Raw genomic sequence first — 72,089 nt, forward strand, 5'->3', positions numbered from 1 at the left:
CACACAGAGTACTGGATGACTGCTTTTCCTTTATTCTGTACTAAATTAAGTTCAGTGAATAACGTTTGAACTGTGTTGGAACATATTCTTGCACAGTGAATAGGAATAATAGCTTGCCAGAAATTATTAAATCAATTGCATTCAGCAATGATAGAAGCCTGCAATACTAGATAAACTAATCCATACAGCAAAATTAAATCAACCAATGCTGAACAACCACCCACTAACAAGAAGACCACATTTATAAGACTGCCTTTCCTAAGGAAGATTTCTCACCAAACAGCCACCCACTTCAAGATGTACAACATAAAAATAAGTTTTTCCAACAACAACAAACAACAACAAAATCCAAAATAAAGTCATACACAGCACCTAAACCACTGTACAACAGTATCAAAAGACACAAAACATAAAAATAAATTTCTTTAACAACAAAAAATACAAAATAAAACCATACACAGCACCAAAACCACTATACAAAAGTATCAAAAGTCAGTTGTGTACAAGCTCATTTGCAACTCATGTCCAAGCTTCAACATTGGACAAACTGGTAGAAGCTTCACAACAAGATTTCTAGAAGACATAGATGCACTCTGTCTTAAAAACCTGAGTAAGTGCAGCTTTGCCTCACATCTTGCCCAACACAATCATTCTGCTAACGACATAGAACAGAAATTTCCTGGCAGATTAAAACTGTGTGCCCGACCGAGACTCGAACTCGGGACCTTTGCCTTCCGCGGACAAGTGCTCTACCATCTGAGTTACCGAAGCACGACTCACGCCCTGTCTCATTCTGTAACATATAACAGAATCTCCAAATTCTCCATTTCGCAAACAAAGGCACAATACTTGACTTCTTGAAGAAATTGAACCATTTACCTACACAAATACAGCACCTGACTACCTAATCAATGATCAAATTGAACTGAGAAACAATTTTTTCCTCCAGAACTTTGAAGATCGACTAGTTCAAAACAAGTAACCACACAATAAACCCCACACCGCCTCCCCAACCCCACCCCCACCCCCCCAACGAACTCCTTCCTTCCTCTCCTTACACCCTAACTTCAGGTGTCAACGTAACATCCTACCACATAATAAAACCAGTACTATATTTCTAAATGCTAAAGCCCTCTACTGCTAACATAAATAAGTACTTTTGTACATATTACTTCTAGCTGGAACAAACAGAACCTACCTTTACCAGTATTCTGGATCACTTTAATGTAAGAATAAAAATAAGTCAACAGTTAAGGAACTTTTGTTCATGGTTTCTTCAATGTGAAGTGTACAGCCAGCTTTAGGTCATTACAGTCACTATAATTTTCATACATGTACCTTTAGCTAAAATAAACAGAATCTACTCTTGCTATTTCCCCAGACCATGTTAACATAACTACAGAAATGTGTCAACAGTTCATCTGAAGGTTTGTTATTGAATTAAATACAAGTGTCCTAGTCATACAGACAGCTGCATCTGACTGCAGATACAATAACTCTTCATGATTGATTCCTGGATATTCATGTTAATGCCAAAAAATGCTAAAAACTGCCTCTATTATACGTAATATACAAATGGAAATAAGATATCAGATCACCTGAAGTTTGTTATTGTAGTAATTTATTTATATATTTCACTTTGTGCTCTCATGTTATCGCCATGCTGATTAAAATATTTGCCTTATATCGACTTTAATACATGTAAAGAAGAACAAATTACATCTCTGTGCCAAGTAGGCCTATGGCGTATCTTTCTGTCAAGATCTTTGTTACAAGCAACAGTTGTAAAGCGTATGCTGGATGCTGGAAAAGTCTCGCTGTCGGAGTGTAAATTACTGTAGTTTATGTGGAAGTGTGTATAGTGATACAAAAACTGGAAATCAAAATGGAGGCAGACAGACGGACACTAACCGAAAAAAGCCGCCTATACTGTCACAGTAAGTAAAAAACTAAATTTACATCCATATCGACAGATAAGCTATAGTCCTGGAGATACGTTAAAGTGTGTTCCATCTTTTTGTCATAGAGCTAGCACTCAGCATTATGCTAGTAATAATGATGTAGCTTCCAGAAAGCATCTGAAGGATGAACCTGAAAATGTTTGAAAATCGGTTCACGGAATTGAACGTTATTATTAAAAAAAGTGACTGGTTGCAGTTTTGTATAACTTATTTACATTCAGTATACCAGGTACAGTCACGGTTCTAAAATATCCGTAATGGATAAGCATAATCAAAATACTGTTCATGGAGCCACGCTGTAGTAGTTCTGGACGTTTGAGGTGTCGCATTGTCCTGCTGGAATTGCCCAAGTCCGGCGAAATGCCCAATGGATATGAATGGATGCAGGTGATCCGATAGGATGCTTACGTACCTGTCACCTGTCACAGTCGTATCTAGACGTTTCAGGGGTTCCATATCATTCCATATCATCCCTGCATACGCCCCACACCATTACAGAGCCTCCACCAGCTTGAGCAGACGCCTGCTGACATGTAGGGTCCGTGGATTCATGACATTGTCTCCACACCCGTACACGTCAGTTAACATATTTCCAGTCATCAACAGTCCAATGCCTTTGTTGACGGGCAAAGGCAATGCGTAAGGCTTTGTGTCGTGCAGTCATCAAGGATATATGGCAGTGGGGCTATGGCCACGAAAGCCCATATAAATTATGTTGCGTTGAATGGTTCACTCGCTAACACTTGTATATGGCCCATCAATGAAACCTGCAGCATTTTACGTAAGAGTTGCACTTCTGTCACGCTGAACGATCCTCTTCAGTCGCCTTTGGTACCGTTCTTGCACGATCTTATTCTGTCCACAGGCATGTCGGCGATTTGATGTTTTACTGGATTCCTTATATTCACGGTATATCTTTGAAATGTTAGTAGGGGAAATTCCCCACTTCATCGGTACCTCGGAGATGCTATGTCCAAGGCTCGTGCGCCGACAATAAGACAATATTCAAACTCACTTAAATCCTGACAACCTGCTATTGTAGCAGCATTAACAGACCTAACAACTGCGCTAGATCCTAGTTGTTTTATACAGGGTGTTACAGAAAGGTATGGCCAAACTTTCAGGAAACCTTCCTCACACACAAATAAAGAAAAGATGTTATGTGGACTTGTGTCCGGAAACGCTTAATTTCCATGTTAGAGCTCATTTTAGTTTCGCCCACTTACGCTCAATGGAGCACGTTATCATGATTTCATACGGTATACTCTACTTTTGCTGCTAGATCATGTGCTTTACACGTACGACACATCATGTGGTTCATGCACGATGGAGTTCCTGCACATTTCAGTCGAAGTGTTCGTACGCTTCTCAACAACAGATTCGGTGACCGATGGATTGGTAGAGGCGGACCAATTCCATGGCCTCCACGCTCTCCTGACCTCAACCCACTTGACTTTCATTTATGGGGGCATTTGAAAGCTCTTGTCTACGCAACCTCGACACCAAATGTAGAGACTCTTCGTGCTCGTATTGTGGACGGCTGTGATGCAATACCCCATTCTCCAGGGCTGCATCAGCGCATCAGGGATTCCGTGCGACGGAGGGTGGATGCATGTATCCTCGCTAACGGAGGACATTTTGAACACTTCCTGTAACAAAGTGTTTGAAGTCACGCTGGTACGTTCTGTTGCTGAGTGTTTCCATTCCATGATTGATGTGATTTGAAGAGAAGTAATAAAATGAGCTCTAACATGGAAAGTAAGCGTTTCCGGACACATGTCCACATAACATATTTTCTTTCTTTGTGTGTGAGGAATTTTTCATAAAGTCTAGCCGTACCTTTTTGTAACACCCTGTATTGGCGTTGCCGACCTCCTCGCCGTATTCCGCCGGTTTACATATCTCTATATTTGAATACGCATGACTGTACCTGTTTGTTTGGCGCTTCAGTGTATGTACTTACGGCACTGGGAACAGCGTTAACAGAGGGTTTCAGTGGTCTAACATCCGTAAGATTTCATAAAATACAAAAGTCAGTCAGAAAGTAGCGTTTCCTGACGTTTTCATTTCTATTTTACAAACAAAAGAAACTCCATGTTCATACGATAACGGATACAACGTTCAGATGTATTTGGTCACCTTACGCTTTTCAATATAATCACTTTCTCCACAGTTTGTTTCGACCTTGAAACAAGTGCACGTATATCTGTGCGATAAAAATGACTTTTCTGCTTCCTCAGCCACTGATGCGCTGAAGTTTTCAGGATTTTAGAATCCTTAAAGTGATGTTTCTGATATGTTTCTTTGAGTGGGCCGAATTGAAGTGGTGCAACAGTTTGGATTTAATTGATTTCTTACCTCTTTATTCTGGTCGGTCATCGTGATCGGCTCTCATCTGATCCAGAGTGGATTGGAGCATCCGGCACCCGACTGCAGTGCCTCCACGCTACACACAGCGTGGAGACCAAATCACCCGGTAAAGGCAGCACGATAGCCACCACTGCAAAACTGGGTTGCTCCAATATCTGTGCACGCTGCGTACCGATAGCGTTGAACGACCGGAATAGAGAGACAACGGAAACAAATGCATCCAAACTATTGCAGCACTGCAATTCGGCGCACTCAGAGAATCACCAGAAACATCACTTTAAGGATTCGGTCACCTTAAAAACTTCTGTTCATCAGTGTCTGAGGAAAAAGGCACCGCACAGGTATACACACACCTGTTTCAAGGTCGAAGAACTCTGTGGACAAAGAAGGTGATTATACTGAAAAGAAAAAAGCGACCAAAGTAATCGCGAATGTTGTAGTTGTTATTGCTTTCACATGGCACGTAATTTTATTGTGAAATGAGAATTAAAATATTAGGAGGCGCTAGTTTTTGGCTAACCTCTGTATTTTATGAAGTCCCATAGATGTTTAGCTGCTGCAATCCCTGTTGACACTGTTCTCAATGCCACAGAAAACGATATATTTCCACTGAAAAAAAAGGTCGATGCCATAGATCGGCAGCTATAAACGTTAAACATTACTCTCGAATATCACGATGTGTACACTGTACAGAGACAGTAAAAATGTTGCACTATATTCCTCACATTAAGGTTATTTTTAACTGTCTTAAATGCATTGCATGAGAAAAACGTCCCCCTTCTTCTGAAGATTCACACTTAAGTTTCTCGAATATATCTTCAGCTCTTTTTCGATGGTGTTTATTAACCAGTGCCGACTTTTTCAGAGCATCTCTGAGTTCCGCTGATGTATTCTGATATGTCAGCTTGTTTATAACTCCAAGTATTGAAGGCATGTTCTTCGTAGCACTATCGTATGCGATTACCTTAGTTTGACACTTTCCCCGAAACCTTATAACACTGCAACTGTATTTACACAGCTTGTGTAATAAAATAGCAAATTTGGTTTATTACGATCTACGCACCAGCAGAACAAATAGTCCTGTCACGGAAAAGCCACGTATAACACTAGTGTCTGCTACTGTTATACCATAACCTTAAAGTTGGAGTCAGCAATTATGGTATAAAGCAACAGAGCGGTGTCACCCTCTGAGAGGAATATTTTTATGTTGGCCGTGTTGTACCTAACGGAGGTGGCTTATCGGAAGTGAAAGTAAGAATTAAGTAAATATTTAAACAGTAACAAACATTATTTTACCTAACTACACTGTTCAAAGGATAAAGAAAACGGTCGCCAGCCTAATTAGGCAAGTGAATGATTGACGTTCTTGTTCAAGACAACAAGTATGAGTAACTTTAACGGACAAACACAACCTACACTTTACCACACGCGAGTGCAATGAACTCTTTCACCTGAATACAGTGTGTTCAGGTTCATGTTGGATTTAACAGATCAGAACAAACTGTTGGCATAAATATAACAGATAACTATACACACTATTACATTCAGGGATTATTCAAACTTAATGGTCTTTATAACATTGCTATTAATATTCACTGTAGAATCATAAATTAGACATAGATTCAGTATTACTTTTCAAATATTTTCCTAGGTGACATAAAATAGTAATTGTAGTTCACTGCAAAATTATGAACTGGTCACAGGTTAAGTCTGTCTCAGCTAAATACTTTTCTATTGAGAATGAAAGTTAAATGGAATTCACTAACAGATTACTTCTCTCATTTATTTTTAACAAAGAAATTACTGTTTTCATACATAGTGGTCTTTCTATTAATCCTTATCTAGCATGAGCATACTAGGCAAACTTTGAGTCCTGTTACACCATTAATATGCACTTTTAATACGAAAGAGAGGCCCAATATTGTATAGAATTTGACTTGAATAGCAAGAGTAATTGAAACTTTCTATAATTAAGTAACTTTGTGCATTTGAACTACTTTCAATGGAAAGGGGCCCTTAATCTTGACCACTGTAACAGAGCAAACTAAACACACTTTCAGTACACTAGAGAAACAAGTACTTAGCAAGCATGAACATATAACTTTCAATAGTTGCAGTTCTGAACTTTTACTGCAGTGAAACACAAATTTGAGGTATTTGTAAGATACTTTCAGCAAACAATATTAATTATTGCACACTTTATTTCCAAATTAATTTTAATATGCCTTCAATAAAGGACACTCGGTAAACACTTTAGCGTGGGAGGGACCCTAAGTGTATATGTGACACAGGATAAATCAAGGTAAGTTTTCATAAATAATCTTTTGGTTACCTTATTATTGAATACAAATAAATCATCCACATGAGCTGATCCTTCACTGTGCATTTTTGTAATTCCTTGGTTCCTTTTCACTGACTGCGCAACGTAGTGTCGATTGCATGTTGGTGGGTGGATTTGCAGGTAGAATTGCTGGTGACGATGATAAATACCAGTTTCAGAATAGTTCCAGCTCTTTATCCATCCATCCGAGGCATTGGAAGGCGTCAGGAAAAGCCTCTCTCGGAACCAGCACAATACACAACTTTTACATGAGCAGGTGATAGTTTGGTAGCTCGTCCCCAACTGACTCTCAATTCCACCTTTTCTACCTACGCCAACTACAATTTGCGTGTGCTACACAGTTTCGTACCTGAGGGGAACCACAACACCTTTTACATACAAAATGACTAAGTGAACACCAGCAGTTTACATAACAGCAAACAAACATTTTAAATATAACAGAACATTTGCATATGTTGGTAGTTCCACACAAAATTGTTTAAATAAAATTATCTAATTTTAAACATAACCAAAGAGATTATATGAGGAAGACAAAAGATCATTACACAGATTATACTTCATTGTAGTATCGAATTAATCGTACACTAATTACAGAAGTAGGCAACGGCCTTCCCGCAGTGGATACACAGGTTCCCGTGAGGTCACCGAAGTTAAGCGCTGTCGGGCGTTGTCGGCACTTTGATGGGTGACCATCCAGGCCGCCATGCGCTGTTGCAATTTTTCGGGGTGCACTCAGTCTCATGATGCCAACTGAGGAGCTACTCGACAGAATAGTAGCGCCTTCGGTCAAGAATACTATCATAACGACCAGGAGAGCGCTGTGCTGGCCACACGCCGCTACTATCCGCATCTTCCGCTGAGGATGACACGGCGGTCGGATGGGCCCGGTAGGCCACTCGTGGCCTGAAGACGGAGTGCTTTTTTTAATTACAGAAGGTGAACGATGGGATGTCGAACAAAATTGAAAGCTACACACCTTTCCTCAACAACACAGACATAATATTCACTGCAGAAGAAGAAACACTACTCTGCAAAGGTTTAAAACACAATGTTCAAGCTCCACTGGACCCAAGGAACCAAGAAAAGCTCGTCACTAGTGCCACACAGATCTCAACCATCGCACTTAAGAAGCAAAATGACAGAATAGCAGCCTGCCACAAAATTAATGAAATTATTGAGAAGGAAATTGCAAAACCATTCCCAGCATACAAGAAAAGAGAAGAAATCCTTACACGTACCATTAAGACTAAATTAAACATGAATAATGCAATAATTGTAAAAGCTGACTAGGGTAACACAACTGTTGTAATGAACAGAGCAACATATGTAGAAAAAACTTTAGACTTCTTCCAAACCAACCACATAACAGAGATACATAAAGATCCAACAGCCAGAATTCAAAAAGAGATTAAACACATCTCAAACAACATCAACTTTCTACTCACCATCCAAGAAGCAAGAAATATTGTAACAATGAGCCCACAAGCACCTTGCCTTCGGTCACAACCCAAGATACACAAAAATGGGACCCCCATAAGACCTATAGTGAACTGCAGGACCAGCCCAACATTCAAACTCAACAAAATGCTCTTCAAAATTCTCAAAGAAGCATACACATTCAATAATGAGAGAACACTTAAAAACACAACAGAATTCACACAACATGTCAAAGACATAGAAGTACCTGACGGAGCCACACTTCCCTCATTTGACATACAAAACCTTTATTCCTCTGTGCCAATAGATCCCACACTACAGATAATCAATGCCAACCTACAAAAACATAAAAAAATCCCTTCAACTCACATTACTGAGCTAATGGACCTGCTCGAATTCACACTTTCACACAACTACTTTAAATTCAACCATAAAATCTACATACAAACAGATGGCCTGGCAATGGGCTCGAATCTTTCTGGGTTGCTAGCTGAAATATTTATAAGTAACTTAGAAGACAAAATCCTGAATTCTGATCACCACCTCCTCAAAAATATCATCTACTACTACAGATATGTGGATGACACCATCATTTTAATCAAAGGCACTAAAGATGACATCAGTGAGTTGAACCAGGTATTCAACAGCTCCCAAGAAAACATAAAATTCACAGTTGAACGCCAAACAGATGACAGTATAAATTTCTTAGACCTTACAGTTAGAATAAGGAATAACAGACATGAGTTTGAAATTTACCAGAAGCCTACCACAACACATACTACAATCCACAACTCCTCCTGTCACCCCACAGCTCACAAAATGGCAGCATTCCGGTACATGATCAATAGAGCTATCCAACTACCACTCTCTGAAGACAAAAGTGTTCAAGAAATTCAAATAATAAAACAAACAGCTATTGCAAATGGTTATAACAGCTCCATAGTAGACACCCTAAAACACTCAATAATGGCAAAGAAATCACAACACAAAAAACAAAAAGAAAATATCATCTTCCACACAATCCCCTTTCTAGGTAAGATTTCCTATCAGATAGCCAATGTCTTCAAACGAAAAGGCATAAGCATATCCTTCACAACAGACAACAGGATCGGACAGAAATTACCCCACAACATCAGCACACAAAACCCTCTGCATCACACAGGCGTATACAGAATTAAATGTTTAGACTGTGACTGCTTCTACATAGGCCAGACAGGGAGATCATTTGAGATTAGGTTCAAAGAACACATGGCAGCACTAAAAAACAAAAAATACCACACATCAGCTATTGCCACCCACCTGCATGAAACAAAACACCATGTTAACAACACAAGTATCAGCATCCTACACATCCAACCAAAAGGCAGAAAACTAGACATCCTTGAAACACTCCAAATATACAAACATCAAACTAAACAACCTGAATGCATCTTAAATGACAAAAATGACAGTATTTACAGTAGTATCATCTCCGTTTTCAACAACTGCCTACGACATTAAAAATTGCTAAGCACACACACACACACACACACACACACACACACACACACACACAGACCCTAAGATTTACCACTAATATTTATTTATGTTACCATAACAGCCCTGAGTGTACAGGAGATTGACTTCATTTACAGATATACAATCACACCAACAGTTTGTACCCCTTGTCAGCTTGAAACTATGTATACAACTGCTGATACAAATGCACATCCATGTGCACTTTTTAAGCATTTACCAATGTATTACCACAACCTTTAGACAGTTAATACATGCAACAGATATAATCTTAAGATCCTTTGCCTTGTAAAGTTTACTGTCATACAATCTCTCTCTCCACCCTCTCCCTCCCTCTAATGTTCTCTTTATATTCCTTCCCCTCTGCCTCCAGCCTTTCATATCTACCTATGAACCCCTATAAGAATGGTCAATTGTGTATTATTTTAGTTTATTTTATTTTATCACTGTAGCCAATATGATTATTGTACTTAAAGTTTCTAACACCTCACCTGATTGTATAAATGAGTATGAACTTTATGCTATTTTAAGCTGTCAAAATCGTATTTACTTACTGCCTGAAGTATTTACTCCAACAAATGTATTCAACACCTCCAAATCATTCAAAAAAGTTTTCTGTAATAATGTTGTTAGGACGTATATTCTCTGGACTTTGTGAGAACGTTTTCTCTTTTGCTGTACGATCCATGCACGTAATAGATTACGACGCCATATTTGTTTATACAATATGATAATGTTCATGTGATGTGTTACGACTGTGAAAGGATCCTGTGACCACTGGAGGTACGTTACCTTACTTAATTTATGTTTACTGCTAGATACAAGTTCAATTTTTGTCAAAACAGACCGAGTTCTGAAATACTGTTTTGTTTTCTCCACTAGACAGTGTCACAACTTCCTCCAAAGAAATCGTAACACAACACAAACACACAACTGCCATATTAACTGATGTATATCCACCTGATGATGGAGGTTTAAACCTTTGAAACGCGTCGTGGAAACAAATAAACAGTGACTGGTAACAGTAAACTTATTGTTTCATTTAATGTCAATAACAGTCACGGTAAAGCCTAACCTAAAAATGTTCGCATTTAAAGTTAATGAACAAAAGGTAGTCTAAGCTACGGTGTTACAACCTCTCATCTCAAATCTAAGAACTCATTCGCGTTCACAGCAGTTAAATGTGTGACTCGGTGCCTAGGTGAATAAGAGAGGACGTGTCACAGAGAAAGTCCGGAGGTCGACTCGGTAGTCGCTCCACTTACTTTTCCGTTCTTTCACCTCTGGAAACTAGATGCATACATTAAAAATGCCAACATCGTGTTCTGATGTCCAGAAGGAACAGGCTGGTTAAGTCATTTCAGGTGTCCGATGCAAAACATGGATACACTACCTTCTTTAAGATAGTGTTATAATCATATAATGAAGACCTTCACGACTGGTTCAGTTGCTTCTGAATCTTCTTCATTGTACTTGTATATTCGTTCTCAGAAACAGTTTTTGTTCCTAGCGTTTCGTCTGGACCTGTACTGGATATTTCCTGTGGCGCTCCTGGTTCCGTTGAGTCTTGCGCACAGAAAGATCGGTAATCAGAAAACGGCATAAAAAACTGTTACAAGAGACGTGATCAGCAGATATAATCTTTGTCTAAGATTAAACTTAATTTTCGACCCGTTTTCTGTCAAAGATAAAGCATCAATTCAGTAGAGGTAATGTCCATGCATCATAAGATTACAGGTTTCTCTTTTCTTTTCCGAAAGGATCTGAGCCCTTTTTTATTCTGATGGCTTCTATATCTAGTCGTAGTTAATACTTAGTAATTGCAGACAGAGGTCGTCGCGCACGCACCTCCTTCCTGCTCTGTTTCGCATAAAACGTCTATAAGGACTGAAAAATTAGCTTCTTTTACGCTGTGTGCTGTAAGCTAAATAACAAAGCTGTCCTGTCTGCTGTTTTGATGAGCAAATTTACGTAGTATTCTTGTTCTGACGGAACTAGAAACCTGCCAGTTTTAGATTAGAGTGCAGCATTGGAAGAACCAACAGCAATAAGCCAAAGAAGACGATTATACGGTCGGAAACGCCTGTCACTGGAAACTCGGAGGAAGCGGGGCCGCAGAGACGAGAACAGCGAGAAGAAGTAGTTCAACTTCGTGAAAGGCAGGGGACTCTGGTTTTCATCTGCTGCACTTGAAACGACTAGATGGAGACATATCATCAACTGATTGTTGAACTTCGATACAGGTCCAGGATTGTACCGATGGATAATGACACTAAACTGGAGATGTGGACATTCACCTTCAATGACCAGGATACAGTGAGAGAGGTAATGAAGGACTACCTTCTTCAATAACCAACTTCGGCAGTACTTCAGGAGAGGACGCGATAACATATGACTCTGAAAAGGGGGCTACTTGGATGTTTGATATGAAAACAGTGCGTCAAATACTGTTGACGTCATGTTCGAACTTTCACTATAACAAACAAGGACAAACCATTGTTGTGTATTCTACACTACTGCCCATTAAAATTGCTACACCAAGAAGAAATGCACATGTTAAACGGGTCGTAACACATCTGAAATGTAACGTCCACTGTTCAAAGTGCCGTCAATGCGAACAAAAGTTGACCGAGCCGTGTAACCAATGCCACCCCATACCATCACGCCGGGTGATACGCCAGTATGGCGATGACGAATACACAGTTCCAATGTACGTTCACCACGATGTCGCCAAACACGGATGGGACCATCATGATGATGTAAACATAACCTTGATTCATCCGAAAAAATGACATTTCACCATTCGAGCACCAAGGTTCGTCGTTGAGTACACCATAGCAAGGGCTCCTGTCTGTGATGCAGAGTCAAGGGTAACCGCAGCCATGGTCTCCGAGCTGATAGTCCATGTTGCCTCAAACATCGTCGAACTGTTAGTGCAAATGGTTGTTGTCATGCAAACGTCCCCGTGTGCTGACTCAGGGATCGAGACGTGGCTGCACAACCCGTTACAGACATACCGATAAGATGCCTGTCATCTCAACTGCTAGTGATACGAGGCCGTTGGGATCCAGTACGGCACTCCGTATTACTCTCCTGAACCCACCGATTCCATATTCTGCTAACAGTCATTGGATTTCAACCAACGCGAGCAGCAACGTGGCGATACGATAAACCGCAATAGCGATAGGCTACAATCCGATGTTTATCACAGTCGGAAACGTGATGGTACGCATTTATCCTCCTTACTCGAGGCAATCCGACCTTTATGAAAGTCGGAAACGTAATGGTGCGCATCTCTCCTCCTTACATGAGGCATCACAACAACGTTTCACCAGGCAACGCCGGTCAACTGCCGTTTGTATATGAGAAATCTGTTGGAAACTTTCCTCATGTCAGCACATTGTAGGTGTTGGCCACCAGCGCCAACCTTGTGTGAATGCTCTGAAAAGGTGACCATTTGCATATCACAGCATATTCTTCCTGTCGGTTAAATTTCGCGTCTGCAGCACGTCATGTTCTTGGTGTAGCAATTTTAATGGCCAGTAGTGTATTTGTAGATCAGTCGAAAGTAGCGAGTATAAAGAAGGCGGAAAACATTTTCAAGGTGAAGCACCTCGTGGAATTCAATGTGAAGATCAAGCGTCTCCCAGGGGGGATCGACATTGAACCACAATGTTTTAAGTGTCAAGAACAGGGACATGCGACGAAATATTGCTACAGTGAATTAAAATGGGTTATTTGTGCTGGTACTCATGGCAGACTCAACTGTACGCAATGAAGATAATCCAACGTGTCTAAGCCGTAGCAGATCACACGTTGCAAGCTGGCGTTGCTGCTAACCATTCAAGGCCTGCAACAACGGTGGTGAAAAGAACAGGCAGATTCAGAAGAAACTGCTAAGATGAAGAGGAGGCGAAGAAAAGGCGGGAAACGCACGACATAACTCCAGAGAAGACCAAAGTCCCTCAACCATATGGTCAGTTGGCACCCCCAGCGAGTGGCAAGAGAGGGTTAGACCTGCTCCGCTGTGCGGAGTGGGGCAGTCAGCACCGAGACACCAAGCAGGGAAAGTCGCTGCAGTGACAGCAGGCAGCACAACTGCACAAGGCCAAGGATCTCGAGCAGAGCTACTGGATAAGACCGAAGCACTTGAAAATGCGGCAGTAACGAGATTCTCTAGCCAGCTTCGGATCACTGATCTGGTAATTCAAGCCACAGTGAAGGTTTCCCAATTGCACAGAAGTGCATTATCAGTCCCAGCCTAGGTTTTAGCTGCTGTTTTCCTCTGCCTGCACGGTAAATGCCTGCACTTCCATCTCCTACTCTGCCCACAAAGGCTATACCATTCTGACCTTGCCAAAGGGCAGACGTACCGAAGATTCTCTGGCCTAAACAAAGACATCATTTCGAAACTGGGTCCTCCATCCCCATCGCGGATGAAATGAAAATGAAAACAAAGAACAAAAACAAAACAGAAAACCTTTGGTTTCTAAAATATTCCATTGTTTTCTAGCTGAAGAGCATGATCTGCTACAACTGAAATTCCTGCTTTCCCTAGTCGACAAGGAATCCTGTATTCTGTCACACGTGTGTTCACGCTTGTCTTTGTAGTTATGACACAGACCTTACCACACGTACATGGAATCTTGCATACGCTGCATGCCACAGATAAGGTCGTTTATCCTTTACAGAGCTGAGGGAGTGACATACCGGTTGATCAAAAAGTCAGTATAAATTTGAAAACTGAATAAATCACGGAATAATGTAGATGGAGAGGTACATTTTGACAAACATGCTTGGAATGACAGGGGGTTTAGAAGCAAAAAAATACAAACGTTCAAAAAATGTCCGACAGATGGCGCTTCATCTGATCAGAATAGCAATAATTAGAATAACAAAGTAAGACAAAGTAATGATTATGTACTTTACAAGATATGCTCAATATCTCCACCAACATTCCTCATCAATAGCTGTAGTCGAGGAATAATGTCGTGAACAGCACTATAAAGCATGTCCGAAGTTATGGTGAGGCATTGGCGTCGGAAGTTGTCTTTCAGCATCCCTAGACATGTCGGTCGATCACGATACACTTCCGACTTCAAGTAACCCCAAAGCCAATAATCGCACGGACTGAGGTCTGGGGACCTACGAGGCCAAGAATGACGAATGTGGCGGCAGACCACACGATCATCACCAAACAAAGCGCGCAAGAGATCTTTCACGCGTCTAGCAATTGGGGGTGTTTTTTTTATTTTTGGTTCTCATAAAACCCCATGTCATTCCAAGTATGTGTGTCAATTTTTTTCCTCTCTATCTTCATTATTCCGTGGTTTATTAAGTTTTCAAATTTAAACTGATTTTTTGATCACTCGGTATTTCCTTCGACCATATGCTAAAAAGCTAACTTCCCAGAAGCTATAATTAGGCGTATACGTATTCCAGGATAGAAATTACTTTTGCTCTGATGAAATGCCTTCGTAGTGTGACAAGGGGACTCGTTATCATCGATTTCGTCCATGGTTGTGGAAAAAATGGGCGACCAAGCGTTTACAGAAATCTACATATTTTGCGCGAGTCGGGAAAGACATGAGCTATTTATATTGTCCTTACATCCAGAAGGTCCCTGGTGCAGCATTAAGAGTACTGAACGTTAATCCGAGGGCTGGTAGTTCGAGAACCTATGCAGAAACCTTTCTTTAAATTTTTTTTGTCCTCAAACCGCAATACTGCTCATTATAACTGTATTTATTAGTATTTTCACAAAAGACCGGAAAATGTTTTTTTAATTGATATGGTACAGTCCGACGTGCAGGAGGATGAAAATGTTTCTGTGAATTCACTCGTGCACGGACAAACAAATCTGCAGTTGTACGACGAGATTTTTGAAGATGAACAAGGAGTTCCATCGTGCAGTATTAAACTTATTCCCCTCGATGCAGTCCGCTAGTGGAACCACAAGATATCTGTTTTTGTCACCAGGAAAGGAATTTGATCGTAAAGCTTCATAACTGGTGTAATCGAGAGAGAAAAATAAACCATATCCCGAGAACACACATCAAAATTCACTCTAATGTACATCACCAGCAATCCTCCGGAATATTTGGCGAAATAATGCATTGTTCACACATGGTTTACTGACAAAGAGCACAATGAGAGAGAAACTGTAACGTATGTAAAACAAGTTTGTTATTCTACAGAAGCTTTAAAACAAATATTCAATTGCAAGAATGTGCGCTTATAACGAGTACAAAACGCCGAGATAATTATAACCGTTTGTATTATTTCCGATGTCCCAACGTTTGCCTGGAAAATACGCTCACGTAATTATCTTTGTTTCTCTAAAAGCTTGGCCATCCCGTATCAGCCACTTTCATTTTCAGACTAATTCACCATACACCACAAAATTTGGACTAAATCTCTGATGACGAGTAGATGCGGTCCCTTTGCGAGTACAAAATTCACCAAACTTCGTGTACGAACCAACTTTCAGGTTGAAGGGTGCTTTACTTGCTTGTGATACTACATGCTCGCCCACAATTTCGCAGCATTGCCTCTAGATATGTAAACAGTGTGACAGGTTCCAGCGAATGTACCACTAAAGTTATAGTCGGATCCGTTCATGTGCATTACTCTTTTAACGCTATCTGTCTCTTCAACGAGTAGTTCTACCGTTTTTTTGTCCCCTGACTCATGGGAAATTATCCGAGAGTACTCATTTATGTTTACTGTGAAAATCAGCAATCCTATAGTATTTAGTGAGGCGGCCACACATAATATTATTTTCTCTTTTATTGAGTATTTGCATTCCATTGTAATTGCCTAGTGCAATCAAACAGAAATTCCCCAAGCGAGTTGTGAGTTTGTAATAATGTTCTGTATGATTGTATACTGCTTACAGTATATCGTATTGTAGGGAAAGCTTTTGCTACCAAAACAGGGTATAAGATCAGTTGGCCAGAATTATGGCGCAAAAAAAGGCTCGAAAATTAAAGGCAAGCGGAAATGTTGGATTGCATAGAAATTTTCAGAAAATGATTGTAAGGTGTACATAAGGACTTCATATATTCGATACTTCTACTATTTTTGTAATTGGTGACTTACACGTGTAAGGCTGATATTCATAGTGAAAACAGAGGAAGCAGTAATTTTCTCGACATCTTGCACTCGTTATAAGTGCCACATTTTCACAATTAGATGTTTGTCTTAAAGTTTATGTAGAAGAGCGTACTTTATTTATATACACAAAAGTTTCTCTCTCACTGTACAGTTTGGCAGCTAAACTCGCGTCGCCCATCTTTTCGCTAAATACTGGCGAGTGTAGCTGGTGATGTACAGTGGAGCGAATTGTGATGCAGTCTTCTTCTGATACGACTTCTTTTTGCTCTTGAAAAGGACAGTTAAGAACCTTTTTGATCACATTCTCAACCTGACGGTAAAAATAGACCAGTGACATTGATTCTTGGACCAGCTCTGCATATAACATTTTGATCTTAAGTATGTAAATTGGGATACAACTCTACGAACGTATACTTCGAGGACAGTGATTTCCTATTTCACCACACATTTCAAAGGAAATAAGTTAACCTTTATATTACGTTCCTCTTTTCAGACAATCGAAGGTAACAAAAATTGCTCTCAAAAAAACCCGTCAGATTTCTTATAACCTATGAGGAAGAGCCTTCTCTCGTACCTGTAGAGTACTAAAACCGGGGATATCGATTAAATCATTTCTGAGGCTGTCGGCTTTTGAAAGAAACTGCCGTCAGCGGAACGTGCTTTGCTTTAGCAACGACGTGTAGGGAATGTGAGGTGGAAGAGAGCGAGACAGCCGGAAAGCGTATACGTTATTTCGCCTCGCATTTTTAGGATTTATATCGCGAGCGGACGTAAAAAGCCATAAAAGATGGCCACGGCCCGGCTGGAAAGCCAGTGTGCGCGAAGACGAGTTGTGAGGCTGGTCCGCTGCGTAGCCCTACCTTTCAGTTTATAGCCGGCGGAAATGGACACTCAGGCGTACAAACGGCCTCCACGCATTCCACGTCTGCGTCAGTTATCGGCAAGCGTAAAGTGAAGTGAAGAGGTAGTGACCCGTCAGATAAAACGACGACTATCTGTGTCAGGTTTCGGTACTTGATGCAAAAGAGATAGAAGTGGCTTTAAATTAGTAAAGAATCGAAAGAAGTAATGATTATTCCCAACTTTAAAATTATTTCTTCTTCTGTTAGGTTATAAAACATTACTGACTCTGCGCCGGGGCGGTAAATAAAGAAGAAGTGCGGTTGTAGCGTTCACACGAATGTGCAAATACATATGTTGGTTAAAAACGTTGTTGCAAAATTGTGGCTCTCGCGTGTCAGAGCATGATTTCCACACTTGGTGCATTTTTACACTGTTCCACGGTTCCACACCCGTGCATTTGTTATAGTTATTCACTCAGCCATGAGTACAGTTTATGCTAGGGAACAAAAATTAGGCGATTATTATAGCAAAATCAGTTTTTCACGACACAGTTCAGTCACTATTTATTGCCGTTGCCCTTTTCTTTCACACAATGAAATTAGCACTGGGGAGACAGTTTACAGTTTTACTTTAATAATAGTGACTACGATCCCCCAGTAGCAGTAATATATGCTGCTATAAACGAAAATTACTAAATCATTTAGAACAGAACCACACGCCACACTGTCCTCTTTGTTCTAACAGTTTTGGCGCGAAATTACAGTTCGCCACATGTTCACTTACAACGATGTATGCCTCGTAAAAAGTACTCATACAAATAATCGTAGCACTTCCTGTTCACCAAATATATGCTTGCACATTTGCACTACTAAACAATAGTCTTTGTCGAAATAAATCGGCGCGAAAAAGAATTCTCAAACGACCACAGGCGCCACCCACAAGTGGCTTGCTCGCCACCCACCCTCCAAAACGGCTGACCAACGACTGACTCCTGGCCAAGATGGCCGCTCGCTTACATAGGTTCGCACGTCAAACCCCCTGGTTATTTAAGTACCAATCTCACCAGTTAAGGTTACAAATTTTGATACATACATCCCTCGACAGAAGTAAGTGCACCATCGGAACCGCGCTAAAAAGTACATCTCATTTACTACTTTACATTAATTTATAGGATTATTCTATCGCCCGTAAATCAAGTTTTAGTTTTTGCAAAATTTCGCAACTTAGCACAAAGTTGTTTGTTGATATCTTGTGGTGTGCGTACTGTAAGACCTATGGTACACACACCATCAGGTTATTTGACTTGACGCTCTAACGAAGTAGGCGAGTGTCAGCAATATGTCTCGTGGCCTTATCGTGACGTGTTTATCTTCTGCTGTTAGGTCAGACGATAGAAATGCTAGTTGCACGATTAGAGTAGCAGATTGACGGTGACCAACTTTAAACAGAACTTGATTAATTTTCACACACATTTATTTAAATAATAACAAGCATAAAAATAGCTTCACTTGCTTCTGGATGCTATTTACAATTGACAATCTGAAGTTCCTTTGGTCTTGGTACGTTAATCTTATTCTCACATATCTCTGATACTTGTCAAAAGTGTCTACATGTTTCTCTTCATGGCTATGTACAGGAATATGATAATCTTACTAGGCGCAGACTGAAATTTGACTATAGACTGGTACAGACTAATGCAGACTGGTACAGACTGGTGCAAATACATGCAGACTAATGCAGACTAACTAATCGGAGGTCTGTACACTCGTTATAATACCTCAAGCGTTCAGGTATCACTGCGCGAGTGTTCTACATTAGCAGCAATCTAACTGGCTGCGTTACATATTAATACGCGGATCGGCGGAAGCAGAATTTGGTCCGTCTCTATGGCAGCTCCATCTCGTGAGTGCGGAGACGGACGAGAGCTGCGCCTGCGCTGTTGTCCTTAGAGGGGCGCGCTCTAGTGGGAAAGTTGTGTACGCGCTGACTACTCGGAACTATGTACACAACACTGCATATAGTACCGTTTTTAGACGTAATCTATAGTGGTCTATACATTGCGCTACTCAAATTCTTCTATCTATAATACTTCGTTAATTATGGGTGAAAATGTTAATAATAATTTGTACACCATGAAAACTGTTGATAGTTAAGTAGAGAGTATAACATAACCAGTTTAAAATATACGTAATGCGAAACCAAAATATTATATAGTGCCGTTCTTTACGTCATGAATTTTATATTGAATTTTATAAACAATTTTCCCTTAAACTTTGTTTATTGCTCTTTACGGGCGTAATTATTTATGAATCTTAACGTATGACTATGGCACTCAATCCGCTATGACGGAACGTTTTTAATAAGTGCTCGCTCATCCCTGTAAGTTTTTATTTACTATTTTTATTAATTTTTCAGAATTCGTGATATTAACAGGTATTGAGGTTACTATAACTTTTGCGTCTCGTGGCTTGAAATAAAGACCGATCTTTCAGAAGGTGAATATTGCTGACCACAATCCACTGCCACATCGCTCTTCACCGTATGTGACATAGTTTTCGCGTAATGCGCGGAAAACCAAACAACGCCCCAAGCCACGTGGCCGCCAGGCGGCGGAGACATCACACCGACCGTTGCAAATCTCGCACGGGCGCGCCACGCATTTCCGCGAATCGTGTACCATGTCGCGCGTTCGCTCTCCTCAAAGCAATCCTTGCACACTAGACCTATTCATCTAGTAACGGGGGTTTGTACCGTCACACCTCACTTAGCCCAAAGAAACTAATTGCGTTCGAAATTTTGGTTACAGAAACATTACGTCCGTCACAGTGTGCTGCTGAGTGTCTTTTTCCTGCAATACTCTGGAAATATGCTTTAGATGCCATGGCAGATGTCACTGCAGGAGTCAAACGAAATCCAGATAACTACACCACTTACCATTAAAGAGGAGGAGGAGGAGGAGATTGGTGTTTAACGTCCCGTCGACAACTAGGTCATTAGAGACGGAGCGCAAGCTCGGGTGAGGGAAGGATGGGGAAGGAAATCGGCCGTGCCCTTTCAAAGGAACAATCCCGGCATTTGCCTGAAGCGATTTAGGGAAATCACGGAAAACCTAAAACAGGATGGCGGGAAACAGGATTGAACCGTCGTCCTCCCCCCACTTACCATTAAAATTGCTACACCAAGAACAAATACATATGATAAACAAGTATTCATTGGGGAAATATATTACACTAGAATTGACATGTGATTACATTTTCACGCAATGTGGGTGCATAGATCCTGAGAAATTAGTATCCAGAACAAACACCTCCTGCCATAATAACGGCCTTGATACGCCTGGGCATTGAGTCAAATAGAGCTTGGATGGCGTGTACAGGTACAGCTGCCCATGCAGCTTCAACACGATACCACAGTTCATTAAGAGTAATGACTGCCGTATTGTGACGAGCCAGTTTCTCGGCCACCATTGACCAGACGTTTTCAATTGGTGAGAGATCTCGAGAATGTGCTGGCCAGGTCAGCAGTCGAACATTTTCTGTATCCAGAAAGGACCGTACAGGACCTGCAATGTGCGGTCGTGCATTATCCTGCTGAAATGTAGTGTTTCACAGGGATCGAATGGAAGGTAGAGCCACGGGTCGTAACACATCTGAAATGTAAAGTTCACTGTTCAATGTGCCGTCAATGCGAACAAGAGATGACCGAGACGTGTAACCAATGGCACCCCATACCATCACGCCGCGTGATACGCCAGTATCGCGATGACGAATACACGCTGCCAATGTGCGTCCACCGCGATGTCGCCAAACACGGATGCGACCATCACGATGCTGTAAACAGAACCTGGATTCATCAGAAAAAAAGACGTTTTGCCATTCGTGCACCCAGGTTGGTCGTTGAGTGCAGCAACGCAGGCGCTCCTGTCTGGGATGCAGCGTCAAGGGTAACCGCAGCCATGGTCGTAGCTGTCTGCTTGGTGAGGCATTTGTGCCAAGCAGACGTGTAGTCCATTGCTATCATGATATTTTACTGCTGGTTTTTCTTTTACAGCTGACTTTAGAAGTGGGAGGGAACCGTACCATATTTCGTTACATAAATACAAACTGTCGGTTAAAAGTGCTGACGCCGTTAATCCACGAGAGGTAACTGAAGACGGAAGGGCTGTCAGTGACCAATGTGCTCAAGTGTTGAAGAATTTCCTTTCAATTTAGGACAACATTTTTCAGACTGATACATCTTGATCCGCTAATACTTTGTTCCCCAGTCCCTGTTCGTTTTCAGAAGAGTAAGTTCCGGCACTACAGGGCATCAGCAGCCACAGGAGAGAAAATGTGAAGTGTTCCAGTCGCAGAGAGAGGTGCTATAAGCAATATCGAATAAGTGAGTACTTTCGAGAGTGAGGAGAAGTTTTTGTAATGCGCCCCACTTTTCAGTCATGAGTGTCACATATTTTGTAAATATCAAAGTTATTTCACAGAACACAGCTTCTCCCTTGGTTTTCAATATCTACTATACGTAAGATGTTAACAAATATTTTCTCTTGTAAACCTTGCTACAATATAACTTCTCTAGTAAAATAATGCAATAAGTTCATATAAAGTCAACGACGTTTTGGAGCTTTTAAAGTGTTAGAATACATTTCTTTCCGTACATTTAAGTTTATTGGCGTTTTCACGTACAGCGACGATTCCGGTGATAATTGTGAAATAATAGTTTAGCAGTAGTTGTAGGTCATAAATGAAGAAGAATAGTAGTAAATATGAAAATTACTTGTTAATTCGTCAATTTCCACTGTGTTTTGCCTTACTATTTCTATTACACTCCGCTATTTGAGCAGCATCTTTGAATGTCCGCTGAGATCTTTATGAGTTGGTTCGTCTATTAGCCAATGGGAACTCTTCACAGTTAGCAACCACAAGAGGTTTCTTGTTCTAACATGCCTAAGCTATTCTACTCGCTGTTTTACTCTGTTCTGTTCTCGTACAGGTGAGAGTTCTGGTTTGGAAGAAACACGGGCTTTGGCATCGTTCTGTGTTGGTTTAGAGAGTCTACAGAGTCGAAGGTATTGTAATTTTAGGATTAGTTCTCCTTTACGAAGATATTACACATGTCTTAGTATTACAATTTGAGAAGAACATAAATAACGTAATTCACATATACAGAAGCTTACAGACTTACAGCTCTAGTGTGACAACAATGTGACAAGTTGCCGGACGTGGACTTATAGCAGCACCCATCCCGGCGTTTGCCGACACTAATTTAGTGGGAACCAGGAAAAACACAAAACAGGGTGACTGGATGAAGCCTGGAAGCTCCACTCTACTGAATGCAAAGCCACTCAGTTTAAAATAGTGTTACCTTATTCGATTTACCCCTAGGTGTGCAAATATTGTGATACAAGTAATTTATTTAATAAATGAAAAGGCTAATACTACATCGTTCATTCATTTCTCATTGCAAGTCACTGCACAGACTATGAGCAGTATACACACACCGTTCCGTAACACTACACAAACCATCAGCTAATGTCAAGACCATTTCCTGCACCGCAACTTCCCATTTGGTAGCCTGGAAAATCTGGTCAGGACCCCTCTGAGGCGACTGAGATATTGAGCTCAGAACGAGAATAAGGTTGTTATTCTAGAAGAGAATAAGGTTGTTACTATTACAGACTACGTTGCTTTGGAAGTAAGTTTTTCCAGAAAAGAAAATAGAAGTCAAAAATGTAGTAGGAAAGCGTTATGTGGCAGAGGTGAAATTAATTTTAGAGTTACGAATACTGGCAACTGTCAGCTGCATAACGGAATGACGACAATGAAAATTTGTATTAGCCCTGGATTCGAACGAGGATTTCTCGCTTATCGTGAGCGGCCGCCTTTCCATTAGGTTATCCAAGCACGACTCACTAGACACAAACTTTCATCTGTCATCAACCACGTATCTACAACCTGTACTCGTCAATCAATTATGTACATACCCGTAGAGGAGAGATATTTTTACCTGAAATTCGTTTTCCCGCTGTCGGCGGATAAGTACCATTTGGCAGTGCCTGTGTTAAATCACATAACTAATGAGGAGGTATTGAATAGAATTGGGAGAAGAGGAGCTTGTGGGACAACTTGACTAGAAGAAGGGATCGGTTGGAAGGACATGTTCTGAGACATCGAGGGATAACCAATTTACTATTGGAGGGCAGCGTGGAGGGTAAAAATCGTAGAGGGAGACCAAGAGATGAATACACTAAGCAGATTCAGAAGGATGTAGGCTGCAGTAGGTACTGGGAGATGAAGAAGCTTGCACAGGACAGAGTAGCATGGAGCATACCGTTCGATATAATTACCTATTCAAATCAGCGTGTTGGTTCTAATTTTCTACTTTAATTGCTTTACATCTGGTATGGTTAAACAGTTGCTTCTTACAAGTAAAATAAAGGAGTCTAAAGTAAATATAGTTCCATAGTACCGTGGAAATCGAGCAATGTGCGGCCTCTGGCTGCTGGTCATTTGGGTGGCGGGGTCCACTACTTACGTCCGGCACGAAGGAATTCGCGATTAACGCCCGCTACCCTCTGGCTGGCTCTGGCTCCCCCATCCAGCGCGTAATTAAGGGACCAAAGAATCCCGCGTCGCCGGGGCCCGGCAAACGCGAACCACTTTCGGACCTGACGGCAGATAAGGCAGACCATCTCCTATCTGACAACGCACGGCAGCAGTATCAGTTACATGTTCCATTGGCCATTAGAACGATTATTTTATAGAAATTATGTCAATGGTATAGAAGTTGTTGTCCAGTAAAGGCCATTTCAAATTAGAATTCAAACTTGCTTCGCTATCTGTCAGACATTTTATTTTATTGGGAAAATGGCCAAACATTTTTGTTGCTGCATACTGGACTCCTCTCTGAGCCTCTGACAGGTTTCAAAAGGGATAACAAAGGTCATATTTCGCTTTGGTGTTGTACTTACGTACATCACTGCTCTTCTCAAATTGTGATGGGTTATTTGTGACGAATTTCATAACCGAAGATATGTATTCTGATGGCACAGTTAAAATGCCTACCTCCTTGAAGAGGCATCTGTATTTCTATGGGTAACCACCGTATATTATTTTCACAGTTCACTATTGTACAATCAGTACTTGCTTTCTAAGTAATGAGTTACCCCAGAAAATTTTTCCGTGCTACATTATTCCATGGAAATATGCAAATTATGTCAGGAGGTTGATACGTTTGACTCCAAGATTAGCAATTATACGAAGGGCAAAAAACCCGAACTTTTTGAAAAGCTGAGTAATGTGCTTCTCTGGTTCGTGTTTTCATCAATATGCACACCCAAAATTTTGGAGCATCCTACCCTACATATTGACTCCTGCTCATGTGCTAATTGAGTTGTTGCTATAAACCTATTTGTTGTACAGGACTGAACGAAGTGCGTTTTTACAAAATTTAGGAAGAGTCTCTTATCGAAGGACCACTTAATAATCCTTTGGAAAATATTATTTACTAACTGTTCTCTTGGTTCCTATGTACAGACATTTATTATAACACTAGTATTGTATATAAAATTGTACCAGTTTTGCATTTTGAATGTTACGAACCGATTCACATACATAGGGTATAGGTGAAGTTATATTTAAATAATTTTAGCATAAATATACCTTTCCTCCTTGTCATGAGACTCATTGTACGTACTTCCGTTATTGTGAAAACTACTAAAGGATAACATTTCCTTTCTTAAATGCTGGAATTTATTAATTAAATCATTTAATTTATAAACATTTATGAACATCAAACACTATGTGCCATTCTGCCACTCATCTCCGGTCTCGCTGCTGAGCAACCTCTCTCTCTAGCCTCTCACACCCGACGGCCACCCATGGACTCGAACACTCGACTACTGCTTATCCACTCGCAAATTGTTGACTGAACTGCAATCTTTGCTTAAACCATGTATGATCTCTGCATAGTGCATAATCGATACTACGTAAGGGTACTGTACCCTTACAGAGTGGACTAAGAAATTGAACCATGGGGGACTCCCTCTGTGATTTCACCCCAGCCACTACAGTTTCCTATCCTTCTGATACTGTCAACTATTCTGCACAAACTTTTGTCAAGTGTGACTCAAACCAGTGAAACATTACAGGACATATTGGGACATATTGAAGTATTCGATACTGTAGACTTTTAGGGGATGTCGATACAGATATGCAAAATGTACTGGGAAACTTTGGTGATGTTTAAATATTGTACTGTGTCAATATTAAGACATTTTGCACAGAAAGAACAAAAATAGAATTAACGTAAATATATATTAGTGTTAGTAACCTATTTTCATTCAATTTTCTAATTATATTTCATTTCGTAAAAGAAGGACTCACTGTTTGCTGTAGCTCCGATTAATTGTATAAATTATCAGTTTTGAGCTAAATTATTTCGTATAATATGGACAAGATACTTTTAAAAACTCACCAGCTAAAGAGAAAGTCTGTAAATGAACGTTTAATGCACACTTCTGGAACTTTCTATGGAGAAATTCTATATTATGATCGCAAAAATACGAAAACTTGTGAAAACTGTTTCATAACCTAATTTCGAAAGACGATTTGTATCAAGAAATATTGCTAAAAAGATTTATTTACGTTTTGAAACACGATTTAAATCATTTTACATATAAATAGTTGTTCCAAATCACTCAAGAAATATCCAGAATCAAACGTCAAGATATTTCTGGAAACATCGGTACAAATCTGGTGAAGGTTATCCAGAAGCTGGTAGAAAAATGTTATAAAATCTATTTGGAAATTATGCTTGTAAGAATTTATATGTACTGATTCTTTTACTTACTTTAATCTGTACTAAAATTCTGTAATGTCTAATTTAGTTTTAAGTCGTGAATTGCTATCGTATTGTAAACAAAACATTGTCAAAGACTCTCATTGTTTGGAAAGATATTAATACACCTAGGAGTTTTCAGTTGCCAGTTCGGATATGCAGTGCGGTTAGCTCTGAGAGTCAGTTGTTGAGTCTGTGAAGTCTGTCAGTTCTGCTTGTAAATAAACGTCTGTAATGAAGAATTACTTGTTGTCGTCAATATGAACTCAAGACCTTTTGCACGAAGCACACACCTCCTAATGCAACGTTTTAATTTGGTGTTGAGGAGCTGAAATGTTATAATTTGGTGGAGGAGCTGGGATGTTATAATTTGGTGGAGGGAGCAGAGGATATGACGACCACCCAGTGATTCTTCAAAATAAAATACGTCTCTTCTGGGATCACAAGAAGAAAATACGTCTGTTTTGGGCCACAAGAAGAGGATATACGACGGACCAGTCATTCTTCAGAAGTAAATACGTCGATTCTGGGGTCACAAGAAGAGGAGTGAATCAACCGAGCGAAACCATCCTGGAATTGAAGAAATTTCGCAAAACACGGACACCAACGACCGCCGACGGACACTAAGATAAGTACCTGCTTCCTATAATAATGGAAAAAGACGCAGATTTCAGTATTGACAGCGGTGTAGCGAGTACACCTATTAGGGAAAGTGCTTCTGACAGTGTAGGAATGTTGGAAATGTTAAAACAAATGTTTTCAGAGTTAAACTCGAAGTTGGATAACACAAACTCGAAGATGGACGATTCTTGTGCCGAATTACGTCAACAAATTGAACAGACACAACAACAGATGGAGAGGTCGATTTCGAAGGCTGTGTGTGATTTAAAATCAGAAATAAATTCAAATACAGAACAGATTGCTCACACTAATCAGGTTCTCGAAGAATGGCGAATTACTTTTGAGTCAAACCAAAAAGAACTTAGTTGTCGTGTGGACACGGTTGAGAGCAAAATTTCTGTCCTTGAAACTGATTTAAGTAACGAAATTTCAAATAACCAGTTAAAACTTAAAAACGTTGTTGATTTTGTAAATGAGGAAAATTCTCAATTGAGAAATGAATTTGACCAGACAAAACGATTTTTTGAAAGCGAAATTGAATCTTTCAAATCTGATTCTGACAAAAAGGTCACAGAAATTTGTAGTAGAGTAGGTAATGTCGAAAAAACTGTAGACAGAAAATTTGTAGAAATACAAGAAACTATGTTGCAAAAAGGTTTTAGTAATAGTTGTAATGGGGTATGGGGAAATTTTCCCATTAAAACTTATCCCGGTGACAAGAATATACACCCAAAAGACTTCATGCAATTCTGCAAGGAGCAGTTCACGTCCATAATGACAGATAGTGTTAAGATAAAATTTGTAATGAAATTACTTGATGGTGAGGCGCTTTCGTGGGCCAATCAGAATTGTTCCGCGGAAATGTCCTTTGAAGATTTCGAAAAATGTTTTCTAACCAAATTTTGGTCTGAAACTGAGCAAGCTCGAATCAAAAGTGAATTCTTTAATGGTCCTAGTTACAGAGAATCTGATGGGTCAATGAAAGCCTATTGTGAGAAACAGTTGCAAAAAATAGTGCATCTGGATAAGCCATTTGATGAGCTAACTCCAATTGATGCAATAAAACGGAGACTTCCGAAAAGAGTACAATGGGGTTTAGTATATGGTCCAGATGAGTCCATAGAACAATTCTTGAAATATGTGGACAAACTTGATAGAGCCTTTGAACAAAACAACAGATTTAACGACTTTGTAGGTTCATCACACAGAGGGTGGGAACCGAACCGTGGAAATAATAACAATAATAGTGAACGAAGAAACTTTAACAACAACAGGGATAATTATAATAGCAATGACAGAAGAAATTTTGGTAGGAATGATCAGCACTTTAATTCAAACAGAGAATGGGAAAATCGAAACAGGTCCTGGGGTAATGACATGAGATAATGTAACCCGAGGCACGGAAACGACAGACATAGGCTTTTAAACGACTAAATGCTCCACTGGGAGTCTGTCAGTTTGGGGCAAGGAATTTTCAAAATCAGGCTAATTTCACCCGGAACAGACAGCACTATAATCAGAGACCTAACCAGTATAGACAGTATGCTTATGATCGATCTGTAGATAGAGGTAATGAAAAAATTAAATTTGACAGGAAATTTAGGAATGTCGTCAGAGAAAGTACTAGAAACAACTGTAATAGGAACCAGGCTACCTTTGATGAAGTAGGCTTAGAAGATGATATAATTGCAAATTTATATAATCAAGAAGAAGCACCTAATGCTGAAATGAAAGGTAAGGATAGCTTTGATAATATTGGATTGTACAAACTTATGTGTGGTGATGTTTTAGATTGAAGTTGTCATAATGACGTTCGTACTGAAGTTTCTGGAAAGCCTGATATTCATGTGGATGTGGTTGGTGAAGATGGTGTTGTGAGTAATGTTGGTGATACTAGTAGTGTTTGTAGTGTAAGCTCAGGCAATGATGATGATAATATTGATGTTAAGGCTAATGGTGATTATGTACTAGAAGATTTTTATGGTGAATTGGATGGAATAGTTTATGTTGAAGTTAAGGAGGATGTTTTAAGCAATAGTGTTGAGAATTGTTGTGCCAGGAACTCTAACTACATTCCACATGAGAATCAGATTGCGCCAGTTCAGCTTAGTAATACATCAGGTGACAGGGGGGGGGGGGTTGATTGTGCTGATGCATCTGAGATTATTTTGAAATCTGTTTGGGACAAATTTAAAGATTACAGTGATTACAATGATGTTAGGATCAAATTAAGGGAAATTTGTGAACCAGTTTCTGCTTTTAAGCCTAATGAAATCATCAAACGGGGTACTAGTCAGGATGTGTGTGAGGTAAATAGTAATCCAGACATTCCAGTAAATTCCAGTAGACCTAGAAGTTTGAAGAAAATATTGCCTAATAAAGAAAACCTAAATATGGAACAGAGGTATGATGAGATAGCAGATGATCTTTTGTATGAAGAACAGGCAGAAAGGGAAAACACCACTATTGGTAGTCCATACATAAAAATTAAAGCTGCAGGTTGGGAAGGGTATTGTTTGATTGACACAGGGAGTCCAATTAGTGCCATTTCAAGCAAATTAAGAGATATAATTAAGCATGATCCTGACTTTGTTGAATTACCAGTTGTTGGAATAAAAATTAGAGGCATTACCGGCAAACTGAGCAAAATTGTTAATAGACAAGTGTTGTTGTCCTTCAGTATAAATGATGTACAGTTTACTCAAGGATGTCTTGTAATAAGTGACCTAAATGAGAATGTACTGTTGGGTATGGACTGGATATTAAAAGCTAATGCAGTATTTGATTGAGAAAAGAGTTTGTTTACCTTTATTGATCCTAAGACGAGAGTATGTTCCAGTACTGACATGTCGGTTCAAAACTGTGTTGATAAGGGAATTGAAATTAGGGACGTTACATTTTCTAAAGACAGTGGTTATTGTGTAGAGGAAATTACTCAGGAATATGATGATGGAGAATATGGGGATATAGTTCAAGAAAAATTATGGGAATCAGATAATTTGAACCAAGAACAGAAGGTAGAGTTAGAAAGATTATTGTGGAATTACTGTGATGTTTTTGATGATAGACCTGGCAGACTGTTTGGCCTACGAAACGTGACCGAACTGAAATTGTATTAAAAAAATGTAAAAAAATATTTTATATAATAGATGTTTATAGACTTTTATATGTAATCTTACCAGGATATTTTTGTATACTTTGTTATGTTGTATTTATCTGATTCCTCAGGGGAGCATACATTCTTTGTGTACTAAGTGTTTGGCGAGCACTACGTCCCCTAGCTATGCAATTGTCATATTTCATTTTCGTATTCTGGCATTGCATCTTACACTTATTCTGTGATCCTGTACAATCAATTTTCTCCATCTGTCAGTCTATCCTCTCTTAGCTTTAAGAAATTATTTAGAGTAAATTTTCTTGAGTAATTAGATTTTAGAGAATTCAAATTTCTATGTCCTTAAAAACCGGTCCACCGACTATTAAATGCTTTTGCTAATGTTTAACTGGGTTTGACCACTGTATGCTGTATATTCATAGCGGACTGTGCTATTGCAGCCTGTGATAGCCTGCAGTGTATATGGAAACCATACGGACTGTGAAGATGAGACTGAAATACAGTGTGTGGCACTGAGGTATACCGACCTTTAAGGAAGAAGATCACTGACCTTCAAGAAAGAAGGTCACCGGTCTTCAAGAAAGAAGACACCAGAAATATGTGTAAAACTTTTCTGTTTTGTAATGTAAGGACATCAACCCTTCCGTGTTTCACGTGGAAGTGCTGATGAGGGGGGGGGGGGGGGTTTGTAACATTACAGGACATATTGGGACATATTGAAGTATTCGCTACTGTAGACTTTTAGAGGATGTCGATACAGATATGCAAAATGTAAAGGGAAACTTTGGTGATGTTTAAATATTGTACTGTGTCAATATTAGGACATTTTGCACAGAAAGAACAAAAATAGAATTAATGTAAATATATATTAGTGTTAGTAACCTATTTTCATTCAATTTTCTAATTATATTTCATTTTGTAAAAGAAAGGCTCACTGTTTGCAGTAGCTCCGATTAATTGTATAAATTATCAGTTTTGAGCTAAATTATTTCGTATAATAGGGACAAGATACTTTTAAAAACTCACCAGCTAAAGAGAAAGTCTGTAAATGAACGTTTAATGCACATTTCTGGAACTTTCTATGGAGAAATTCTATATTATGATCGCAAAAATACGAAAACTTGTGAAAACTGTTTCATAACCTAATTTCGAAAGGCGATTTGTATCATGAAATATTGCTAAAAAAATTTATTTACGTTTTGAAACACGACTTAAATCATTTTACATATAAATAGTTGTTCCAAATCACTCAAGAAATATCCAGAATCAAATGTCAAGATATTTCTGGAAACATCGGTACAAATCTGGTGAAGGTTATCCAGAAGCTGGTAGAAAAATGTTATAAAATCTATTTGGAAATTATGCTTGTAAGAATTTATATGTACTGATCCTTTTACTTACTTTAATCTGTACTAAAATTCTGTAATGTCTAATTTAGTTTTAAGTCGTGAATTGCTATCGTATTGTAAACAAAACATTGTCAAAGACTCTCATTGTTTGGAAAGATATTAATATACCTAGGAGTTTTCAGTTGCCACTTCGGATATGCAGTGCGGTTAGCTCTGAGAGTCAGTTGTTGAGTCTGTGAAGTCTGTCAGTTCTGCTTGTAAATAAACGTCTGTAATGAAGAATTACTTGTTGTCGTCAATATGAACTCAAGACCTTTTGCACGAAGCAGACACCTCCTAATGCAACGTTTTAATTTGGTGTTGAGGAGCTGAAATGTTATACCAGCTAGGTGTAAAACTCCCAATTCTATGAAACTTTAGTTTTTCTAAGAAAGAGTATCATTTGCATGAGTTACCTGTTTTGAGTGCTGTTGGACTCACGGCATTATTTGTTCCTCAATAATGTTGGGAGGGTGGGAGCATGAGGTCACCCAGTGCCATTTAACATAAGGCCTATTTGCTCTGTCCCAAGAGCGTCTCATGGGAGACTTGTTCCTTGCTGCACGATTAAGACTTCCACCGCTAGCCAGCCCTGTAGCAAACGTTTGATCTATTTTCGTATTACACTTTTAAATGACGGAATTCAGTTATTATGTGCTTCAGTCTTTTTCAGAATTTACAAAAATTATTTAAAAATACTATGTTACCACCTTGGGTTGCTGAAGAACTTTATTTACAAAACAATCATCAGATTCATGAAAGTATTCACAGCATAATGTTAAGCGAAATATAAATTCATTAACGTCAGATGGAATTAGACTGTTATCTTATTGTAATACACAAAGAGTGATTAAAGTCACAGGATAGCATATGCACATAACAAATGACTGTAGTATCGTGTACACGAGGTAAAAAAGGGCAGTGCATTAGTAGAGCTGTCATTTGCACACTTCCTTTGACAAGGCCAAATCTAATTGGTTCCCCTAACGTTGGTTACCCGTTTTTATTCAGTCGTAGAAATAGTTCGTGGCTCTAGGCATACTAAAAGGAGACACTCGGTAATATTATATATTTATATTATCAAAATGACTAAAAAGCTGTTTTAATAATGCACACCGATTACTGTGCTTTAAGGCTATAACATTACAAAGGACAGCGTAAGACAAAATTTGTTGCCTAAGTTTTGGCGCTAATGTAACTTGTTCAAAAAAGTGCGTGAAATCTTATGAGACTTAACTGCAAAGGTCATCAGTCCCTAAGCTTACAAACTACTTAACCTAAATTATCCTAAGGACAAACACACACACCCATGCCCGAGGGAGGACTCCAACCTCCACCCGGACCAGCCGCTCAGTCCATGACTGCAGCGCCCTAGACCGCTCGGCTAATCCCGCGCGGCTGTAACTTGTTACATAAGTTTTTAGGCAACTGTGTTTACATTCATGGCAATTTCCAACTTTTAATGTATTGGATTTTATTTATTCATTTATTTTTGGTACAACTATGAGAGTATTTTCAACACGCAGTGTGTAATTAATCCTCTTTCCATATAGAAAAACAGTATTATATTGAGAGACATAAATATTGGGTGAATGGAAACAGGTTCAACTTAAAAAAAATAATTAGGCAAGTGCTTTTAGTACTCGCAATATGAGTTTCCGTACTAATGTAGTTATGTATATAGATAATTCATGCATCCCGAGAATTGAGAATCTCTATGATTTTGCCTGTTATCGCTATTGATATTGGCGGGGTAACAGTCCCTGGAATTCCAAGACTTTCGAGAACTTTTCAAATTCTAATTCGGCTAACAAATGACAAAAGAAGTATCTTTTCATGTAACAGAATGACTAATTAGCAGTTCACATCTTCCAGATGTCCTGATACTATGTAAAAGGAAAATACGCTATAGGTTCTGATGAGTAAAATTTAATCCTGAACTCCAGCTTAAATGTAATACGTGTGGATATTCTACATAAAGAGACATATGAAAATATGTGCCGCAAACGGGATAAGAATCTGGATTTCCCGGATATAGCGAACAGTCACCTGATCATTCAGGCTATCCGAGCACGTTCCTCGGACCGACCTGAGCTTCCATTTATCACACATCTAGACACACCTATCTATTTCATCTCTTACACTCATAGAACACAGGTTTTAGCATCAAGACAACAAGAAGACATAGACTAAATAGACTATCGTTGTCAGTTTCGACATAGACCTGTATTCGCCTTATGTAAATTTATATCTCTTGACAAATTACAGTTTCAAATACTGAAATTTATTCCTGAAATTCAGCTTAACTGGAACAGGTAAAGCAGGAGATGCGGATCTGAGTCCCATTTCGGCACATATTTTCGTATGTTGTTATACGTAGTACACCAGTACCTGTTAGAGTTCAGCTGAATTTCAGGAGTAAATTTCAATATTGAAAATGTAGCTCCTCATCAAATTTAACGAGTGAGTTAGCGAGTATCAAAATATGCGACACAAATAACCGCGTGTTTTGATTTGACTGTCTTAGAGGTTTAACGTTTGTATATCACCAAACCAAGGGACTAAATACCATGCTATCTGACATAAATTTCAATTGCATAACTCTATCCGTTCTTGAGGAAAACGGATCTTAACAGACTGGGAGACAGATAGACAGTCGAAAACAAAGGCAAAAAACTCTTTCTCACATAATTACAAAATAACGATTTTTGAATTTTTTTCCTTTAGTTGTGACGCGACATCTTGCTTCTTGCCATGTTTAATGTCTCTAGGTCCACGGAAAGTACACTGTATATTCTGTGCGAATATCAGAAAATGTTACATAAATGGCTTTATCTTTCTCTTGAATTGCACTGACTTACAAGCTTCAGTTCTTTTACACCGATGAGGGACCGTAGTCATATCCTGCGTCATAAATTTCAGCTCGATACATCAGTCAGTTCGCGAGAAAACGCGTTTTTAACAATCAGGCAGACAGACAAAAAAGTGATCCTATAAGCGTACCGTTTTTGCCGGTTGACGTATGAAACCATAAAAGAAGCCATTATTTGTAATCAGGCAAAACAAAGTCTCTTTGTTTTATACTTCAATTAATTCTTTCTTCTTTATTTATTTCATTTAATTATTATATGTTTTAGTTTTTATTATACTTATTACTCTATTTCTTTCACTATTAGAAATTTATTCGTACTGATATCATTAGCTCCCTTGTCTCTGCTGTAAGGGAATACCCTCTAACTGCTTGTCTTAACTGCCTAATTAAAGGAAGCATACTTCGGGGGACATCGTGAGATAATGAGCTTCTGAACCTTCTGCAAAATAATCCTTCGTTGGTCTCTCTGTAACTCTAAACTTACTGACACGCTTCATGATACTGTTGAGACCTAATAAGGTAACATAACATACAGAGCATTTTGCAGTAAAAATTAAATTACGAGAACAGAGTGAATATTATCAGTTCTGGCTTAATGACTTCCCTGGTGTGGTGAAAACACATGAAAGTACTTACTGCTAAGAGCATCTGAAATATGCAATGGTACGCAGTACCGGAAATGAATTCTGTGCGATTAGCACCTAATCTGTCGTAAATGAACACCGAATCGAAGCGAGACACAGAAGAAGAAACAAAATCTAGCAAACATGCTCGCTGATGATACCAAAGTCTCTAGCTGGGAGTAATACGTGCCGTGAAACCACACGAAGGACTTCGTGGTAACAGTGTGTATAAACCTGGGACTTTCCTTGATGTTTCACATCGTGTGCTGAGGCCTAATAGTACATTTCGTCTATGAAAGCGTACCGATTTATTCAGATGATATTAAATACAACCACAGATTCGTACATAACTGGAGATTATAAATTCATGAAAAGAATTACTGGTCGATTTCGAGGCGTATTAAATGGTTCAAATGGCTCTGAGCACTATGGGACTAAACATCTATGGTCATCAGTCCCATAGAACTTAGAACTACTTAAACCTAACTAACCTAAGGACATTACACAACACCCAGCCATCACGAGGCAGAGAAAATCCCTGACCCCGCCGGGAATCGAACCCGGGAAACCGGGCGTGGGAAGCGAGAACGCTACCGCACGACCACGAGATGCGGGCGTATTAAAATAGAGGGAATATTTATTATGTGAATCGCACCAAAAAATATCTGTATTGCTCGGGATTCTAGATCCACCGACTTGTTACTGAAGTTTAGGAGCATCGGATGATTAGATCATGATAATTTTGATACCCATCAAGCATATTAGTAAAAAAGTTCGATTATTAGCATGAACCGATGTAGGAAAACAACTTCTGTTTAATTCAAATTGCCTCGCTTCCATGCTGAAGCAGAGGAAGTTTTTTCTTCCTCCGTGATCGCGTGGTGCCAATTCAGGTTGGGCAACATGAAAGTCTGGAAGAAGCACAAAAAGCTGCAGGAGAGGTCAGCGCAGCATCATCTGTAAGGCTGGCTGCAAGGACTACGTTTTACCGGTTACGACACGCTACCTAGGTAATGCAACTAACAGACGCAGGCCTTACAGCCCTCTCTGACGCAGGCTCTTGTCGATGCTGTTTGGCTTTGAGTCACCCGTGAAAAGCGGTGTGGCAGTCTCCAGCCATCTAAGCTAGTAGCGTGCTTTGATCTCCATCATCTTCGAGTCAGATGTGCAAAATGAAATAACGGTAGAAATCCGGTCGCGTCGCGAGAGGGTGTATACAGCTGTCGCCGTCATCTGAACTAAATACGCACGCATTATGCTCTTTGAGCAGTATGATACTTCGGTATGACATGCTGTCCTTTGCATTATAATCTCATCCTCATAATCAAGCAATGTTTCCCTTTTTCTCTGAGAATTGTTTCCCACGCTTCTTACCAAATAGAAATTTACAATCCATAACCTACTTCCTTTGTTTTCGGATTGCATTTCCTTAGGATTCTTCCAATGAATCTCAGTTTGGCATCTGCTTTGCCGACAGTCGCGAGAGGGTGTATACAGCTGTCGCCGTCATCTGAACTAAATACGCACGCATTATGCTCTTTGAGCAGTATGATACTTCGGTATGACATGCTGTCCTTTGCATTATAATCTCATCCTCATAATCAAGCAATGTTTCCCTTTTTCTCTGAGAATTGTTTCCCACGCTTCTTACCAAATAGAAATTTACAATCCAATGGAGGACAGGCGATTACTATGGACAATCTAACGTTTTGGATTAGTGTTACCTGTAGATGCTGTCCGTACCTCATTTTTGTTTTTGGTTCAATAGACACAAATTTTTTGTCTCGTTATTACTTGTTTGTGGTGTCCCCACGTCCCTAATATTATAACATTTTCCATTTGAAGCACCTACCGTAGATGCAGTTCTCCAATCATATCTTGGTCTGGAGACAGGAAGATCTTTCAGGTAAGCTATTATTTATGTAGAGATAGTCGGAGGAAGTTCCAGTTAGGTCTGCAGGTCCGGTAATTATTTCATTTTCATATCCCTTTGATGTTCTATTGAGATAGGGTAGCTACCCTTCATTTAATACCCCCCCCCCCTCCTCCCCAGGGCTTTATAACAGAAAACAAACAAGCCAGTCACACGCACACACAGAAAACCGCTTGGCAATTGTGAAACGTATGCACACCCTTACTTCCTGCCACTAGCAGTGTTGGAAACAATCTACAGAGTCGTAAGTAACGTCAAACAGTTTGCGCAGTTTTATGTAAGAAAACACAAAATGTGAATGAATGTTTCAATCATTTTACACTGAAGAGGCAAAGAAACTGGTACACCAGCCTAATATCGTGTAGGGCCTCCCTAAGCACGCAGGATTACCGCAACACAACATGGCATGGACTCGACTAATGTCTGAAGTATTTCACGTGGAAACTGACACACGAATCGTGAAGGGCTGCCCACAAATCCGTAAGAGTACGACGGGGTGAAGATCTCTTCTGAACAGTACCTTGCAAGGCATCACAGATATGGTCAATAATGCTCATGTCTGAGGAGTTTGGCGGCAAGCGGATGTGCTTAAACTTAGAAGTGTGTTACTGAGCCACTTTGTAGCAATTCTGGACGTGTAGGGTGTCAATTGTCCCTCTGGAATTGTCCAAGTCCGTCGGGATTCACAATGGACACGAACAGATGCAGGTGATCAGACAGGTTGCTTACAAACGTGTCACCTGTCTGAGTTGTTTCCAGACGTATCACGGGTCCCATTTAACCCTTACTGCACATGCCCCACACCATTACAGAGCCTCTACCAGCTTGAACAATACCCTGCTCACACGCAGGGTCCATGGGTTAATGAGGTTGTCTCCATACCTGTACACGTCCATCCGCTCGATATAGTTTAAAACGAGAGTCTTCCGACCATGCAACATGTTTACAGTCGTCAACAGTCCAATGTCGGTGTTGATGGGTCTAGGGGAGGCGTAAAGCTTTGTATCGTGCAGTCATTAAGAGTACATGAGTGGGCCTTCGGCTCCGAAAGCCCATATCGATAATGTTTCGTTGAGACTTCCGCACGCTAACAATTGTTGCTAGCCCAACATTGAAATTCTTTACAATTTTCGGAAGGGTTACACTTGTATCAAGTTTAACGATTCTCTTCTGTCGTCATTGGTTCCATTCCTGCAGGATATTTTTCCGGCCGCAGCGATGTCAGAGGTTTTGTAACGTCCCCTTAGAAAAATTAATGAATTATTGTGCTGGTAAGCCCATACGTTATTTGATTATTAAACAGCTGAGCAGAACTGAACGTACTCAGACATTTCTCTCTTTACTTATTCTGATCAACACTATACTGAGACACAATATTTTTAGCGCAACGCAATCTGACTTTCTATAATCCCTACAAATAATTTCCCTGACTAACATTAACCTATACGTTTCACAGTTCACTTACCTCACAAAAATCTTCGTTACTCGAACTACTGCAATACAGTGAGAGCCACTACAGACAGCTAAATAAAAGATTCAAACTACTGAAGGCACTAACTACTGATAGGCATAGTTAGCAAATGAAAGATTTTGATAGAGAAAAAAATATGTATTTACCTTAATATTGTTCAAAAGTCATGCTATCTTTATATCAGTTCATAACATCCAGTGTTACAAATTTACTGTCTCTGTCCAGATCATCCGCTCTCAAAACTCCGCCATGTCACTCCCCACACCTACCACTGCTGGCGGCTCACCTCCAACTGAGCAACGCTACGCGCTGTTAACAGCCAACAGTCCAACACTACAATAGCGAATATTACAACAATGCCACCCAGCCACAGACTGCACACAGCACAGCCAGTGATTTTCATATAGAGCGCTACGTGGCGTTACCAATATAAAAACCTGAACAACCTATTTACAGTTTGATGTTTTATTGGTTTCCTGATATTCACTGACACTAGTGAAATGGTTGTTGTTGTTGTTGTCTTCAGTCCTGAGACTGGTTTGATACAGCTCTCCATTCTACTCTATCCTGTGCAACCTACATCCTTCTGAATCTGCTTAGTGTATTCATCTCTTGGTCTCCCTCTACGATTTTTACCCTCCACAATGCCCTCCAATGCTAAATTTGTGATCCCTTGATGCCTCAGATCATGTCCTACCAACCAGTCCCTTCTTCTTCTCAAGTTGTGCCACAAACTCCTCTTCATCCCAATTCTATTACCGAGCGAGGTGGCGCAGTGGTTAGACACTGGACTCGCATTCTGGAGGACGACGGTTCAATCCCGCGTCCGGCCATCCTGATTTAGGTTTTCCGTGATTTTCCTAAATCGCTCCAGACAAATGCCGGGATGGTTCCTTTAAAAGGGCACGGCCGCCTTCTTTCCCCATTCTTCCCTAATCCGATGAGACCGATGACCTCGCTGTCTGGTCTCCTTCCTCAAACCAACCAACCAACCCAATTCTATTCAATACCTCCTTATCAGTTATGTGATCTACCCATCTAATCTTCAGCATTCTTCTGTAGCACCACATTTCGAAAGCTTCTACTCTCTTTACTGTCCAAACTATTTATCATACATGTTTCACTTCTATAAATGGCTACACTCCATACAAATGCTTTCAGAAACGAATTCCTGACACTTAAATCTATACTCGATGTTAACAAATTTCTCTTCTTCAGAAACACTTTTCTTGTCACAGCCAGTCTACATTTCATATCCTCTCTACTTCTACCATCATCAGTTACTTTGCTCCCCAAATAGCAACACTCCTTTACTATTTTAAGTGTCCCATTTCCTAATCTAATTCCCTCAGCATCATCCGACTTAATGCGACTACATTCCATTATCCTAGTTTTGCTTTTGTTGATGTTTGTCCTATATCCTCCTTTCAAGACACTGTCCATTCCGTTCAACTGCTCTTCCAAGTCCTTTGCTGTCTCTGCCAGAATTACAATGTCATCGGCGAACCTCAACGTTTTTATTTCTTCTCCATGGATTTTAATACCTACTCTGAATTTTTCTTTTGTGTCCTTTACTGCTTGCTCAATATACGGATTGAATAACATCGGGAACAGGCTACAACCCTGTGTATCTCCCTTCCCAACCGCTGCTTCCCTTTCATGACCCTCGACTCTTAGAACTGCTATCTGGTTTCTGTACAAATTGTAAATAGCCTTTCGCTCCCTGTATTTTACCCCTTCCACCTTTAGAATTTGGAAGAGAGTATTCCAGTCAACGTTGTCAAAAGCTTTCTCTAAGTCTACAAATGCTAGAAATGTAGGTTTGCCTTTCCTTAATCTATTTTCTAAGTTAAGTCGTAGGGTCAGTATTGCCTCACGTGTTCCAACATCTCTGCGGAATCGAAACTGACCTTCGCCGAGATTGGCTTCTACCAGTTTTTCCATTCGTCTGTAAAGAATTCGCTTTAGTATTTTGCAGCTGTGAATTATTAAACTGATAGTTCGGCAATTTTCACATCTGTCAACACCTACTGTCTTTGGGGTTGGAATTATTATATTCTTCTTGAAGTCTGAGGGAATTTCGCCTGTCTCATACATCTTGCTCACTAGATGGTAGAGTTTTGCCAGGACTGGCTCTCCCAAGGCCGTCAGTAGTTCCAATGGAATGTTGTCTACTCCGGGAGCCTTGTTTCGACTCAGGTCTTTCAGTGGTCTGCCAAACTCTTCACGCAATATCGTATCTCCCATTTCATCTTCATAGATATCCTCTTCCATTTCCATAATATTGTCCTCAAGTACATCGCCCTTGTATAGACCCTCTATATATTCCTTCCACCTTTCTGCTTTCCCTTCTTTGCTTAGAACCGGGTTTCCATCTCAGCTCTTGATATTCATACAAGTGGCTCTCTTTTCTCCAAAGGTCTCTTTAATTTTCCTGTAGGCAATATGTATCTTACCCGTTGTGAGATAAGCCTCTACATCTTTACATTTGTCCTCTAGCCATCCCTGCTTAGCCATTTGCGCTTCCTGTCGATCTCATTTTTGAGACGTTTGTATTCCCTTTTACCTGCTTCATTTACTGCATTTTTATATTTTCTCCTTTCACGAATTAAGTTCAATATTTCTTCTGTTACCAAAGGATTTCTACTAGCCCTCGTCTTTTTACCTACTTGATCCTCTGCTGCCTTCACTACTTCATTTCTCAGAGCTACCCATTCTTCTACTGTATTTCTTTCCCCCATTCCTGTCAATTGTTCCCTTATGCTCTCCCTGAAACACTGTACAACCTCTGGTTCTTTCAGTTTATCCAGGTTCCATCTCCTTAAATTCCCACCTTTTTGCAGTTTCTTCAGTTTTAATCTACAGGTCATAACCAATAGATTGTTGTCAGAGTCCACATTTGCCCATGGAAATGACTTACCGTTTAAAACCTGGTTCCTCAATCTCAGTCTTACCATTATATAATCTATCTGATACCTTCTAGTATCTCCAGGATTCTTCCACGTATAGAACCTAGTATCGAATATCTCCATCTCATCGCTACCTCGAAGATGCTGTGTCCCATCGTTATAACATCGTCATAACACTAGGTTGAAACTCAATTAAATCTTGATACTCTGCCCTTGTTGCAGCAGTTATCGATCTGACAACTGCGCCATACACTATTTGTCTTATATAGGCGTTGCCGACCGCAGCGCCGTATTCTGCCTTTGTGTTTGAATAACCTTATTTTATATGTGTTTCTTTGGCGCTTCTGTGTAGATGGAAATGCCTGCTAAAAAGTCGTTTTGCTTTCGGCGCTACTAGATTAGGTGTATCAGAAACTGTAATACGATTTAATGTTGGGGTAGTTAGCAGGTGTAGAGTTTCAGAGGGGACAGAACAAAATATTCTGGTTTCAAGATGACCCATTTACTTGTGCAGATTGACTCCATGAGACTGACCCAAGCAGAAAAGGGAGTCCTTTAGGTCATTAAAGAAGCCAGAGCAAAGAGAAGAATTATGATGAGGGAGAGAAAAATGAGGAATATCCACATTAAGAAGAATATGCAACAGTATTGCATTAGGAGAAACACAGAATAATGATAGATCAAAGATGATATTTGAACTGCATTCCCCAAAACTATGCTTTCTGACAATCCCAGTCTATGCGCAAAAGAACTATATGAGCGGTTCTTCATAACTGTTTTGGAAAGTTTCAGAATTCTGTTTGAAGAAAAGTAGACGAAGCAACTTACGTAGTTCAGCGAGAGAAAAATATATAAAGATTAATTATAAACTAGGTTGGTTTTATTTATTGGGTAAAAACTTGTAACTCAAATACATGATTTTAGTATTTTCCATAAATGAACCTGATGTTAATGTTTATGTAAAGTTTCACTAATCTAAGTAACTAACTCAGTCAGTGCAAAAGAAATAAGTCATTTACTGGTCTTCACAAAATAACATGCAAAAAAGTAAACTAAAAAACGTTTTAAGAACTGACATTCTGCCAAATGGAAGTATGCGACCTTCCAATGTTCATGCTATTATTTCTTAAGTTCAGATAAGCGCTAATCACTATAAAAATTCCAATTAGCGGATGGGTTTATTAACTGGAATCTTCCGTCGTGAGAATATTTCATAGTTATTTTTATCATAATCTACAATCGTTAGTTGAATCTAACTATCGTGAGATATCGTACAAAATACATCAGCAAAATATTCAATCATTCTGGAGTCACGTAATAAAAAGTCTCTGTCCCAAATGAACTGTTGTGGGAAACCACAGCACGTTTCAGTCAGATCCCTGGATAGCAACTGCGTAAGGTTAAATTTTACAAGGAAGTCTTGTTGCCATGATCGAAGAGGCCATGGGCATTCTTCACGAAACCTAAGAGAACTGGGACACTTTTATGAGAATCTGTCCCATGCAGCAATTATGTTGCTTCGGAGAATGGTGGGAGAGGGGTGGAGAGGTAAGGGACCAGTGAAAAATAAATTGTGGGCCAACAAAACAATAACTGTTTATGCTTTAGGCACAACCATTCAGTATTCAAATATATCAAAATATTTCTGTTTTCAAACGCAAAATTTCGTTCCCGTATGCGAAGTCCAGAAAAGACCGCTCTTTCGGCTGTGCGGGCTAACGCGATGCTTTCCGGGTAGGAAGGCGTGCCGGACCCTGGCACGAATCCGCCCGGCGTATTAGTATCGAGGTACGGTGTACCGGCCAGTCTGTGGATGGTTTTGAAGGTGGTTTTCCATCTGTCTTGGCGAATGCGGGTTGGTTCCCCTTATTCCGCCTCAGTTACACTGTGTCGGCGATTGTTGCGCAAACATTGTCTCCACGTAAACATTGGGATTACACTCGTCTGTTATGAGACGTTCCTGGGGATGGGGGGGGGGGGGGGGGGGGGGGGGTGCACTGGGGCCTGAACCGTACAGTAACCCTGGTTTCGGTGTGGGGCGCGGTGTAATGCGTGGACTGCTGTAGCCTGTTTTGGGGTTGTGAACCACTGAGGGCTACGCCGGGAACGAAGCCTCTAAGTCGTTTCTAGGTCCCCAGTTCAATACAGTACCATACAATACAATACGATCATCAAGAGAAGGTGTGTCTTTCTCGAAGCTCCAATCCACACCCTAGCTCGTCAGCAACAAGCTATTTTATGCATTGGACCTTTAAAAAAGCTACAGCCCCCCTTGGCGATGTCCTCCGCTAATGGGAACGAAACGATGTGTTTCGATAAGAAATTCTTCCGGCAACGACGTACTAGCACCGAATATTGCAATAAATGTGACATATCCGATAATGAAAATTTACATTTTACTGGTAGTTTCCGCTGCCATCTTCGCATGGCCCTTGTACAATCTTCACCGCAACTGACTGGCCATTGTCTTGTTGAGAATGACATGTGGATTTACATGAAGAGAGGCAAAAGTACCTTCATAAGCTTTCGAGGGCTGTTAATATGTAATATTAAACTTCGCTTCGTCCTCTGTTAGAATATTGCTGCGCGGTGTGGGATCCTTACCAGGTGGGATTGACGGAGGACATCGAGAGGGTGCAAAGAAGGGCAGCTCGTTTTGTATTATCGCGTTATAGGGGAGAGAGTGTGGCAGATATGATACACGAGTTGGGATGGAAGTCATTACAGCATAGACGTTTTTCGGCGCGGCGAGACCTTTTTACGAAATTTCAGTCACCAACTTTCTCTTCCGAATGCGAAAATATTTTGTTGAGCCCAACCTACATAGGTAGGAATGATCATCAAAATAAAATAAGAGAAATCAGAGCTCGAACAGAAAGGTTTAGGTGTTCGTTTTTCCCGCTCGCTGTTCGGGAGTGGAATAGTAGAGAGATAGTATGATTGTGGTTCGATGAACCCTCTGCCAAGCACTTAAATGTGAATTGCAGAGTAGTCATGTAGATGTAGATGCTTTTGAACTATTGATTACAGCACCGATGCAATGGGCCAATGTTTCTAATCTTTAACTATTCCAGAATTAGAGCGTACACCACATTTCTGATCTTCCCCACATAAGAATTTTCAAATGACGTTCATTTGGTTTCTGTGACTAAATCCGCTTCATCGTCTGTATTTGGTTTTAACGCTACTGAACCGTGAATTTACTATCAAAACCTTTTCTTAATGAAATAACTTTAGTTACTAGTGATTCATCAAGAACATTAGCACATTGAATCACACTATGTGAGCGTGGAAGTAGTTGCTAGAGGGGAACTGATGACAACAAATTTCTTTCAACAAATGGAAATTTTATACCTAAAATTAAAAAAAAACATATTTAAAAATTATAATCAGAAAGCACCCTCTAAATAACAAGTTACAATTTATTCAGAGGCAAAAACAACAATTTATTTATTTATTTTTTTGACAGAATGAGCTTTTGGGCTGAGAACATTGCTGCACCCTTCTAACACGGCCATAGTTAAGACCACTCACAACAACCTCTGAAAGACTACAATGGTGCAAATCGGCAATACACCAGATTACTTTGAACCAAAACTTTTAGCACTCCGTAGGAGGGTGTTAAAACACTCACATTAAAAAAATTACTTGCCACCGAAAGTGCAACTTGTTTTTAAAAGAAAACTCTTACTGTGCCAGGGTGCCAACTTTATATACTAAAATGAGCATTTAAATAAAAACTTATGAAATGCAGTCTTACATAAAATGTACAGACATGCTCTACATTACACATATACTGCCTCTAAAGATGACAGGCAAGATAAAAACATATTTCAGAAATTCGGCCTGTACACCTTAAGCAATAAATTCGTTAACACCGAATACGACAAACATGACACTATTAACGTACGGCAGACCGACAGACAGACAGACACTAACTGCCTAACAAATGCGGACAGGAGGCAGACGAGCAAGCTGGTGACGAGAGAATGACCAAGAAAGTAGTGGAATTTAGCAAGTAAATGAAACAACATATCACGAATCACTTAACTTCTAATAAACTGCGATGTCTGGCGAAGATCTGGCGCAGCACCCCCAAATCGCTCTCCCGAACCGTCCGCAGTCAGCCGCTTCAACGGACGCAGGAAGGCGGGCCGATCTCCCGTCTCACGGCGTCGCAGCTCGTGCCGGCCAGACCGATGTCATGGGTTTGACTCCTGTTGTTCTCATGTCGGCCGCGAAGCCACTACCCCTCGCTACACGGCGCGGCCCACTGGACTCACGTGGCGACCTCACATGCGTCGACGGTCAAGGCGGACAAGTCATCTTGTATCTCAGTGCGCGACCGACCAACCGATCGATCCAACCGCCAATGACCATTGCCTGAGCAAACTCAGGAAACGCAATTTGAAGTTCAACCCAACTTTTTTCCTTACGTCACTTCTTCAGAAGGCACCACATTTGTAGTGTGGGTTGTCTTTCCCTTCAAGGCTTCTCTTCTGGTTTCCTTATGTCTGTCATCTCTCCCTTAGCAGGTATTCAAATGACTTTTCAGCTGCAGAGACGCTCTGTAAATCTATTTTTCACAGGATGTCTTGAGTAAAATTTCCTATGTTGAAGTCCATTCTTTCTAATACCTTCATCCTTTTGAATAAGCTACCAGCATCGCATTTTTTGCACACAACATGAAGATTGGCTGCCAAACCTACTCCCCTACCATCACCTATAATCTGAACGTTATCACTACCACACTTCTTACAAACACAAAAAAATTTCTCTGTTGGAGTCAATGATTCAAGATAAATTAATCTAAATCCAGTGTACCGAGATTCAAAAACGGTTCAAATGGCTCTGAGCCCTTTGGGACTTAATATCTGTGGCCATCAGTCCTCTAGAACTTAGAACTACTTAAACATAACTAACCTAAGGACATCACACACATCCATGCCCGAGGCAGGATTCGAACCTGCGACCGTAGCGGTCACGCGGTCCGAGACTGAAGCGCCTAAAACCGCACGCCCACACCGGCCGGCTTATCGAGATTCATTAGTGTAGTATGCACCATTCACCTCAGCAGTTTTTCACTTGGAGCTGCTAGGAGACGAGTTCACATTTTCAGCAGATGTTCTTACTTCGGAGGTGGCAATGGCTGGTTTGACGTTGTTTCTCACTCTTCCATTCACTAACTTAGAATTACTTCGTCATAAGCGATGCAGCTAGTTTGTTTTTGTTTGTAAGATACGGAACAGAGTCTAAGATGATCTATAAAACCAAAGAGTATGTATCAAGGTCTTCTAGATGTATCACGCACAAGTTTGGTTGAAAGTAATACACAGAATCGTCGTTCACTGAGCTGGTATTGAAGAGCTGCTTCAGAACGTGGGCGTGGCAGGGAGGCCGCGTTACACTTTCTATTCATTTTCAGGCAATTCGAATCTGATTTCAACAGTGAAACTTTGGGAACTTATTGTGTATGAGTTGTACAAACAAATAAAAAATAAATCGAAAATTAGCATTTTTGGTCAGTTTCTTCAACGTTCCCACTTGAGGGATCAATATTGCAAGATAACAGGTAAATCTAAGTACGCCATTGCAAATATGAAATGCTGTTACAACAACTACCAGCGTAAGCGCCAGAATGTTGGATGGAAGCGTGCAAACGCGTATGCATTGTGCTATACAAGTGCCGGTTGCCAGTTTGTGGGATGGAGTTCCACTTGATCGGTCAATACAGAGACTGTTAATGCTGTTTGTGGACGGCGCTGGGGCTGTCGTCTGATTAAGTCCCAGATCTGGAAACAGATCTAGTGATCGAGTTGGGCGAGGCAACATGTGGACACTCTGTAGAGCATGTTGGGTTACAGCAAGGATATGTAGGCGAGCGTTATGCTGTCGGACTGCATCCCCTGGAATGCTGTTCATGAATAGCAGGACAAAAGCTCGAATCGCCAAACTAACGAAAAAATTTGCTGTCAGGATGCGAGGAATAACCACCAGAGTACTCCTGCTGTCAACATAAATCGCACCCCAAATCATAACTGTAGGCCTAGGTTCAGTGCGTCTAGCATGCAGACAGCTTGCTTGTAGGCCCTCAAATGGTCTCCTTATAACCAACACAGAGCCATAAGGGTTGGACTGTTTTCCGTATCATCAACATGCACAAATGCAATGAATATGGATGATATGATACTCTATGGTATTCTGCGGTTTGAATTCACTCTGATATTTAGTAGTTGCATTGATTTGATTTTGTAATTGATACGGGCAATATTATACACATGTATAACGCAATATTCATACTACAACTTCTCCCGAATAATTATTTTGTTCAAATTGCACAAGAATTACACCTGACGTAGTGTAATAATGTTGACTGTAAGTTGTGTTCATATCACGAAAATTGCAGATCGTACATCAGAGCTTTTATAATTTTTGTCTTCGATGGATTTAATTATTCTCAGCAAATTGATCATGAAAGGAACCACAGAATACCACCCGCACACAACGTTGACGTATGCTACCAGAAATATTTGTCTCCGTGATTCGTGCGTAGATTAATTTTAGCCTCATGCATCAGCAATGAAATCTTCTTCATCGATAAATACCATCAGCACTGTTCTTAAAAGATGCAGTCTGATTCGATTAATTTTTTTCATGTAAATGGAGTTCACTACCACCGGTGCACATTTATTTCTTACACATCGGAATATTGTTAGCAGTGAAGTAATTTAAATTTGCCACTGAGATAAAAGTTAAGATGGCGACCAAGAAAAGATAGAGGATTTATTTTTTAATTAAGATTTTCCTTTGCTCAATAAATAATTTATCATTTAAATTGATGCCACCAAAAAAATTATTAATACTGTTTTGCAAATTAGTTTAACACAAACCCTTGATATTTCGAGCAGAAGTTCAGACTGAAACGTCCCCTTAGAAAAATTGTGCAAGACTGTGCTTAAGCTGACACACAATATTTTTTAGCGCAACGCAATCTGACATTCAATAATCCCTACAAAAGAATGGCCCTAACTAACATTAACCTATACCTTTCACAAATCACCTACCTCACAAAAATCTTCGTTACTCGAACTACTGCAATACAGCGAGCGCCCCTACTACCAGCTAAATAAAAGATCCAAACTACTGAAGGCACTAACTACTGATAGGCACAGTTAGTAAATCGAAAGATTTTAATAGAGAAAAAACAATGTATTTACCTCAACAGTGTTCAAAAGTCATAATGTTTATAGCAGTTCATGACATCCAGTCTTACAAATTTCAAAACTCCTCCATCTCTCTCCCCACATCCAGCACTGCTGGCGGCTCACCTGCAACTGTGCAACGCTACGCGCTCTTCACATCCAACTGCCCAACGCTACCACGGCGAGTATTACAACAATGCCATCCAGCCACAGACTGCACACAGCACAGCCAGTGATCTTCATACAGAGCGCTACGTGGCGTTACCAATAAAAAAACCTAAACAGCCTACTTACAAGAAGAAGCTGCTATATGATCGCTAACTAACAATGGCTGCGCTTCTTGCAGCTATGATAAAAGAATTAATACAAAATTATAATTAAAAGAGGTAGTGATTTTTCAATAACTTATCATAAATAGTTTTAACGCACTTGGCTCTATTTGTTTCTTTCCAGCAAATTAACATAAAATTACAATAATTTTACGTTAAATGTTTTTCATTCAACAGACCTCAAATCGATTCACGTCTTGCGTCGGCGACGTACATCAGAAGAAGACGACAAAAGGGTACAGAACAAAAGAAAAGAATGACGTAGATTAACAAAGAATGTGAGACAAATATTGTCTCTGTTTTACATACTTATCATCTTTTTAAGAAATAATTACGTAAGTGAATGAATATTATTGAGTTACGTAATTTTCCACACGTTCATACTCCACTCGTCACATTATAAGTAAAAAAATACATGTATCATGGATGTTATAAGGGGCACCGAGGCAGAACCAGTTTTCATCAGAAAACACAACTGGCCTCCACCCTGTCCTTCAATGAGCTCTTGCTTCACACCACCGAATTCATAAATGGTTTTGGTTTGGAATCAGTGGAATTCACGCTAAGGGCATCTGTCTCTGAGCTGTCTTTGAAATAACCGATATTTAAAAGTTCATTGTGTCACTTTGGTGCTAACTACTACTCAAATTATAGCTGCAGATGCCGTACGATGCGGCAGAGTTATTCGCTGAAAACGACGGTATTCCCACTCGGAAGCGCCAAATAGCCGTCTGGAGCACAGATTTGAAGTCTGCTATACAGCGTAACAGGCAAGACGACGAAGTGCTACCAACATACTACGTACAGGCGTGAAATTTAAAAACTATCCGAACTCTGTCAGACTGTTTTTAATCATGTGTAAGACTATATTAACGTTGATTAGTGTGTTAAACAAGTAAATATAAGATATAAATGAAAGAAGAAGCTCTAATTGGTAGGAACTGTACTAATAAAAATGAATTTCAGCTTATCGAGGTAACACAACTGTTTTAGTAAGACAGAGTACCCCACATCGTTGCGAATTAGCTAAATATTACTTGCATTCGGCCACGAAACGGTCTGTGTCATCGTTCAGACCGGTCACACTGGATTACCGTTGCTGAACTACCATGAAAGTGCGTAAACTTAGCAAAGCGTGAAGATTCATAACGAAATTCTGTTAAAAATCATTCGTTGCCACACTTACGGCAATTCAGTTATTGACAGAAGCGGAAAAACTAGGCAGTAGCAAGTATGAAATTCTACAAGATTTTCATATTGACATCCACATCAGAATAAAGGTAGCAATAAAACGCATTGGGGGTGCGAGAATTTCTTAAAATGGCTTTACTGATAGTCTCTCAGCTTCCATCGAGATTACAACCGAAAACAAACCAGACCTCCCTTGCAGTAGGAAATACCTTCACAACACTAGCATACAACCCAGGCAAACAGCCCTCTATTATTACACCAGACATGAATAAGCCGGCAATTTCGCAAATAAAATGGCAAAATGATCTGCAGTTTCTGTAGCATAGAGCTTTCTGGATTCAAAAAAATGAATTTTCTACCTTTATGTCACCGCTTATGTGACGATCATTCGGGATGTTTATCGAAATAACAAAATACCGTTATTATCGAGTAAATTTAGTACGATAATTCTGCACCACCCCAGGAAATAAACGTCCACATAGCTGCCAAAGATATTCTACAATGTTTCGAATTCTCCATTAGACTCACCACAGCCAGAAAACGTTCATTAGCAGAAGTGTTTCTTAAACTAGCTATGAATGGGAATTCTCTCACTTCTAAAACGCGGTGGCGTTAATACTGGGGTCTGAAGTACCAGTCGGGCGGTTCTAGGCGCTACAGTCTGGAACCGCGTGACCGCTACGGTCGCAGGTTCGAATCCTGCCTCGGGCATGGTTGTGTGTAATGTCCTTAGGTTAGTTGGCTTTAAGTAGTTCTAAATTATAGGGGACTAATGACCTTAGAAGTTAAGTCCCATTGTGCTCAGATCCATTTGAACCATTTGAATTACCACGTATATAGGCAAATGGATTTTATTTGCATCCCTGTAAATGTAATTTGGATCGGAAGCGTAGGTACGATTAATATGCTGATGTATCGACTGCAACTATAACATTTCCAATAAAGAGTAGGGTGAATTATTCATTCGTTGTTAGGATTTCGTCACCTAGATCGGTAAAAATGGAACTCTACTAGCCTCACTTTCTTGATCGTCTATCTGTCTACCAAACCCGTTTACCTCGAGTATGGTTAGACATAACATGCGGAAATATGTCCCACTTCCTGCGATATACGGTCCCTTGGTGGTATAAAAAAGTGAGATTCTATGTCAACGCAATCTAAAGATACGGCCGTTTATGTAAAGGAAATTTACGCGAAAGGTCAAAAATTGGCTCTAAGAACTATGCGACCAAACTGCTTAGATCATCAGTCACCTAGATCTAGAACTACTTAAACATACCGAAGCTAAGTGTGTAAGTAGGCTGTTTAGGTTTTCTTATTGGTAACGCCGCTTAGCGCTCGGTATAAAAAATCACTGGCTGTGCTGTGCGCAGTCTGTGTTTAGTTTGCATTGTTGTCTGCCATTGTAGTGTTGAGCAGCGGCAGCTGGATGCTAACAGCGCGTAGCGTTGGGCAGTTGGAGGTGAGCCGCCAGCAGTGGTGGACGTGGGTAGAGAGATGGCGGAGTTTTGAAATTTGTATGAATTGGTGTCATGAAGTGATATATATATTATGACTACTAAGGTAAATACATTGTTTGTTCTCTATTAAAATCTTTCATTTGCTAACTATACCTATCAGTAGTTAGTGCCTTCCGTAGTTTGAATCTTTTATTTAGCTGGCAGTAGTGGCGCTCGCTGTATTGCAGTAGCTTGAGTAACGAAGATTTTTGTGAGGTAAGTGATTTGTGAAACGTATAGGTTAATGTTAGTCAGGGCCTTTCTTTCGTAGGGATTTTTTGGAAGTCAGATTGCGTTGCGCTAAAAATATTGTGAGTCAGTTTAAGCACAGCCATGTATAAATTGTTCTAAGGGGACGTTCCATATAGACCAGTCGTGTATAAATTTTTCTAAGGAGATGTTTCATATGTCGACCCTTAGCCAAGGATACCTCACTGGAATCTTCTGATTTTTTCTTGTAGTTTGTGTAATTAATGTAGATTTTGTTTATTGCTAGCGCGTAATTGTAGAGAGAATCTCCTTTATAGTTGTAGTCTTTCATTGTTGTACAGTACAACAGTTGTAGCATGTATGTAGAGTTGCACCAAGAATTTCGCAGCTGCGCTTGCAATTAACTAGATATTATTTTCTATGTTAATGTATTCTCTTATTTTTGATCTTCAAATTGTTTTTTTTTTCTGTGTTGTCGTGCGAAATATTGTGACAATAATGGCGTGTGAAAAACGTAATACTAGGCTCCAAAGTAAATTGAGAAATGACAGTGAAGACGAAAGCAGTGTGTTAGCGCCACCGAGTAATGAATTAACTAATGTTCAAAGTAGTAATTTGGTAATTGTACATAGGGAAATGGAGCGGGCTGCAAACAATGGTGTAGACAGTGAAATAAGTAGTGAACAGGGAACAATTATCGATCGATCAGTCGGCAACAGCTCGCCTCAGGATTCCAAAATGACAGGACACATTCTTGCAAATACTGTAGATTCAGGTTTTGCGTCCTCACCGTTTTCTCAAATACGTCAAGACACATTTTCTGTTTTTCAAACTGCGAATATTGCCGGTTCAAATGCATTGCCGAATAGCACTAAGGAACATGTTTCAGACACCAGTGCATTATTATTACGATTAATGCAACAAATGGGACAAAAGCTTCAAAAGTTAGACACAATGGAACAAAATCTTCCAAAGTTAGACTCAATGGAACAAAATCAGAGACAAACACAGCTAAAGCTTCAAAAGTTAGACACAATGGAACAAAATCTTCAAAAGTTAGACACATTGGAACAAAATCAGAGACAAACACAGCAAAAGCTTCAAAAGTTAGACACAATGGAACAAAATCAGAGACAAACACAGCAAAAGTTAGACGCAATGGAGCAAAAGCTTCAAAAGTTAGACTCAGTGGAACATACGCTTGAACAAACACGTGAAAATGTAACTACTGAATTACATAAAATCGAATCGAAATGTCAAAAAACTGTAATGACGTAAAAACACAAATTTGTGAGCATTTTCAGCCTATTTTTTCGCGACATGAAAACGCATTACAGAATCACGAAGCAGCCATAAAAGAATTGCAAACTGTTGTTCGTGAAAATCACGACACCTTGCAAGCTAAAATGGACTCAGTTGCATCCACCGATTCGGTTACGCAATTTGCAAGAACTCAGGAAAACTTAAAGGACACAGTAAATTCGATTTCAACACAAATAGACACTCTGAAACTTGGTTCAGAAAAACACACTGAGGAAATGTGTTCACTATCGGAGAAAGTAGCCGAACTTTCGGATCAGTTCACTAATTTATCTACGAAGGTAGATGATAATCTGAATGACACAAAACCGGTAGTCCTTAATGACACAGAAGAGTGCGAACAAATTAGGAAATTCAAACAAAGTCTGAATCAAATTAGTACGCAACACCAAAGAGAAATCCGGGAAGTACAAGATCAGCTGACACAAGTAATACAACAATTACGTATTTCAAAGGACACTCGCGCTCCAATACGGGAAGAGGGACATAGAAATATGGAACAGCCACAAAATAATAACACAGGGCACTTCGGAAATTATGAAAAAATTGGCAAGGTGCACCGAATTTTGAGGTGGAACCGCCGAAACGACGTAACAAGGACTGACATGCGACTCTCCGACATGATGATTTTGACTATAAGCTGTTCATTAGTACACGTAAATTCAAAACATTTAAGAATTCTGGCAACGACATTCATCCACAAGCGTGACTCCATCAATTCTCTCATTGTTTTCCTCCCAACTGGTCATTAGAACACAGATTAGAATTTATGTGTGGCTACTTGGAGAATGAACCAGCTGTAAGAATGCGATCGGTCATTCACGATTGTCACAGTGAATTTTATCATGCTTTCCTCTCAGCATATTGGTCTCAAGCTACACAAGACCGAGTAAAACATAGCATAATAATGATGAAACACTTTGAACAATCTGAATTTTCCAGTCTTGTCAAATATTTTGAAGACATGTTGCATAAGAACCAATATCTTTCAAACCCATATAGCCCTTCAGAACTCATCCGCATTTGCATAATGAAATTTCCTGAACATTTAAGGAATATTATTTTGGCAGGGCGTTGCAAAGACGACACTGAAGCTTTTCAGGGACTCTTACAAGAATTAGAAATTGACACAGACAGTCGCGGAATGCGAAAACAGGAAAACAATCACTACAGTTCACATCCGTCACAATTCCATGACGACAGAAACAATAACTGGACACGACAAGTCTATTCTTACAACGCAAATCGTGACCAAAACAGACACCACACATATGACAACCACTGGCGGAGTAATAATAGTTACAGAGAAAGATCGCATTTCCGTTGTAATGAATATTACACAGACAATCATAGAAACAGGCAATATGGCAACCACAACTATTTTTATTACCACGGGAGACAGAATAATTTCACACGCAAGGGTACACCACGCAGTGATAATTCAGGGAGAAATTCTCCACCACTTAACCGACAAGAAAGAAACTACAGGAACTACCGACATGACGACAGAGGATATAATCATAACGACAGACCAGAATTTCATCAGAACTGGCGGGATTCAAACAGAGCTGGGCCCTCTCGGCAAGGTGAATTTGTGTAAGTTGGGTCTCCTAATCCCAATAACGACGCACGCCAACAAAGAGATAGCAGACAATGACACGCACCGCAGGCAGCCACGTGCGCCGGCTGGCTCCGAGAAAAATAACATAGGCGCTAACCTTGAGAAAAACTCCAGTATTCTTTACCGACGTTTACCATATGATAATTGTGTTCAAGTTGAAACTCTGAGTACTATGAAAGTAAAGGATTGCACCACATTTCACATGTAAAACCGTTTACTGAGAGATAATCTGCTTTTTAACTTTGTCTTTGCCATAAAATTTTTCACTTCACGCTACTAGTACAATTTGTCAGACTTAAGAATCTGTTAACATGCAACCATGTTTGAAGTTAAATATCCAGTCAAGAACCAAGAGAACTTATTTAAACAGAAATTACGAATGCATTGTATAGTGAACAGACGACACAGTGTTGTTATTTGTACATTCTTGCTTGTTAGTTGCACGATTACGTAACGACTATAAGGCTCACATACTTAGAATATTTACCAGTATTGCTAATGAGATTTTAATGCAACATTTTGGTTTACTTGAAAATACCTTCTGGATTTAAAGTACTTTCTGTGAGATACCAGATGACACAGTGGTTAGTTTATGTGACAGCTACACGATTTTATCACGACGCTACTAATGAGTGACAATTTACAATGTTGCTTTTGCAGTTTATCTGTTTTATATCTGCACAGTTTTCTGAATTTTTCTGGAAAGTAAAACATGTTTTAGTAGTAACTTTGTGGTATAGCTACAATGAGACAGCCTTTTCTGTAGCACAACAATACGTTACAGTACAGTACTTACTTCATCACGGCAATAAGCGTAGTAACTACGATATCTATACGCAAAACATATCACTTTTGTTTATCATGAGGTAAGTACATTGACTTCTGTAGAACTTAGCTTTCGGAGGACGATTACTACGACACTTCCACAGAGATTATCTTACAACACGAGGCACAGTTTAGCGCTACAGAACGCGTATTTGAGTGACTAATTTTGTACTTAAAACATTTATTTTTAAAGATATTTGAAATACAATGATACAAAGGTTTTCCGTGATACATTTCATTCCATTGCTGTAATCTGTAACATCTGAGGATATAATTTCATTAATCCTCAGGGGGGTACACACTTACTTTGTGTACCATGTGTGACAAGCACAAGGAGCCCTAGCTAATATGGTATTTGCTTATACAACTTTTCACATCGGTACCATTTTTCTCTAACACATAAATTAAACAGCTATCTGATCATTTAACAGAGAAACAAACATTTTTTTACTACATCAGTGACAGATGTTTACGCAATTACGCAGTTCGATAATTTTACACTTATGAAATTGTATTTTGTCTGTACTTTGTGAACTCTTCATATTTTTCAGAACCATTGTGATACTATGAGAGCTTTGAATGATGTATTTGGTATGGGATCACGATTTTTAAAGTACGTTTGAGGCAGATGACACTTTTGACATGAGCAGAGAATTTTTTTTTTAGGTTTTGAAATTATTGGAGGAAGCTACGGAGATTTTGAGAATTTGACTGTGGTGTTATGATGTTATTATTACGACGACGATGTGAATTATGCTGCAGAGGTATGTTTAAGCTGATGCTATATGAGTTATTTGGTTATGCTATGTATCTGTTATGATGAAATATTGAAGAAGTGTCGACGAATATATATATGTGTAATAAGGTAAGAAATAATGAGTAGTGGTTAGGGAGTCTGGTTTGTGAAAAAGGTTGTTGGAAACCAAGAATCGTACTTTAAGAGTTAAGAAATGTGTGTATATGCATGAATGTATCACTATGCTGGCGAAAATTTTTTGGACACTATTATATTTATAGGATTTTATTTTCTACACATTTGTAACGCAAATTCTCAACCTGTGAAAATATTTTTATATGAGACTGTTACTGTAGCGGAAACTGCTGTCGTAAATATTTCTGTAAGAAAGTTAAGTGACCACCTGCACGTAATGCGTAGTGGGCACCCAGCTGCGCGTCTGGCGCCTGGAAAAAAATGCCATTAGTGTGTGCCTGTCAGAGGCACAGGTGGAGAAAAAAAAAAGAGGCCATTATCCTCGCTATTGACATTCCTTTGTAGAAAGCATCGTAAATACGACACCCTCAAACTTGAAAACATGATTACACTGTAGAGTTCTTAATTTATGATATTTACTAAAATGAAATGATGAGAAATGTTTCATGTCTATTGTCTTGCTAGCTGGAAGATTGTTTACTGCATTACGAAATGCCTTATGGCTAGCGAATGACGTTTCACGCCTAGCTTTGCCTATTTTGTTTAATATCTAGTTTCTTGTTGCAACGCAGCATTGTTTAAATTAAAATTTAATACATGTACTAATATAACTACTTTCTGTCTACAGACCCAGTAAAGAATCATTTTATGAGGTACTTCCTTAGAAAAGAGAGCACAAATAGACATTTCCCTTCACAGGACTTACAAAAATATTTTTTTTTACGATTTGGTAACTTATCTGCTAGCGTATGTTCTAGTGATGTATCACTCTAGTTTTAAGGTGTGACATAGGTATTACACATTTTTACTGTAATATTTTTTCTGCTTCAGCTTTGTCATGTTTAGATATAAGTTACTACATTTACTGCTGCTTGCTTTGCCAATTTCTATTTTTTTTTGTTATTGCTGTTTGTATTAATTGTTTTGTGCCGCTGCATTGCCTCATCCCTTAGTTAAGCATCTGAGCTCAGTAGATTTAAGTTAGTTTAAGAGGGGGTAGCCTATATAAGAGAATGATTTGCGATGGATTGGAAGAAATGCATTGAGAAGTTATACGAAAAAAAGTACAGAAATCAGGTATAGATATGACTTTTTGGAAATAATGAAGAACGAAGGGAGATCTCCGAGAAGTAAAGAAAGTTTTGTTTGCAAAATACTGCAGTAAAACAAACCCTGTCCTTTCCTTGTGTTATCCCACTATGTGTTTGTGTACCCTTGTGTATTTATGTTCTTCCTGTCTTTATATGTTTATCTGATAAGACTTATGTTGCAGAATTTTTCTAATACTAAGCTACATTCACTATGATGAGGAATACTGTTATTCTCAAATATAATTTGCATTAATAACATGTTATTTACTTTGTAAAGATGTTTACACATTATTTATTCTATTTTGTTCTAATGCTCATGTGTGAATTTGATGTTTCAAAAGTTATTCTGATCTTTTATGTATGTACTTATGTCATAATTTTTGTAACACTGATGTATTTGCTATTTCGATTCTATTGTAACCCTGTACTACTGCAAATGATATCTGTAGTCTTATGTTCTTTAAAGATGTATTTTGTACCTTTGTTATTGTATTCTTATGTTATAAAATTGTAATTGACACCAGTTCATCAAATTAAGTAACTTGTAAATTACATTTCACTGCACACGTTTCTGTTGGTCATAGTATATGGACAATATGTGAGAAGTAGGAACTGATAGTGTTTGCACATGTGTTAATAACTCAGTAAGGGACTGGATAACAGCATTGCTGGTTCTAAGGACATTTCAAAAACAATTTTTCTGAGTGCACAAGTGGTGGTTATGGACTTGTTATATTATCCGCAAGACTCTTCAATGGTGATTGTGCACCTTCACAGTCAAACAGATGGCTGCTGGCCATCTCTACAAGGACTACAGTGGGTCTACACCTTTGATGACCCACCAATACCATTATTTCTACAGGGACTGCAATGGGTCTGCACCTCTGGTGGCCCACCAATACCGTAATCTCTACCAGGACTACAGTGGGTCTACTCTGTGACGACCTACCAACCAATATTCTTTAAAACTTCGACTGACTCTGCTGTGGGTTTCCTCTGTTGTGGCCCATTACCTGTCAAGAGTCAGCACTGTCTTTCCGTTGGAAGGACAACACTACTTATTCAAGACTGCTTACAAATCCACTACTTCAGTGTGCAATTTCTTTTATTGCTCAGACTTTGAAAAAAAAACACTGCAAGTTTACTGTGATGAACGATCAGGACTGTCTTTATGGACTGTGAGAGAATTTTAGCTTCTGACCAACATTGTATCACCAAGTGTGTGCATTTGATATCTTTGTTATAGTAATTATGAAAAATTTTATCAAATCATTATTGGCCACTGCCCAAAACAATTTGTAAAAATTTTTTGTGGGGAGCATGGGGGCTATGTAAGTAGGCTGTTTAGGTTTTCTTATTGGTAACGCCGCTTAGCGCTGGGTATAAAAAATCACTGGGTGTGCTGTGCACAGTCTGTGTTTAGTTTGCATTGTTGTCTGCCATTGTAGTGTTGAGCAGCGGCAGCTGGATGCTAACAGCGCGTAGCGTTGGGCAGTTGGAGGTGAGCCGCCAGCAGTGGTGGACGTGGGTAGAGAGATGGCGGAGTTTTGAAATTTGTATGAATTGGTGTCATGAAGTGATATATATATTATGACTACTAAGGTAAATACATTGTTTGTTCTCTATTAAAATCTTTCATTTGCTAACTATACCTATCAGTAGTTAGTGCCTTCCGTAGTTTGAATCTTTTATTTAGCTGGCAGTAGTGGCGCTCGCTGTATTGCAGTAGCTTGAGTAACGAAGATTTTTGTGAGGTAAGTGATTTGTGAAACGTATAGGTTAATGTTAGTCAGGGCCTTTCTTTCGTAGGGATTTTTTGGAAGTCAGATTACGTTGCGCTAAAAATATTGTGAGTCAGTTTAAGCACAGTCTTGTATAAATTTTTCTAAGGGGACGTTTCAAAGTGCCTCACACACATCCATGCCTGAGGTAGGATTCCAACCTGTGAGTGAAGCAGCCGCGCTGTTCGTGACTGAAGCGCCTAGAACCGCTCGGCCACCGAACCAGCTGAAACCCTTTTCACCATTAACGGAATTTCGTTATGAATCTTCACGCATTGCTAAATTTGCACACTTTTCATGGTAGGTCAGCAACAGTAATCCAGTGTGACTGGTCTGAGCGATGACACCGACCGTTTCGTGGCTGTGCTCGTAATACTTTGCTAATTCGTAACGATGTGGGGTACTTTGTCTTACTAAAACAGTTATGTTATCTCGATACTCTGGAATTAATTTTTATTAGTACAGTTCACTAGTTAGCGTTTCTTCTTTCATTTATTTTTATAATTGCGTGTTGTGTTTAACACACTATTCAGCGTTAAAATAGTCTTACATATGACTGAAAACAGTGTGGCAAAGTTCGGATAGTTTTTCAATTATACCCCTGTGTATAGTGTGTTGGTAGCAGTTCTTCGCCTTGCCTGTTACGCTGTGTAGCAGACTTCAAAGCTGTGCCGATCAGCATAACGAAAAGGCGAGGGGTCTCGCTCGTTTTGTCCACGACTGTACACTGCCTACATTCCTGCGTAGTCTTTCTGCAGCATTGCCTGTTATGCTGTGTAGCAGACTTCAAAGCTGTGCCGATCAGCATAACGAAAAGGCGAGGGGTCTCGCTCATTTTGTCCACGACTGTACACTGCATACATTCCTGCGTAGTCTTTCTGCAGCATTGCAGAAGGAACGTCCAACTTCTCATTGCCCTATTACACCTTAAAGAAATTCTTCACTAACATTAGCTCATCACATCCAATCTCAAAGGTAACTTACGCTCTCAATCGTGTATTTGTTGCAAACCTGATTTGCATCCTCATAGTGGCGTTACTATTGCCACTTTTGTGTGGTTGGGCCGAGCGGTTCAAGGCGCTTCGTTCCGGAAGCGCTCGCGTCTTCTACTGTCACAGGTTCGAATCCTGCCTTGGGAATGGATGTGTGTCCTTAGGTTAGTTAGGTTTAAGTAGTTCTAACTTCGAGGGGACTGATGACCTCAGATGTTAACTCCCATAGTGCTTAGAGCCATTTTTTGTGGGACTGGTATGGAATCTCAATAGAAACATGCCTAACAACTTTCGTTTGAGTCGCGCTACTTCTTCTTCGTGTTGTGGTTTTTGCCCGTCAGTATATTAGTTTAGTGCGCCGTGCAGCCCGGCACTCTGGTCTGCAGCAGGGGGCGTCGCTCATGCAGCTGCTTTCTGCTCCTCCCTGCGATACGGGCACCAAACCTGGATCGCTACAGCTCACAGACGTCATCACTATCGATTGTAGCGAACTGTGAGATACAATGAAATCGTTTGCAAATCCATTCTAGTGTGCTCTTTGCGCCTGTTTGCCTTGACCACCTTCACATATGTATCTAGTCGGCTAAGCACTTGATGCCTAATTGAAAATATAAATACATTGTTAATTGCTTTCTACAGCTTTTCAAATGTATTCCCTGCTTTCTACGAGAAGTGCAGTGACGTACACGAGCATTATTGTTGATTATTACCTCCTTTTGTGTTAAGAAACTGTGTAGCATTTTCTTCTAAGTTTTGTGGAGATTAAAGCCACTCGCTTTTGTGTCATACAAATGTCAGTAGTCTTTGTGGACTGTTAGTACCTCGCGGTATCAAGAAGATGGCTAATTCTTCTTGCTGAATAGTTTAACTTAATCATGTTAACAGAATATTCCGTCGGTTCTCGGTAGAACAGCATTCTAATAAATAAAAAGCACCAGTTTGCTTTTGTTCTACCATATTACTTTTATTGTTAACCGGTTTTCGGCTCACAAGGCCATCTTCAGACATTTACTGAGTATTATCACCAAATAATATACAATGTTTGCAAACAACATTGGAAGAGAAGTACCACGACAAGACTGAAGTAGAAACATACAGTAAGTAACATCTTTGACAGTGTGGTGGTAATGCTATGAAAAAGTAAAAATGGAACAGTACATAAATAACAATAGAGCAAACAGGAAAATCTTTAACACAACATAGGAATAGCATGCCCAACTAACAGTCTCTATTAGAAACAAAACTAATAAAATAAAATAAAATTAGTACTAGACAAGGCTACATCAGGAGGTATGAAACATGGAAAGTGATAAAGAAACCAATCAAAAGAAGACACAGTTATCAATGCAACTACAGAATACATAAGAAACTTAAGCAACATCAATAAGATAAATAGAAATAAATGCAGGGAAACAGAGGCTTTTGAAGGAACCGACAGTAAATGCAATCTTTGAGGGTGTGGTGGTACTACATTTTGACATTAACATTATAATCAAAACAGTGGCTGTGTAACAGTTTTCATTAAATAAATGAACAAACTAAAATATGAGCTATATTTGATGAGACATCTACAAGGGGTGTTAAACATGGAGAGTAATACAAGTACCAGTTAAAACAAAGCCTTAACTATTGAAACTACAGTCTATATGGAATACAAAGACAAGGTCAACAGAACAAAAGAACTTAATGAATACAGGAAAATGGGAATATGGAGGAAGAGACAGTGTGGGAAGTAATGAACAACAGTGATGGTTATATGAAGTTTAGGAGAGGTGAAGCCTTGAACTGGGTCTGGTCATTTAGGATTAAATCTGGACCGTGGGCAATATGTTTGTAAATTTCCTGGGCTTGCAGCAAATTGAGTTTATGGCCTTTGTTTGCTAAGTGAAGTACATAGGACACTGGCAGGTAGTTGTGACCCTCGCTCAGTACATGCTCAGCAAATGCAGAGTCTGAATTCTGCAACCTCCAGCTGCGTTCATGTTCAGCCAGCCTAGGTGGTATGTCTCTGCCTGACTGACCATTGTTTTTATTTGTTTATTTATCAATTTATTTACTTTTGCTAGGTATTATATGGCAAGGGACAACAAATCGCTCTCTATAGCCCATGTCAACAGAGCTGAGCGTCTTCTCTCGTCTTTGCTTTAAAATAAAGAGGAAGCCGCTACCAAGACTACACGCGCGAAACTCTCTTTTGCAGAGCAGGCACACGGAACGGCCTGCCGTATTTCAAATAACGCATAACGCTTTCCTCTTTCATTTATATTCCAGATAGCGTTTCACACCTTCCAGCATATACTCACACCTCGCGTTGCATCCACGGACCCTCGCACGAAGCGTTAGCTTAATGAAGATGAAACGAACTAGATAAACGAGATAAATCGAGGTCGTACCGTCGCCCTTCTATCTTTTCATTTTCATACGCCGAGAGACTTCACTATATTCCAGCAGGAGTGATGTTTCGAAATGTCTACCTGCCTCTGCTTGAGAACTCACTGTGTCTCACTGTGCAACATGCTAATACGACAAGTACACCTTTACAAAGTGTTTGTGAACGACTATTTTGCAAGTTTTCGTGACAGAAGTGGTAACTGAAATGCCAGAAGAAAAATTTTTCCCAGATGATTTGGTCGTGTTTGTTCCTTCTGGGCTAATAATCTGAAGACACTGATTTATTAAAATATTCAACAAGGAACAGGTTAATCACATAGACAGAATAACAGATTGATGTAGATTATGTCATGTGTCTCCACCATTTCAACTATCGCTTGTTCATTTGTAAAGAGTCAGACAACCAAGATCCATGAGAATGAGTAGTAAGGAAGATGTTCTTGTTTTCCGTCGTTTCTGTATTCAGATAATGATAGCAAAACACATATTTTTCAGATACACTAACCGACCAAGGTACCGATAGTCACTTTAAGCAAGAAAGAATCGAAACGAAATCACAAGACATGTAACCGGGAACTAATCTGCTACAATCGAAAAAATTCTTGCGTATGTGACAAGAAGAGATTAATAAATCATTTATTCACACTTTTGGATCGAATATACCGCTTACCCCCTACGCCAACGACAGCAACAACGGTTTTTTCTCAAACAGATGACGTAGTTTGACTGCAAGATATTTTGAGTGAAAACATCGTATACAACTTACCCTCACAAACATTCACAAGACAGAAAAACTGACAAACTGTACAGATTCATAAATCCGGTGAAAAATGTATTGCTCAATGGTAAATTATATTAAAGTGAATGAAATTATCCGTCTGTGTCTTTCGTTTTTATGGATTGGTCACATCATCCATCGCCGTTTGTAGACTGACCTTGTATTTTTATCTAACATAGGTAGTATCAAGACAGAGTCCATTTAGTTGTTCTTGTGATTCCTTAACTGCTAGAGATCAAAATCTCATTTTATCTTATTGTTCCCAGATTCAAATTTTTTTCGTCTTCTAGCTTAAACCTCCAGTGTTCCATTTCTGTCGACCGCACGTATGTATCGCATGTACGTGGCGTTCAATGGGTTTGTGTTCTCCACGAAGTGTAAATTCCATTTTAGTTTGCAGACTGAATTGGGAATACCACAGTACTCTATCTACACTCCTGGAAATTGAAATAAGAACACCGTGAATTCATTGCCCCAGGAAGGGGAAACTTTATTGACACATTCCTGGGGTCAGATACATCACATGATCACACTGACAGAACCACAGGCACATAGACGCAGGCAACAGACCATGCACAATGTCTGCACTAGTACAGTGAATATCCACCTTTCGCAGCAATGCAGGCTGCTATTCTCCCATGGACACGATCGTAGAGATGCTGATGTAGTCCTGTGGAACGGCTTGCCATGCCATTTCTACCTGGCGCCTCAGTTGGACCAGCGTTCGTGCTAGACGTGCAGACCGCGTGAGACGACGCTTCATCCAGTCCCAAACATGCTCAATGGGGGACAGATCCGGAGATCTTGCTGGCCAGGGTAGTTGACTTACACCTTCTAGAGCACGTTGGGTGGCACGGGATACATGCGGACGTGCATTGTCCTGTTGGAACAACAAGTTCCCTTGCCGGTCTAGGAATGGTAGAACGATGGGTTCGATGACGGTTTGGATGTACCGTGCACTATTCAGTGTCCCCTCGACGATCACCAGAGATGTACGGCCAGTGTAGGAGACCGCTCCCCACACCATGATGCCGGGTGTTGGCCCTGTGTGCCTCGGTCGTATGCAGTCCTGATTGTGGCGCTCACCTGCACGGCGCCAAACACGCATACGACCATCATTGGCACCAAGGCAGAAGCGACTCTCATCGCTGAAGACGACACGTCTCCATTCGTCCCTCCATTCACGCCTGTCGCGACACCACTGGAGGCGGGCTGCACGATGTTGGGGCGTGAGCGGAAGACGGCCTAACGGTGTGCGGTACCGTAGCGCAGCTTCATGGAGACGGTTGCGAATGGTCCTCTCCGATACCCCAGGAGCAACAGTGTCCCTAATTTGCTGGGAAGTGGCGGTGCGGTCCCCTACGGCACTGCGTAGGATCCTGCGGTCTTGGCGTGCATCCGTGCGTCGCTGCGGTCCGGTCCCAGGTCGACAGGCACGTGAACCTTCCGCCGACCACTGACGACATCGATGTACTGTGGAGACCTCACGCCCCACGTGTTGAGCAATTCGGCGGTACGTCCACCCGGCCTCCCGCATGCCCACTATACGCCCTCGCTCAAAGTCCGTCAACTGCACATACGGTTCACGTCCACGCTGTCGCGGCATGCTACCAGTGTTAAAGACTGCGATGGAGCTCCGTATGCCACGGCAAACTGTCTGACACTGACGGCGGCGGTGCACAAATGCGGTGCACAAATGCAGCTAGCGCCATTCGACGGCCAACACCGCGGTTCCTGGTGTGTCCGCTGTGCCGTGCGTGTGATCATTGCTTGTACAGCCCTTTCGCAGTGTCCGGAGCAAGTATGGTGGGTCTGACACACCGGTGTCAATGTGTTCTTTTATCCATTTCCAGGAGTGTATTACATTGGATGACCTATGTCAACCATGTGATTAATGGTGTAACACCTTTCAATCTAGGGAAGGTGTCATATTTCGATTCCATTAGACGGAATTTTATTTCAGACCATGAAGTTCCAGATTTAAATAAATTTGTAATGGAATCAATAATAAAATGGTTGTGGCTTCCAATAACTGAATGTGAAACAAGTTTAATTCATTTTCTTAAGCAATCTAATTTTTTTTTCTTTCTAAGAACATCTTTTCTATTTATTTACCTATCATGCACGTTCAAATATGGAACTTGCTTCATAGTCGTCTTTTCCTGTCTTGCTTTGTTTCGAACTGATAGTATGTTTGCTGTTGCCTCATTATTTGAGTGGCAAAACCATGTGCCCTAATACATGCTTCTTTGATTGGATGAACTTAGTGAAGAGGAAATTAATACAGTAGTGTCGTTATTGAATACTCTAAAGGCGAAGAAGATCGAGTACCGCGAGGTGAACAGGACCCGCTCTCAGATATGGAAATTTCTACAGCTGATGAAATTATGGATCAGAATACAACATATTTAGTTAATGAATACACCTGGCTGAAATTCCATGCACAGAAACCGAACTGACATTTTCGTACCCATGTCCATAATGTAACTAGCCACTTACCTGGAGAAAAGGAAATAGCTTAGGAAATTAATGAACAACTTAAATTATTGGATCTCTTAAATTTCCAAGTACTCTGCAAAATTTATATTGACAACACTCATGACTAATTTACTGGGGTAATAGATGCTGTATTTACAGACTAACGTGAAATGGGTAACTTGTTAGTTTATTGTAGATCGTACGTAGCTCACCGACCACGAAAAAATATTAACTGCAGAAAAATTGTAAAGGAAAATGAGCTGGAATTACGACATCAGAGTACGAAAACCCTTTTCCTTCAATTCTTGCTGTACTGATCAGCCAGAGCCGGCCGGAGTGGCCGTGCGGTCCTAGGCGCTACAGTGTGGAACCGCGGGACAGCTACGTTCGAAGGTTCGAATCCTGCCTCGGGCATGGGTGTGTGTTATGTCCTTAGGTTAGTTAGGTTTAATTCGTTCTAAGTTCTAGCGGACTGATGACCTCAGAAGCTGAGTGCCATACTGCTCAGAGCCATTTGACCTATTTGATCAGGCATAACATTTGATCACCTACCTACTATCGATATAAATCCGTCCAAGCGATACCAGCGTCACCTGCCGAGGAATAACGGCTTTTCAGGCACATGCGTGGTGCATGTTGTATCAGTGAGCACGCTATCCGTGTGTAGAATGGGGGAGCACTATGGGACTTAACATCTGAGGTCATCAGTCCCCTAGAACTTAGAACTACTTAAACCTAACTAACCTTAAGACATCACACACATCCATGTCCAACGCAGGATTCGAGCTTGCGACAGTAGCGGTCGTGCGGTTCCAGACTGTAGCGCCTAGAACCGCTCGGCCACTCCGGCCGGCTCCGCATTACAGATGACTGACGTCGGAGGCAAGGCAAACTGGTAAAAATGGACAGTTGGCGAACTGTGTCGTGAGTGACACGACTCTTTATTGCTGGGTAGAGTACAAGTGTGTCCGAATACACGGTGGACGAACACTCCTAAAGATGGGTCTCCGCACCCGAGGACCCATCCATGTGCGAATGTTAACACCACGACATCGGCAACTACGACCGAAATGGGCACGTGACCGTCGGCACTGAACGTTGGGGCAGTGGCACAGCGTTGCACGTTCTGATGAATCCCGATGCCTTCTTCATCATGCTGATGGGAGGGTGCAGATCCGTCGTCTTCCAGGGGATCAGCTCCTTGACACCTGTTCTGCGGCTCTGGGGAACATTTACGGGGGCATCCATGAGACCAGTGAAGCTCATGCAAGGCATCTTGACGGCCAAGGAGTATCGTGCCCTGGATGCAGACCACGTACACTCCTTCATGACGATCATATTTACCAACGGCAGTGCAATTTTTCAACAAGTTAATGTGAGATATCACAAGGCCAGGAGTGTGATGGATTGGTTCGAGGAACACAGTGTAGTTAATGATGTGCTGCAGATCTGGACCCAATCGAATGTATCTGGGATATGATTGAACGTAGCGTCAGAGTTAGCCGTCCTCCACGGAATTTATGGGAATTAGGTTAGCCCTGTGTGCAAATGCGAAGTCCAGCTACCTACCGAGGCCTTATTGTTTTCATGCTACGGTGCTTCGCCGTTGTTATCAGTGACAAAGGTGTTTACCTACGTATTAGGTAGATGGTCATAATATTCTCAGTGATCCATGTAGGATGATTGTATTTCGATGAAATAAGAGCGAGACAACTAGAATGGAACTTTACGATGTGCACCTCTTATATACGTATTTGTAACAATATTAAATTAAGTTCACATGTAATTTCTGTAAATGAATATCCCATGGTTGATAAACAGTGATTGTAGTTGAGAGGAAATTGCCCTATAGCCAGTATACACCATCTGATCAAAAGTATCCAGGTACTTCTGTATAATGTGGAATTGACCACTAGATGCCACCAAAGGGATACCCGTAAGTGAAAAACAAGGCGGGGAGTATTGTGGTGTTAATAGAGAACCAACAGCAATAGAACTGTCATGCCTGGCATAGAACTGGCATGCATGTTATCAGTGCCCTCCTGAAACATCCAGCTAAGTGCGTCAGCTACCTGGTTGCCAGCCCCACTTATATCCTGCCCCTAAAAGTGGGGAGTAGATATGTACACCACCCATCTAGCAATTCTGCCACCTTTCCTGGGATTGGTCAGGACCCAGGTTAACACCTGATTCCCAGTTGCGACATCAAACTCCCTACGCATCAGGTTTAAATTTTTCGAGTCAAAGAGTACAGCCAAAGTCTGACACTCTTAAGCGGAGTATTTTAATTCAGGTATTCTCAAGATCCTAGAAGCGTAGGCGATTCGGTGCCTCTCTGCAGAACATTCCTGCAGTAGAACAGCAGCCGCAACATTAGCACTGGAGGCATCGGTCTCGACGATAAAGACCTTTTGAAAATCCGGGATGGTCGAGACTGGAGGATTACTCAAGCTACATTTAATGTCCTCAAAGGTAGACTGCTAGCTATCTCCCCAAATAAAGGCCTCACCCTATGTGTTCCACTATTCAGAAATTTCAGGCAGTTGCAAGCCAAGCGTTGCCTCCGATAGATATGGTGTGTGTGTGTTTGGGGGGGGGGGGGGGGGGGCAGGAGGAAGGAACCAACCAACTATCCATTTGTATGTTTTAATGGCCAATTACATTGGTCGTCGTTAAGAACTTGTACAGTCCCTTACTCCTTGGTTGTCGCTTTATTCAGCAAACTGGTTTGGTGCCTGATTTCACCAGTAACACCTTTTTAAGTCTCGTCCTTGGAAACAAAAAATGGCCCTTCTTTATTGTCGTAGCAGCGGCAAGTTCAAAGTACTTGATTCATGCGAATATGAGTTAGTCCTGAAATGTCTTGAGCAAGGTCAGGCTCGCCAGCTGTTGAAGATCTTGGGAGACTATCCCAACGTCCTCACTAACCGTTTACGTGTAACGGTGCCAGCTTCATTTATCGGATGATGTCCCGTGATGGAAGTTCCATATTGTTTTTCACCCCCCAAAATGAGGATAATGCGGCAGAAAGTGAACCAAATGTTGAAGGATGGGGTTATCAGGCTATCCATGTCACCTTGTGCGTTGTTCATTTACCTCGTTCCCAAAGGTCAGGGCAAGAAGTATAGGTCCACTGGACCCTTGAATCCATGCATTAGTCCTGTTTACACAACTGTTTCGTGTGGTTCTCTTTGGCCAGCTATTTTACTGTGCTTGATCTTAAGCAACATACTGAGGATTCAAGGCAGGTGACTGCATGTTGTTCTTACTACAACCTGTATGAGTTCAATAAGGTTTCTTTCGGCTTTCTACGGTGGCAGCGGTATTGTCTCGGGATCAGGACTGACCAAGAGTTCACCTCTGCCTTGCGACAGTTCCCGCGTCCCAGGAATAAAAATAGAATTGCTCGGTTTAGAGGCATGGCCAATTATTTCCGTAAATTTGTTCCAGATTTCACCCAGCTTCACAAAGCAGTCCACCTACTTCGACAATTAGGTCGGAACAATTAAGAATCGGACTGTTAAGGAAAGGCGCAAACTCGCTGATAAATAGGCAACGCCGCCATCTATTGGTTGCCGCCTTAACTCACGTTCATATTCAATCTGCACTCTTTCTAAATAGAGATGTAAACAACCTTGCATGAGCAGGGCCTAACAGACGGAGGGGGTCCGACAGTCGATCAGTTCCAGTCATTCCACCAAGAAGAAGGTACACAACTCGTGTTGTCTGTAGTTCAACCATGCCTAGAAGGTCAATACCGCTGTTCGATCGCGTTCGTATTGTTACTTTGTCCCAGGTAGGGCTCTCAACAATGGAAGTGTCCAGGCGTCTCGGAGCGAACCGAAGCGATGATATTCGGACATGGAGGAGATACAGAGAGACAGGAACTGTCGACGACACGCCTCGCTCAGGCCGCCCAAGGGCTACTACTGCAGTGGATGACCACTACCTACAGATTATGTATCGGAGGAACCATGACTGCAACGATACAATGTTGAATAATGCTTTTCGTGCAGCCACAGGGCGTCTTGTTACGGCTAAAACTGTGCACAATGGCTACATGATGCGCAACTTCACGCCCGTCGTCCATGGTGAGGTCCATCTTTGCAACCACATCATGCAATGCGTAACAGATGGGCACAACAACACGCCGAATGGACCGCTCAGGATTGGAATCACGTTCTCTTCACCGATGAGTGTCCCATATGCTTTCAACCAGAGAATCGCCGTAGATGTGTTTAGAGGCACCGGGTCAGGCTGAACGCCCTAAGACACACTGTCCAGCGAGTGCAGGAAGGTAGACGTTGCTTTATGTTTTGGGGTGGAGCGGACGTACGCCTCTGGCGGTCATCAAGGCGCCGTAACGGCTGTACAATACTTGAATGCCATTCTTCGACAGATAGTGCAAACATATAGGCAGCATATTGGCGATGTCTTCATGGACGGCAATTCGCGTCCCCATCGTACACTTCTGGTGAATGACTTCCTTCAGGATAACGACATCGCTCGACTATAGTGGCCAGCATATTCTCCAGACGTGAACCCTATCGAACATGCGTGGGGCTGTTTAAGGACAACGTGACCCACCAGCCTCTCTGAGGGATCTACCCATAATCGCCGTTGAGGAGTGAGACAATCTGGAGTAACAGTGCCTTGATGAACTTATAGATAGTATGCCACGACGAATACAGGCATGCATCAATACAAGAGGAAGTGCCTCTATGTATTAGTGGTACTGGTGTGTACAGCAATCTTGACCACCACTTCTGAAGCTCCCACTGTATGGTGGTACAACGTCAAATGTATGGTTTTCAAGAGCAATAAAAAGGGCAGAAATGATGTTTATGTTGATCCCTATTCCAATTTTACGTACACGTTCCGGAACTCTCTGAACCAAGGTGATACAAAGTTTTTTTTTATGTGCTTATCTGATAATTACAACGAGTTGCCTCCACAGTGCCAGTACTCAGACAGCATAATGACTGACTGCTGAATCAAAATATTTCTCTGGGTACGAATACTGCACCTTTTACAGTCCACAGTGCCAGCTACATGACATCTGTGTCTCTGTCAGGGTAGGGCTAATGGACACTCCATGGGTTGTAGTAGTGTAATTCTAAAACACAATATAAAAAGAAGGGTTTAACAATTCCTGGCGTAATAATTGCCCTGTTTATCCCAGCAGGTCTCCTCTTACTTGGACCCTTTCACAGACTCACCAAGAAAAAAAACCATAAGCAACCCAAAAAATACTAAAACCAGTCACTGCGCAGCAACAGAGACAGATTTGCAAGTAGTCAGTGGCACACGTAACGCAGAAGCGGCCAAAAGGTATATTACCCTTCGTCGGCCGAGACGACCAACCAACGGTTGTTCCCGATGAAGTCACAGGCAAGGGAAACACCTGACACCTTATTACCAAGAGGTCAGTTTCACAGAGGGAATATGATGGGCGGCAACAGCAACTAACTTCGATGGAAATCCGATAGCCATAAGCCTCTCGCGGATCCTTTGGTCACTTCCCGTGCAGTCACCCAATCGTCGTCCGGACTGGTTTATCTCGGAGCCCCATCTTCTTCCCAGCGCAGTCCAAACGAGGCATACACGCTGCGAAAATTCTGCCCAGCGGCCCACGCCACGGCAGCAGTGCCACCGGACGACCAGAGGAGAAACGAATCAGAGGAAGTCGCTCGGAGATGGCATAGCTCACTTGAACTTCCACATCTCCATCTCCTTCAGCATCGTTTCTTCACATCAACCACAGTTTAGTAACTTTGAATGCAGCTTATTACGTTTTTTGTGTCAGCATACTTGTGTTATGAAGAATTCCGTATTTTTGACGTTTTGCGATGATCACTGTGGTGGTAGCCACGCACTAAGTACACTTCGTCATATTATAGCTTAAGAGGGGTTGGACGTCAATCGGGCCGATTTGGAGCAGCAGGGGCATCAGAGGACATTTTAATTTCCACTGTTTATACTTTTACAAGTAAATTCATAAAACTTTGTCAGCATGACCAGGAAGGGTTCAGGATTCGCACTCGTAGCAGCGGAAGTTGAAAACTATAACAAACTAATGTTTTTACCTGTGAAGTTTTATCAT

Source organism: Schistocerca gregaria, chromosome 2 (genome assembly GCF_023897955.1).
Source record: "Schistocerca gregaria isolate iqSchGreg1 chromosome 2, iqSchGreg1.2, whole genome shotgun sequence".
Taxonomy (NCBI): domain Eukaryota; kingdom Metazoa; phylum Arthropoda; class Insecta; order Orthoptera; family Acrididae; genus Schistocerca; species Schistocerca gregaria.